Source organism: Panthera pardus, unplaced genomic scaffold, assembly GCF_024362965.1.
Source record: "Panthera pardus isolate Hobbes unplaced genomic scaffold, ASM2436296v1 HiC_scaffold_24, whole genome shotgun sequence".
In the NCBI taxonomy this organism is placed as follows: Eukaryota; Metazoa; Chordata; class Mammalia; order Carnivora; family Felidae; genus Panthera; species Panthera pardus.
The window spans coordinates 7,375,298-7,447,386 of record NW_026526810.1 but is presented as its reverse complement, the minus strand read 5'-3'; the positions used below and the strand labels follow the sequence as shown (position 1 = coordinate 7,447,386).

Genomic DNA, 72,089 nt, shown 5'->3' with positions numbered 1-72,089 from the left:
GGTGTCAACCTGGATATGTCAAAGGAAACATTCAGAAACTGTGATTTTCTTAGGTATATTCTTTTCTCTTTCTTTAAAATTTTAAGGTTATGTCACTTGGTTTAAACTTCTATCAGAAGATTCGGCCTATGGGTGGCTCAGTCGGTTGGGCGGCCGACTTCAGCTCAGGTCACGATCTCGCGGTCCATGAGTTCGAGCCCCGCGTCGGGCTCTGTGCTGATGGTCAGAGCCTGGAGCCTGTTTCAGATTCTGTGTCTCCCTCTCTCTGACCCTCCCCCATTCATGCTCTGTCTCTCTCTGTCTCAAAAATAAATAAACTTTAAAAAAAATTTTTTTTAAAAAGAAGATTCAGCCTATGAGTCCGAACTCTAAGGTTTCTTACGCTCTTTGCAGGAATTCATTCAACATTTATCTTCCCCGAGGTCCCATCATCCCAGTCATGCAGTGTAAGGGGAAGGCGATCTAGTGCCTGTCTCCAAGGGATGAAGTGGAGTCCAGAACACAAGATCATCAAGCCATTCTTTGGAGTCGGTGTATACACAGATCTAGCATACGGACAGGTAAAAGTGCTGGACGTGTGAAGTATTAAAAAGAGAAGTGAGGGCAACTGAGAGTGTAATGGGTAGTCCCACTTGGGGATAGAAGGAAGGGTGCACTGAGAGCTGAAGGGTGTGAGGTAGGGGTACCAGATTTGAGGCATGGGGGACAGCTCATGTTGAGGCCCCAGGGGTGGAGGGGACATGGTGCATTTAAGCTGGTGAAGGAAGGCCAGGCTAAAGCCTGGGAACTTGGGGGAGCCTCGTGCAGGATGAGATGGGAGTGGGTAGGCAAGAGGGCATCCACCCAGGGGCTGAGATTTTCTGCTTAGATCCTTCGATGGGGAACAGTAGGATGAATGGTTGGATGAGGTCTCAATGCCAGGAGAGAGAGAGAGAGAGAGAGAGGAGAGATTCATTGGGAGTCTTTGTGAGGGATTTATTAACATTTGGGGTTCAAGCAGTGCTGACTTGGGGTTCAAGTTAAACTGGCACCAAGGAATGGAGACTCCCCATCTCTGGACAATTTACAGAGTGACTAAGAGCCACACAGTCATGACACAGGGAGTGACTCATCTCAAGCATTTGACAGGTTTGGGTGTTCCGGGGGGGAACCCAAGACACGGAGGAGCCCCCCTATCTAAGGGCAGTGAGTTTGGCTTCATAGTGGAGTGGTGAGTGGCTGTTAGGCAGCAGGCTGCCATGCACAGTTGTGCAGTTTGTGTGTGTGTGTGTGTGTGTGTGTGTGTGTGTGTGGTATATACATACACACATGCAAACCCACCCTTGTAGGCATGTATATGAACATGTATGAATATTTAAGTGACGATGGTGTGTCCTTTCTGCCCTTTCTTTTCTCTCTTCCCTAGTGTGTGACCTCCCACTTACCTTCTCACAACCACAACTACCTATCTTGTCCAAAGTACTTTGTTGCCTTGGGGAGGCTATTCTAACGGAACTGCAAAAAGAAAGAGGGATGCACTATTCAGCTTCTAACATCAGGCACTGGATGTCGTTTTATCCGTAGCAGGTTAGCCTCTGTCGGAAAAAACACATTTCTAAATTCCCTTAAAATTCTTGCCAACTTATTTCCAGTCCAGCCTGGAAGATATCCCCCATTCCTTCCAGACACAGGCTCCCACTCTTCTGTCAAAAAGGCTGAGCCAAGGGGCTTAGCCTTCCTGAAGAAGAGAGGTCGTTGGAAGTCAGGAAGAGGAAGGGGAAATTCGCTCTTTAACTCAGGGAGAGGACAGGAGGCAGGTGGGAGACACAGAAGATATGTCAGGATTAGGTTTGATTCTGGGTGATAGGAAGTCTAAACAGTGGTTGAAACAAGGTAGAAATGTATTTCTCTCTTGTGTGGTTGCCTGGAGAAAGGCGGTTCAAGGACGGGATGGCACTCTCCGTATTAGGGACTCAGGCTTCACCTCTTGTTTTACTCTACCATGATCCCCATTCCAAGGCTGCCTCCTGGTCCAAGATAGCTGCTCTAGCTCTTTCCAACTCATCTACATCCCAGCCAGTGAAGACAAAATATACATATATATATATATATATATATATATATATGACCACACTCCCTAACTTTAAGGATACCTTCTCAAATTTGACCAATTCACTTATATCCCATCAGCCAGAACTTGATCATTTGCTCACCTAGATGTAAGGAAAGGTGGAAAATGTGATTCTTATCCAGGGGAGTCATGGGCAAAGCTACAATTCTGGGGGGAAAGGAATAGGGTGAACAGATCTGGATGTGGTTTTAGAAATGACCCGTTATATTTAGAGGGTTAAAGGGAAGGGGCCCTTGCCTAGTTCCTTGGCATAGTCTGGGAAATCTCCTTCTGCTTAGAAAGGTCTTGTTGGCTGTTGGAGCCACGTGGTGGCATCTGGGTTTCATAGATGTACTCCTGAGCCTACCTTACTTCGCTGCTGAGCATGAGGCCTGTCGGGTCTCAGAATTTCCCACAATCCTCCACGAGGAGATGTATTGGGTTGGGCAGTGAGCTAGCAGAGGTCTAGAGTCAGAATAAAGATGCAGTGGTTCATGGAACCTCTGAGACCGGAAGTCTGACATGTGAAAATACTAGAAAGGACATCCTGCCCGTCGAGGAGTGGGGCCAGACCTGCCAGTCCTGATCAGGCTCCAGGTACACCCAGAGTCCCTACGTGAGTCTGGCCCGCCATCTTCCCCCTGTTCCAAAGACAGAGAGCCTCCTCATTCGCAGACACAATCTCCAGAAGGAACGGAGAAGGGGAGGAATCCCGAAAGACTGAGCATTTATCTGAGAGATGCTTAGTTACCGGAAAGCAATGACTTTCAAGCAGAGATGGGCTCTCACTCTGAAACTTGGCAAGGTCACTTTCTTTCTCTTCGCATACGACCCAAGGGGCTGAGTGTATGGGGGGGAAGGGAGTGTCAGGGAGGCGGGAGAAGAAAAGTTCTTGAAGAAGGCTTAGATGAATTATGGCAAATAAATAAGCCAAAGTTTTTCACCAAGCATCTGAGAATAGTGTGGGTGAATTGCTATCCCGCGTGTGTCCATAAAAGCCCAACTTGTAATACCAAGTTATTTTCAAAAATTTTTTTGTGTTTATTTATTTTTGAAAGAGAGACAGACAGACAGACAGAGCATGAGTGGGGGAGGGTCAGGGAGAGGGGAATCCAAAGCAGGCTCCAGGCTCTGAGCTGTCAGCACAGAGCCTGATGCAGGGCTTGAATTCACGAATTGTGAGATCATGACCTGAGTCAAAGTGAGACGCTTAACTGACTGAGCCACCCAGGCGCCCCCCGCCCCAGTCATCTCCTTTTGAGTTAACCTTCAAAAGAGTGTAAAATGAGTGATAATTCAAGTTCAAATAGCTTGAGGCTTTAGGTTAGTGTATCAACGTGGAATTTAGCTGGGTATCAGCCTGAAGACTTGACTTGAGAGATACACCATCTATACAAAAGATCTTGTTAGCCAGTCGTAACTTTTACAATCGAAACTAGGACAGATAAAGTTCAATGGCCAAAAGAATAAACAGGTGCTTTCTAGTTACGCAGCAGGTGTTCTCAGAGCCTCTTAGAAAGTACCAAATACAAATATGGGCATGGGACACGAGACATTTCAGTTCCATGAAAGAAAATCCTTTCTCATCCACCAGAGCATCCAAATGCATTGCAGATATATCTTAAACAACCAAAACCATTTGTGTTTTGCCTTCAGTGTTAACCCCAGACTTACTGACTCCAGACAGAGAGCATTATATCGGGGGTATCGTAGCACTATTGCCCACAGTGTAGACAAAATCAGGGTGCACATGGCAGGCAGGCATGAGAGCATGTACACACACACAAACACACAAACAAAACCTATGAAGTACTCACACTATGAAGTATTACATGCCCCACAAAACCCGTCCAACAACTTGCTTAAGCTTTTCACTGGAACAAGGTGATAGTTTTCTCTCTTTGAACACTATGGCTAAAGGAAAAATACTTGTTGTTTTAGCAAAAAGTTGGGATCTCGGGGGCGCCTGGGTGGCGCAGTCGGTTAAGCGTCCGACTTCAGCCAGGTCACGATCTCGCGGTCTGTGAGTTCGAGCCCCGCGTCGGGCTCTGGGCTGACAGCTCAGAGCCTGGAGCCTGTTTCCGATTCTGTGTCTCCCTCTCTCTCTGCCCCTCCCCCGTTCATGCTCTGTCTGTCTCTCTCTGTCCCAAAAATAAATAAAAAACGTTGAAAAAATTAAAAAAAAAAAAAAAAAGTTGGGATCTCGTTCTCCAGGTACTTGTGGAGTTCAGCCTGACTCACTGGTACCCTCTGTAATATTTCAATATTTAACGTGATCGACACCCAACTACTGGTGACCATGTAGGGACAGTTACAAAGGAGGATTGCTTTCCTCTGTTTGGTTCCCTTTGATTTTAAAAAGTTGTGTGTGTGTGTGTGTGTGTGCATGTGTGTGTGTGTGTGTGTGGAAATGAAGATGTGATCTTTAATTAGATAAGGATTTCTGTCCATTGCTTTTCTTTTTATGCTTGGCCTCGCTAACTGGGCTGGTTGCCCTGCATGGCCTGGTGTTGACACAGATTGGCAGCGGGAACCTTAAACTGCTGTAAACACCCATAAAATGTGGCCTTCCTCACGTGGTCAGCGATGAGGACTTGACAGCATGACATCCGTCATCTGATAAGCGAGGGTCAGGAGTCACTTGATTGCTTTGCTTTTTCTTTGGATGTCAAAGAGCCAAAAGCTTTTAATGTTCTTAATAAGTAAATTACCCAAACATGTACAGTCTTGTTGCACGTATTAGCTCATCAGAGGCCAAAGTGAACCTGGGAGGGCCCCTAGAAGGTCAGGGGCTGTTCACCTGATGTGTCGTAACCTTGAGACCAAGTTTTGGTGAGAATCACCCTGGTGTCTGTGATTGATTTTGGAGGGCTGCCATTGCCCGGTGATAGTGGGATCTTTCTTAGCAAAGAATCACAGAGCACGATTTTAAGCAAACGGTTGGATGCTTTTCCAATGTTGACAAGGTCTGCAATCCAGGGAAGAAAGTTATCAGCAGGACTTTGATTACCGGAGAACGTTTTTCTTACAGCAAAATGAACGTTAGCGTTAGAGGTAGCCTTTCAGGTCATTCTCTTGTGTGTATATCGTGTCTGTTTCATAAGGTCTTGGAGATTGAGGAGACCAGATTTTCTCTGTGCCACTACTTGGGAGTCAGTGAATGTGAGATGAGACCAGGCGGCTAGGCAAAAGGACGACACATTGTAAGAAGAGTTCCCCGTAGTCACCATGTGAAAGACAGCTTATTCAATGAGTCATAAAGCCATGAACAGAAATGGCTAGGTAATTGATGCTGATAAGTCTTTATTCTCTTCCAGTCCTCTTTTCTATAATTGAAGATGAAATGGGGGGACGGCGTGTGACATAAACATTTCAATGCCCTGGATAAAATACTATGTGTAAGCAAAAGGAGGGGTGCCTCTTGGATGAAGAGGATGTTCCTCAGCTTGTCCCTTCTGGTTTCTCCTTGTGTTTCAATGAAAGCTCAAGAGCAAATGAGGAAAAATCAGCTGGGGCATTTTTAGGGCTTTTGGGAATCGCTATTTACCGCCTTAAAATTCTGCACTTACATAGGCCACTTCAAGTGTATGATCCTGTGAGATCTCGGAACAGGTCATTGTACTTTTCATGGTATTTCTGCCGTCAATCTGATCATAGTTTTTTTTTTTTTAAGTTTATTTATTTATTTTGAGAGACAGAGAGAGGAGGAGAGAGAGGGAGCAGGAGAAGGGCAGAGAGAGAGGTGGGGGAGAGAGAGAGAATCCCACGCAGGCTCCGAGCTGTTACTGCAGAGCCCGACTGGGGGTTCAATCTCAGGAACTGTGAGATTATGACCTGAGCCAAAATTAAGAGCCAGATGCTTAACCGACTGAGCCACCCAGGCACTCCTCTAATCATACTTTTAATTGCAAATTTAGTGTCGCAGGCAATCACAATGTCAGAAAGGACTCAGTTCATGCAACGCAAAAGCCCCATTTTCCTTTCTGATCACAAATTCTAGTCCAACAATTTGTAATCCATGCATACTTCTCAATTGAGACTTGCAAAGATTTCTCAAAAAAAAAAAAAAAAAAGAAAGATTGGTGAGGCAAAAGAAAATGTTGAGTGTTGACCAACCCAAGCAAGTTCAGGCTCTACCCATGGGGGAGGAGACAAGTACTTCCAAGCAAATTGAATGTTTGGCATTTTTCTTTTCATCCACACTGCTTGATTCCATTCTGGGCCAAAACATCTTGTAGCAGGCAAAAACAAAGTTGATTTTTAATTTACCAGCACCGAGGGGATGTCTCGTCACCCAGAGGAGACATGAATTTTTATCCCTTATCTAATCTTTAACATTCTGCCTTTAACCCTGGGGAATAACGATGCCCCAATTTCTAGCACCAATTTCCTCTTGAAACTGTGGTTTCCTTTCTCACTTACAAAGTCTTCTCCCCTTCTATCCCAACTCCAAACAATCCCGAGTTTTTCTGACTTCAAAGTCAGTCTCCACTGGACATACGTGTGAGCTTGACAATGAAATGCCTTGGATATACATTGTGGAAGATGGGTGTGGTTTCCATATTTTACACCATATTTTTGTTTCTGGGTCACGAAATTATGATATGACAAAATTCATATTTTTTTTAACCTGTCCTTGAGTTTATTTTACAAAACTTTGTCCAGCTTTGCAACAAATCTGGGGTTTGGCCTGGAGTTTCCTATCCCAGGCGACCTTCCAAAATTGGCCTTGCACAAATCATACTGAAGAGATAATGCTTCCGAACTTTTCTTCCCCCCAGACTAACTCATCAAATGTATTTTCCTCACAGGAATATCTAGTATCATCTGAGTGGAGAATTAACATTCAAGGTGCTAAGACCATGTCCACATGATGAAAAGTGTTTTGGAAAAGAATAAATGAGTGCATTACTAATGAAAGATTTTTTTTCCTTTACAAAAAGTCACTGAATTATGCTATCCAGACAGCCTACCGTCTGATGCTGCGTTGATAAATGAAGGAATAGACAATCACATTAAGAACGTCAGGACATCATTTGCAATTCTCAAAGTCGGCGTTCGGAATCAACAAGCTATGAACTTTCTCTCAAAATTAGAGAGACTAACCCACCCACAGGAGCAGTGGCGACGTGCTCATTTGGAGACAGAAAAATGAAAGACATCCTTACTGCTCTCAAGAGCCTTTCGTGTAGATAAACGTTTTTCAAACTACCTTGGCTGAGACCCATGGTTTGTGGGTTCGGGTCCCAAGTAGGGCTCCGTGCTGACCGTGCAGAGCCTGCTTGGGGTTCTCTGTCTCCCTCTCTTTCTGCCCCTCCCCGACTCGTTCTGTCTCTCTCTCAAAATATATAAAGGAACTTAAAAAAAAAAGACGTATATTTTATATAGCCACACCCATGGGAATGTATGTGTATAACAGACAAAACTTGCCAATGTAATGGGTCCTTTACTACCCAGAGTGCACATAGATATTCCCAATTGTATTCTATCTCACTTTAAAAATAAAGGCTATTTGCAAACCACAGAAATGATGTCTGTAATAGGAAGCCGTGACCCACTGCACGGCTTGTGGAACAGACTACAGAGTTCTTCAAAAAATTTGTATTCGTAAGCCGGTGGCCCACCCCTACACTCGAGACACAGTGTGCGGCATATGAGAAGGGCTCAATAAATATTTGATGAAATAATTTATAGAGCGTAGTAGAAAAGAAGAGATTATGGCTACCCCCCTGGCAGACCAGCCAATCAGTTAGAGGGGCAGTGGCCGAGTTTGGGCAGAGAGTTTAGGTTGATTGCTAAGGAAAATGGCAACTGGTGTGCCTACAAGTGTGAAATATTTTCTGTAAAAAACAGTGAGATATCGAGGGAAGCTCAAAACTTTGTGACAATTGGATCTGGATTTGAATCCCAGATCCCCCATGTTGGAAACATGGGCGTGTTCTCCAACTCATCTGGGCCTTAGCTTTCTGGTCATTCATAGGGTCATGCTATCTGATTAACCAGGTTATGATGAAAATTTCTTTTTCACCATTAATATTTTAACTGAATTTTTAAAATGTTTATTCGCTTATGTTTGAGAGAGCGAGAGAGAGCACAAGCAGGAGAGGGGAAGAGAGAGAGAGAGACAGAATCTGAGGCAGGCTCCAGACTGAGCGGTCAATGAAGAGCCTGACGAGGGGCTCGAACTCACGAACCGTGAGATCATGACCTGAGCCAAAGTAGGATGCTTCTCTTTGTTTTTTAAGTTGATTTATTTATTTGGGGGGGGAGGGGCAGAGAGAGAGGGAAAACACAGAATCCAAAGCAGGCTCCAGGCTCTGAGCTATCAGCCCGGAGCCCGATGTGGGGCTCCAACTCACGAACAGTGAAATCATGACCTGAGTCGAAACCAAGGGTCCGACACTTAACCGACTGAGCCACCCGTGCACCCCCATGATGAGAATTTCGAATAGTGCATATGGAGCCCAAATATGTAGTAAGTTCTCTACAAATAAATAACTCAATATTCTTTTGTGTGTCAGACATTGGGTAAGTTTACAGACAACGTTTGTTTTTGCCCAACATCTGGCATCAGCATGCTGTCATGTTAAAGGCTCTGTCCTTCCAAATGCTTCATCAGGCACTGTCATCCCTTCTCCGTCCAAGTTGTTAACTAGCAGATGAGCGAGATAACTCCACCATTTTAAGAGCGAAAAACCAAGGGAGCCCAGTAGAAATAACGATTAAAGACATGGCACAGACAGGAGACACTGGCCTGGGTTGCGCTGGCTGTGACAGGAAGCTGTTCAACGCGAGCTCAGCATAAAATTCTCAGCCACCATCTGCACGAGGTGCCAAAGTTCAGAAATGCATGGAAGTGACCCATGCCTGGTTGCACGGGCCCAGTGGGAAATTCAGAAAAAGAAAATTCTGGGAGGCTGGTGCTTGGTCATCCAAGTCTCCAAACTGGACACCTCACCATCGCTTGACTTCATTCTTCTTTCCTTTTCGGCCCTCCCAGTTATCTCCTTTTCTCTATTCAGACCGTTGGAAAGTACGTAATCTCAGCAACTATAAGTAAGTATCCGTACTCAGCTGTATTTTCATGCATGTGTCTAACTGGGTGGTCTCCCAGTGAAAATTAAAGGATTCAAGATTGTCATCAGAGAATTCTTTTGTTGTTGTTGTTTATTTATTTTGAGAGAGAAAGAGCACAAGCAGGGGCGAGGGAGAGAGAGAGAGAGAGAGAGAGAGAGAGAGAATTCCAAGTAGGCTTCACGCTCTCAGTGCAGAGCCCGACTCAGGGCTTGAACTCACAAACCAAGAGATCATGACCTGAACAGAAATCAAGAGTCAGATACGGAACTGGCTGAGCCACCCAGGCACCCCCACCCTTGTTAAATTTTAAGTCCCGTTGCATAATGTAGAGGGCACCATTGCATCCAAGGGTTTTATGTATGCATGTATTTATTTATTTATTTATATTTATTTATTTTAATGTTTATTTGTTTTTGAGACAGAGACAGAGCATGAGGGGGAGAGAGGAGCAGAGAGAGAGGGAGACACAGAATCCGAAGCAGGTTCCAGGCTCTGAGCTGTCAGCACAGAGCCCGATGCGGGGCTGGAACCCACGACCTGTGTGATCATGACCTGAACCGTTAACCGGCTGAGCCACCCAAGCGCTCCAGGATTTTATTTTTTTTTAACTTGACTTAGTGACAAAAGACAATTTCATATATAGAAATTGACTGGGGATGGGGCACCTGGGTGGCTCAGTTGGTTGAGTGACTGACTCTTGGTTTTGGCTCAGGTATGATCCCAGGTTTATGGGATAGAGCCCCATGTCAGCCTCCATGCTGAACTTGAAGCCTGCTCGAGATTCTCTCTCTCTCCCCCTATCATGCTCCCCTGCTCGTGCTCTCTCTCTCTCTCTCTCTCTCTCTCTATATATATATATATATAAAACAATAATAATAGAAATTCACCAAGGTTGGTATAGAAATGTTTACTATATTCTTATCAATAGATTTCTGCATATTTGCAATGATTTATAATTTAAAATGTACAGAATAAGGAATTTACATTATAGGTTTCCAAAGAATGTATCTTTTTTCACACATAAAATTTCAAAACGAAAAAGATAATAAAAGCAAAAAACCAAAAACCGAAACCTGTCAATTGGGAAGCCAGGAATAGTCAGCCCAAATTTCACAACATAAACCGAAAAAAATCTATGCAACGAGTAGTAAGGAATTGAGTATCTCTGTTAGAAGTTCTTGATAACGATGGTCACCATCGGTACTTCTCAAATTTTGGTGCACATTAAAGTTTACTCAGGGTATTTGTTAACAACACAGATTTCTGGAAACCACCGAACTCAGGCTTGAAGGAGAGCCCAGATACTTTTTCTGAGCCTTGCAGGCAATTCTTCGGACGGTACCTCGAGCCGCTGATCGAGGATAGTTCAAATAAGTTTTATATATTTGCTTCTAAATATTTTAGATGTTACCACAGTGGCATACGTCTTTGTAACATTCGACGTTGACTCTAATAGGCACAAAGAGGTAGAGATTTGAAACGACATTCCGGTCTATGTTTCGGACTTAGTTTTCCATCTTTGCTGTATAGCTGACACAAATATGCCATTGTCTGGGCTTTCTGAAGCACCTCTGAATTCCACGCGTTCCCCTGAATGCGTACCTGCAGGCACTCACAGATTGTCTGGAGCTCCATTTCTGAAAGCATTTCTCCATCTACCCTGATTGCTTTGAGCGCTAGGAGTATTACCGCAATTTAGTCTATCAGTAAATGATACAAGCAAATTTGTGATCGCAGACGACACCCGTCCTATGTTATTAAAAAGGGACTAGCACCCTGGATGCAGAACAGTCTAAAATTGGTCATTAAGCACTGGCAGGACTCGACGCGGTGCGGACTTACTTCTGGCTAACTCTAAGGAGACGTTCGTTAAATGCAACGCAAGTTGTTCCGCAGCGACTTAAGCACTGCAAACACAGGCCATTCTATACAAAATTTCCATGTTCCTTTATATACTGAAAGGCCACCTGGACAGATGTCCACCAGTCAAGTTGCCAAATGGCCTTCACTTCGACTTTCCTTCTTCCTCTGGTACTTCCATCAGATATTTGATTCGGGAAAGTCTATCCCATGAGAAGGGGGAATCCTCTAGGACAAATTTTTCCTCCCTGTCCATCTCTCTTCTTGTCCCAGTTCAAGAGGCATCACAGAAACATCCTTGGTGTCTTTTTTTCTTCCCTACTCCCACGTGCTCTACAGAGACCCACGTCTTTGGATAAAATGCCACGTCAAGCCTGAAGATGGTTTGCCACGGAAGTGGATCATGAAGACACAGAGGATCGGAACAAGATTCATGTTTCACATGCATGTGACTTTGCCTGTCGTAAGCTAGTAAGGAAAAGCTGGAAACTGACACGATTCCTGTAAGTTTCCATGGGAAGTGAGTTTATGTCTGTCAAATGTTTTGCAATCCCTAAAAACCGTAAGTGCAATGAGACATTCTTACCGGTGCTGTTGTCGTCACTGTGGTTCCTGTTTTGTGATCAGTGATAATACTAAGAAAATCAAAGGAGGGCTGTGTGCTAAGTTCAGGTTGGGGGCGTAAGAGAAACATACCTGGGTGCCTGCAGTTTCCATCACGGTGGGCCTCAGGAAGCTAAGGCTTCAAGTTCACCCAGCTGGGGAGGGGCTGAGTCAGGAGTCAAAATGCCTCCTAGCTTTGGATCCCAGACCAAGGCATATCCTTGAGGCCCAGCTCTAGGAGCTTTACTCGGACCCTCAGAGCCCTGTCTTTGGCCTAAAGGGCTCACTCTTCCCTTTCCAGCCCCTGCTCTGTACAGTTCAGTGAAGTTCCTGCCAGGGACCAGGAAGCCACTCTCCCAAATGCTTATTAGAAACAAAGGAGGAAAAGGTAGGAAAGAGATCCCTCATTTCTGGCCGCCCGAGTCAATTCTCTGAACGCCCGTTACACATGCTGGCAAAGTTTTGATTGATCTTTCCCTCCCGGAACAATGACAGCCTCTAGGGATATATGGGTTATGGGTCTTGGAACAGAACAATAGCGGATCATGGTTTTTATGGGAAGATGCATTCTGACACCAAAGCCGTCAACTTAGTGACAAACATTTAGGACTTTACCTATTCACAAATGGAGAATTACCCTTCCTCTGCGTGGTAGTAAAAGTCCACGGGCAGAAATTCTGATATCCCATTAAAAGAGACCAAGAAGCAATGAGGACAACACCCTGAGAACTACGTTATCTTTTTAGTGACTAGAAAGAGAAGCTACACACAATGGAAGACAGCATACAGGGAATTCTACCAAACGTATGGGGAGTTTTTCACCCGTAGAACTTGCTTCTTGACAAGAAACAGACCCACACAATGAACGCTCTTGGTGAGATTTTCCTTGGGTTAGCCAAAAAATTTAGACTTTTCTGCAATCATGTCCTGAGAAGCGCACCTCCTTAAAAACATAAAACCAGCATGTACTGCTTTCTTCTCATTATATAGCAACACATAGTGAAGAATTATTACAAAAAGTAAATGAAAAAAATACGAACTAAAGAAATAGAATTCTTACAGCCATGGATGACTTTTTCTAATATTTTAGAGAACATGTATAAACATACTACAGGTATACAATATACATAGTATGTATATATATATATATATATATATACTATATAATATACTATATAATATAATATACATATATATACTATATAATATAGTATACTATATATACTATATATATACACAATATATATAATATATGATATATATACTATATTATATCGTATATATTATATACATATATAATATATACGATATAATATAGTATAATATAATATATGATATATATAATATACAATAATATATATACAATATTTAAATATTGTATCATATTGAAATATGTAATCTGTTTTTTTAACTTAAATATAACCCAGATATCTTTCCATGCCATTCATCCATGTTGTATAATTAAAGTGAATATGTTCGGCTCTATTCTATTTTTTATTTTTATTTTTAGTTTTAGTTTTAGTTTTAGTTTTGAGACAGAGTGAGAGAGCATGAGCAGGAGAGAGAGAGAGAGAGAGAGAGAGAATCTTAAGCCAGCTCCATGCTCAGTGTGGAGTCCAATGCAGGGCTCGATCTGACGACTCTGGGATCACGACCTGAGCCAAAGTCAAGCATCAGACGTTCAGCTGACTGAGCCACCCAGGGACCCCTGTTTGGTATTTTATTTACGGCTGACTGTATTTTATTTAACTATTCTTCCATTTTGGCATTCAGGTTATTGTTAACTTTGCACAACTTTATATTCTCATAATTCACTCGTACTAAGGCAGAGGTATTTATTTTGAACGAGAAATTTATCAGGCATTGAAATTATTTTGAACAGGGTATCGAAGAGACATACGCACTCCCATGCTTAGGGCAACATTGTTCACAACAACCAACATATGGAAATGGCCTTAGCATGTGTCAATGGATGAATGGATAAAGAAGAGTTGGTCTATATACACAATGGAATGTTGTTCCGTCATGAGGCACGAGGAAAGCCTGCCATTTGCAACAACGTCGTTGGACCTTGAGGACAGTATGCTTATTTAGATGTGGAATCTAAAAAAGCCAAACATATAAAAACAGAGTAAAATAGTGGTCACTAGAGGATGCAGGGTGCAGGGATAGGACAGATATTGTTTAAGTGCACAAGCGTGGAATGAATAGTAAGTCCTAGAGATCTAGTGCCCAGTTCGTGAATATACTGTATTGTATTATAATCATCAAACTTGCTGAGAGACTAGAACTTAATCATTCCAACCACTAAAAGGAAATTATGTAATGTGAGAGAGGTGGTAATTATTGCCATAATGGAAATCATACGAAGATAGGTAAATATATCAAATGAACATGTTGTACACCTTAAATTTACACAATGTTATATGTCAAACACATTTCAATGAAAGAACACATGTATTAACGGGAAAAAAATCTGTTTTGAGCAAATGAATTTGGGTTCTACCATTCTGACCACGTTGTTTGGACGATTCGGATAGTAAGATACGAGAACACCTGATTATTTCCGTCAATTGAAAGAAACAACTGGTCAGTTCACTGCGTGATGTTATCCTTTGCCTCCCTTAAATGGGAAGACATATCAAATTCTTAGGATAGCTTACAATCTCATCCTGCCTTCTGTGAGACAGAAAGTGCTAACTGACAAAAGACACAGGTCAGCAACAGGCTTTCATTTCTCAGATGCCATAAGGGAAAGAATTCCTTGTATCAATTTTCCCGGTTGACTCTACAGCGCTCCGCTAATTTCTCAAGCCCAGTTAGGGACGAAGCTAATTGGCCCTTCTAATATCCCCAGGGACGGACTGTTCACATGCAATGTTAGCAAAGACAGAAAGCAATATAGGGTTGCCTGTCACAGATGACCAACAAAAATATGGTGGGTGGAAATGAGGAAAAGTGAAGGGACAGAATTTAGAATCCAAGACTGGGAATGAATGTCTGGAGATGCTCTAAAGGATAGTTTTATATAGACCCCATCTGATTAGATGTGAATCTATACATAGCACAGATCTGTTTGTATTCACATTAAAGGAGGGGGGACAAAGGCAGGCACCCGCCAGCTGTTTAATTTGTGGCTGCCATTATTTTCATATTAGCACCTGTCGAATTCGAGGCATTAACACTCGTTGGTTTTGCCTGTGCGTCTATTTAGTGGCGTGTTCTTAAATATGAACGCGGTAGGGTAAAGAGCTACGTTAATGGATCATGATCTATAAAAAAAAACCATGAAAAGTTGTCCTCACTAAAAGTTTCTAACAAATAAATGAAACAGGTTAGTGGGTGGCTAAAAGGAGTTCAGAACAACTTCAGGTTGGATGCTTCCAAAAATCCACATGAAACCAAGTAGCATTTTCTTTCCACATTCCGACTTCTATCACCAGCACAGTTGATGGTGAGCATGAGTCCTGGGTGCGACGTGGCCACAGATTAACATAACGAGAAGGCCCTTCATTTAAAATCATCTTTACCCTGCTCTTTATGAGAAGTGCAAAAAATCCAGAGAACTTAGCTTGCTTTTTTTTTTTTTTTTTTTTTGGTTTCGATTGGAGTTTTGGCGGTGGGGCGTTGTTAATTATTAAAATTTGTAATTAACACTGTAGAAAAAGTTCTATTTATCAATTGTGTTTCCATTGCCAATAAGTTTAGGATTTGGGGAGATTACTTACGATGTTTAAAAAAAAAAAAAAATTAGAATGCCATCAGATAACAGGTAGCTATTGAATGAAGAACGTAGACGTAACAAAGTTCATATCTTTCCTACCTCACTTCCCTCAATTTCTGTTTCCTCATTAATAATGTTAATAACAACACTTTACATCAAAATGCTTTGGCCATCTTTAAAATAGGGATTGGGGCGCCTGGGTGGCTCAGTCGGTTGAGCGTCCGACTTCGGCTCAGGTCGTGAGCTCGCAGTTGTGAGTTCGGGCCCCGCGTCGGGCTCTGTGCTGATAGCTCGTAGCCTGGAGCCTGCTTTGGATTCTGTCTCCTTCTCTCTCTGCCCCTAACCCACTCGCATTCCGTCTCTGTCTCTCTCAAAAATAAATAAACAGTAAAAAAAAATTTTTTTTTAATGGGGATTAAGGTGAGAAACAAAAAAGAAACTTCCTTTTCACATAGTTACTTCCCCTGCTCCCGTTCGGGCACTTTTAGAGATTTTGGTACTACACTAATTTTAAAGCTTTTTTTAAGTTTTCTGTTAGTTTTTTTGAGCGCGCGTGCACAAGAGGGAGAGAGAGAGAGAGAGCAGAGGAGGGAGGGAATCCTACCTTCAGTGAGGAGCTCAATGCTATCCTCAGTCTCAAGAACTGTGAGATCATAACCTGAGCCAAAATCAAGAGTTGGACGCTTAACCAACTAAGCCACCCAGGCGGTACGGCACGAATTTCAAACACACAAAAAAATGTAATAGACACAATAGTCTTTTGATACTTACGATGATTTGAGCTTACGTGTAAAACGCTTCCAAACAATTATAAAAACTCTCCCTGCTACAGGATGAGGAATTAAACCCTGTTTTTCATTCATCTCTGGGTATTTGGCTTCATGCTGAGTTTCCCCAGTTTCAGCTTCCTTGAGTAAAGCATCTCAGTGGTTATCTAGAAAGCTCTCCAGCCTGATGCATCAAAAGTACGCGGAAGGCTTGTCAATCCATAGGTTGCTGGACTCACCCTCAGAGTTTCGGAGTCAGCAGCTTTGGGCTGGGCTGAGAATCTACATTTCTTTTGTTTTGTTTTTTTTTTTAATTTTTTTTAACGTTTATTTATTTTTGAGAGACAGACCATGAACGGGGGAGGGACAGAGAGAAGAGGGAGACACAGAATCTGAAGCAGGCTTCAGCTCAGAGCTGTCAGCACAGAACCCAATGCGGGGTTTGAACGCATGAACCGCGAGATCATGACCTGAGCCGAAGTGGGATGCTTAACTGACTGAGCCACCCAGCTGCCCTGAGAATTGGCATTTCTGATCAGATCTCTAGTGACGCCGAAGGTGCCAGGCCAGGGACCACACTTTGAGTACCACTGCTTTAAAAAGATTCAGTTTTGCACTTCTTCTCACATGCTCGAGTTTGCAAATACTTGTGCAGCAAACTTACAGTACTTTTAATGTTTATTTACTTTTGAGACACAGTGAGAGAGAAAGAGAGAGACTGAGCAGGGGAGGGGCAGAGAGAGAGGGAGACACGGAATCTGACACAGGCTCCAGGCTCTGAGCTGTCAGCACGGGGCCCGACACGCGGCGGGAAGCGTGAGATCGTGACCTGAGTCGAAGTCGGTGGCTTAACCAACTGAGCCACCCAGGTGCCCCAACCTTTCGGTTTTAAGATTAAGCGGATAGGGCAGAAAGACGTGCCCGCTGCCCACTAAGGTACCCATTTTCTTAAGAAGTTCCCAATTCTCCATCTATGTCGCTCTGAGTGATTTTATTGGTACCCCAGCCATTCCCTTGAATTTCTCACTGGGGAAAATGTTACATCATGATAAAGCATCATCAAACAGCAGGGGAAGTTCTGTTGAAGATAAATGGAGCAGCGATGTACCAAGTACTTAATAATTTGCTGAATGAAAACAGAAATAAATCAGTTCTATCCTTTTGAATGAATATACTCAGCTATTTACCACCGTCTCCATTATTTTCACCCCTGACTGCATTTCGATGACATTACGGGGGGTGGGGGGTGAGGGTGGGGGAACCACTTTTACTCACATTCTCCTCTTTCTCAGCTACCACGTTACGTTTCAGTTTTCTCTACGATCGCTGCGTGTCTTTTCATCCTCAAGAAGCTTAGGGGGCAAGGAAGGGCAGGAATCGCTCTCTCCGTTGTACAGATGAAGGAAAGACGTTCAGGGAAGGGGTCTTCCCTAAGTCGCCGAACTCATAAATGATGGCATGAGACTGCACCAAGGCTTTGCAGCTCCGGGACTGGTGTGGTCTTCAGTGAGTGGGGCTCGCCCCTTCAGTGTGGAGGTTGACAAAGGGTTACATGCACGGAGCAGCTGTCTGCTCGATGCTGACCTGGTGGGTAATGACAAGGAATCAGCTGTTGGGGCTGCGAGAACTCCCCAACTCCCCAAGGACACAGCTTTCGGTTGGCCCTGCGCTCAAGAATGGTGAACATCTGTAGAGCTCCCCTCACCCGGGAGCCGGTGCACCTGTCGGCCACGGTCTTTCCACGCTCAAACCCAGGCAGGAAACCAGAGCAGAGCGCGGGGAGAGGAAGTCCCCAAACCACCTGGGTGTCAGCCCCTTGTTTCCTCCTTCCTCCTTGTGTGACTACCTTTCTTGCCTAGGATCTAATGGTTCCTTCCTCGCCTCGCTGCATCTCAAAGCTGAGGCTCCTCACTCCAAGCCGGGACCACTGGCTCTGCGGTGGGAGTTTGGCAACCGTCTAGCCTGACGCGTTAGAACTCAGGTGTCCTTAGGGGCGCTTGGGTGGCTCAGTCCCTTAAGTGTCCGACTTCGGCTCAGGTCACGATCTCGAAGTTCACGAGTTTGAGCCCCGCCTTGGGCTCTGTGCTGACAGCTCAGAGCTTGGATCCTGCTTTGGATTCTGTGTCTCCCTCTCTGCCCCTCCCCTGCTCGCACTTGCGCTCTCTCTCTCTCCTTCAAACATAAATAAATATTAAAAAATAAAAAAAAGGAACTCAGGTATCCTTAACCTCATCCTACTGACATAGATGGCAACTTAATATTTATTTGCAAAATAAGTGAGTGTTGTCCAGAAGACAAAAACAGCTCACTGGGTGACATCTTACATTCAAAAAATATTTTTCGTGCCCACCCTTTGGTAGACATCATGCTATGTGCTTCGGGGATGTGTTGGTGAAGGAAACGGAGCTATTTCCTGCCCTTAAAAGATTTTAGTAGGGAGTACAGACAAATAAGTGATTGTCATGCATGCGAAGGTATGAGATCTGGCAGATGGAAAGCTCTACCCCCTTCAGAGTCTAGGGATCATAGGACATCCTAGAGCCCTTATCCTAGCAACCTCATCTGGTTGCTATTGCAATCTGGAACTTTCCCTTTCTGGCTCAGTGTGAGCTAAGAATTCACTTTCCCTCCCTGCCTTTTGCTCTGTCTTGTTCTTTTCCTGGCCTCATTTGGCCCCGGGTGTAGGGCTTTCCTGGCTCCCGGCATAATTTCGACCCGAAGTAATGACACCAGCAGCAGTGGGTCGCTATAGAACGAAAGCAATAACTCTAAGCCTGGAGAGTCAAGGAAGCACAGCAGGCCTGTCCTTTCAAACACCTGCCCGTCATCCTGCTGAAGAAATCTGGATCCCGAGCCTCCCTTCAATCTTCTGGAACAGGAGGTGTGAAAGTGACGGAGTGATCAAGGGTCCAATTAAAACTGTCCCTAAATGGAGGTGAGAATTTCAAAGGCCCATAAATGTTGTCGAGTGCAGAAAACACTGCAGGGTCTGGATGTTCCAGTAATCGTTCTTGTCCTCAGTTTTGGAAAGAAAGCTGTCAATGTAAAAAGGGCAGGGTTGAAGAACATGCTAATTAACCTAGCCACATGGGGCAACAGGGAAATGTTACACGGCATTTTTTCCCCCCTAAGTAAAATCCCACTCTTTGGAAATGGTTGAGTCATAGAAACATCTGGGGGCGCTTTTTGGCATGAATAAGAAGTTTGGCCCTTCATGCAAGGTTAATTTACTTGGGATGAAACCATAGCTATTCAACTTCCTATCACTGTTTCCAGAAAACCCTGCAGCCTGGGATCCTCCAGGCAGAGCTCATTTACATCTTTTATCTCCCTATAGTCGATTCTGAAATTCCAGTGGTCATGTTCAGACATAACTTACCAGAAGAGTGATTTCATTCAAAAACATCTTAATTTTCAACGACATTCCGAATCTCCAAATCTGCGCTATGGAGACTTCTTCATTTTGACATGTTCATTCTGGTTGAGTAAATTTCATGTTTACGAAACCAATGGGAAAGCCAAAAACGACGTGTTCTTTTCTGGTGGTGGTGGTGTTTTGTTTTGTTTTTGTTTTGTTTTTGTTTTTGTTTGGTTGTTTCTCTCAGGTTCCTCTGTCCGAGCCAGGAGGACTCCTTCTTTCATTACCCTCTCTGATCTACAGACTTCCAATTTCTATTTTTAGGATCTGTTACTTACCACAGAACATGCATCTTCTACTGAGCCTGAGTTGGACATGACATTTTTGAGAACTGTGAGAACATCGGCAAGGATCCCACCAAGGTCCGCACCCGAGAAGGCTGACGGAATTACAAATACTCCCCTTGGGGTGTGAATTGTATGATGGGAGGAACCCCATTCGGGGAGCAGAGAGACCTGCGTTTAGATCCAAGCTCGGCCACTTACTCGTTACTCATATAATCATATGGTCTTCTTTCTTGTGGTGTGAACATTAGAGTCTGTGAAAGGCTTAGCACAGGGCTTGGCCCATCGTAAAAGGCGGATAAACGGAAGCCAGTGTCATTACCACTCTCTGTTGGCAGACTCATCTGGGATGCATTTGACCTGCTTCACCTGAGGTGATTCTAATTCTTCTGTTGAGACATGGGGTGCCCCGTACCAATCCATCCTTTAAGTGAGTGCCCGCACGGTGCCGACTGGCTCATAGCCCTGGGTCACTGGGTAGAATGTACTTTCCACGTGGAAAGTCAAGTGCTGCTCGGAATTCTAAGTAGTGGCGGGGAAACATAACAACCCGGAAAGCAAGAGCTCACGGATAACAAGATACATCAAAGAAATAAAGGCTAGATCTAAACATCAAAGATGCATTCTTTTTTCCAGTAAATATGTAATTACTTAACATGTGCTGGACCCCGGGGGGGATGTATTGAGAGTGGATGTAGAAATTATAGTCACTACTACTAATTTTCTTCCTTCTGTATCATTGAACTCACTCCACTGAGGAGCTAGAGAGAGTGGGCGTGATGGTTAAATTTTTGAATCCAATTGAACGTCTTAAGGCTAACTTAGTCACTTCTGCTCTATTCCCTCACTTCGAATGCCCTCAGTCTGTGTGCGAGGGAGCCCTTGGGACACACTGTTTATATTCATGGGCAGGGGCTCTAGATCTCGCAGACGCCCCTAGAGATTTGTTCCATCTGATCTTTGAGTGAAGGCCTCTGCCATGGTTGGATGCACTGCAGGAGCGTCTCTGGTCGAAGCACAAAAGTACCTTCTGGCCCTGCTCATGCACAGTGAGACCCTATTCCCACTGGCTCTGAGGTCTGGGTGTGAGCCTGTTGAATCCCCAACTTGGACGGTAAAAGCATCGTTGACTCTGGTATGTGGGAGATAGCTGATACCCCTAATAAAAGTGGAGAGGGACACTAATGGATTTGAGATGTCCTTCGGGTACTTAGGTGAAATGCCTGCCAGCCTTTTGCAACGTGGGCCTGCGGCTCTGGTAGAGGAAAGCTAGAGTTGAGAGATGGACATTGGGGAAGCCGTGTGTTCAGGGGCAGGACCTGAAGCCACGAGGTCAGCAGAAGTCACCGGCAGAGTGTCAGCGGGTAGATGGTTGGGGCGATGATCTGCCAAGCTCCGCAGAGGAACGACCGGCCTCCCACCTGCGGATTCAGCATCCCAAGAGTCTGGATTCTATCTCCTCGGGAGGAATGGACGTGATTGTCCACGTCAGTGCCATCGTGCATTCTCTTGTTCTCCCTGCGGTGGCATACTGTTCCATACTGGAATCCCAGTAATTCATTCCCATTCTTGCCTGATGTTCCTCTTCATGGAGAGTGGCCAGTGGCTGGGAAACTGCTAAGCGGTGCCCAGGGCACCTGAGTGACCATGGTGACCGAGCACGTGATGTCTACTATGCCTGGGAGCAAACACCGCTCTAGTATCTCATGAGGCTTCTGAGTCCGTCGTAGATGAAACAGTTCGTTCAGGCTCAATATCCAATCCCCTATACAACCAGATGGTAGAGGGGAAGAAAGACGTTGATTTGAGAGGGTTCAGAACCATGGAAGCTGATGTGTGGCCGAGAGGTGGGGAGGGAGGAGAGGTTGTAAAGTCAGCTCCTTGGAGGTGGTTCTTCGTATACTTCCCTCGTCTCATTGCCTAGAGGCATTTGGCTCAGAGGTTCTTGCTTAAATCCTAGCCTAATTCCTAATCCTATTCCCTAATTCCTTGACTCCTCCTTGTCTGAGTTTCCCACCGGGGCTAGGATCACAAAACTCTGGTCCTTGTGATTTTCTGGCCCTTCATTTGCAGATTTTCCTGGCAATTGCTCCTGGCCAGTTTAGGCCTTGACCTTGGTCTGTTCTCCCTGTCCCCCTCGACCCCCACCAATGGGCTGCTTGGTTCCACCTATTGGATTTCCATTGTCAGTGCCTTGCCTACATCTAATCTATGGTCTTCCAGTGCTCGTTATAGGAGCTTAGACTTAATCTTCTGATCAGCACTTGGAGGTCCTATCAGCCCAGGCACCAATCTTTGCTGAGAACTATTACGTATGCCCATTATCTTTCAGGTGGCTTGCGATATAGACATATAATCCTTATTTTTCGGGGCACCAAAGAAGGCTCGCAGGGATCGAGAAGCTTGCCCAAGGTCACACAACGAGGAAGTGGCAGGCCCTAGGATTAACTGCCAGTTTGGTTAGGTCCCCAAGCTCATTCTCTTTCTGCGACTACAGGTGGCTTCGGAGGAGGCGTGAGGAGGTTAGAAAGGTGAATGGGTCCGTGTCCAGGCAGAGCAGGCCGGGAGTTTCAGATCTTTACGCTGACCTCAGAGGTAGGGCCCGCTAATGACTGGCATGGACAGGAAGGTCACAAGTGTGAAGGAAGTGGAGGGACAGGCAGGGGAGGTGTCAGCAGAAAGCCCATCACAATGAACTAATTATGCCGGTCGGGGTTTAGAATCAAGACCAACTGCAATACGTCGCCCAGAAATGGGCGCTACGAAAGAGTCATAACTGGAGCGATGGTTGCCGGAGCCACCTGACCTTTAGGCACAATCCTGTTATTTCCGGGATGCTGAGACACACATGCCTTGGACGTTTGTCGCAGATCTGCCCACATTCTTGGGCCGGTAATCTTGACCACAACCTCCAGGAAGAAGGAACTCAACATTTGTGAGAAGAGCACAAATGCCGCCTCTCCGGTTCGCTATGAATAGACACGGCTCCGCGTCGCTAGATGATCCTGATGTAACGCATCTTTATCCAAACTATGGCTTTTTTCCTGCCCTAAGTATATGCGGAATAGCTAACATTCTTCCTCTTCCTTTTAGGAGGCGGATTAGCACCACCTGTCTCAGCTAACATTCATGGGATTCAGCAGGAAAAACAGTATTAGGGGAGGAAAGCTCTTTTGAATGCAGTGTTTTAGGATTATTTCTTTGGTTGCTAAACTGCTACCTTTGTATTCAAAGGTGATGAGACGTTTTCTGGCTGGGAGACAGACATCCCAGAAAGGTGTCGAGTTAAAAGAGGGCTGATGAAAAGATCTGAGGCCGAGCCCTTGGAGGAAGGTGAGCGATTGATTGCAAGCGTTTACTTCTTACTGTTACAGAAGAGGGAAGAATTGTGATGACCACAATCCTCGCGGCCGCATCCCACCCCTTCTTCTATGGAAGGTATTAACCCAGGGCTCCCATTCCAACTGGATCTTTGCCATCCAGCCCAGGCTGCTCAATGGCTTCTCTGTACAGGAAAAAGGCGGGGGGGAAGGTGCGGCGTGTGGAGGTTCAAAGGGCTGTCTCTGAGCTGGGGGTCCTGAAGTCTTGCTCTTGGATTTGGCATTCAACAGGGATAGCATCATGGACTAGGTATTTAACCTTTGGCTGTCTGCATGTTGCCCTTGTCTAAAAGGGAGATAATGGAATTCTCTTGCAGGAACATTGGAAAGATTAATGAGTTAATGTTTTGTGAAGTGCTTTGAGATTCTAAGATGAAAGGTGCTACATAATAATTATAATAACACTTTGTTCTTACATAGTGCTTTTCTTCCAGGGAGCTCAAACTGCTTTACCAAAATTATTTCATTAATCCTCACGGCATCCCTCTATGGCAGGTAGCAATTATGATCCCCTTTCTCACCTCAGGATTCTGGGGCACAAAGAAATAAATAGACAAGGCCAAGGTCACCCAGGAGCTTATTGGTAACGTCATGGGCTAAACTCAGGTCTGATTCCTTCATTTACGCATTCATTTATTCATTCATTCACTCATTCACCCAAAATTCACCCACGCTTATATGTCAGATACTTGAGCTATTTGAAAGGTGGTGGGGTGGGGGTGGGGGGAGATGACACAAAGTTAAATAGAAATACATCTTTTTGTGATGGAAGAGATTGGATTAGTCCACTTAGACAACTGAATAATTATAAAAAATCTACGTAGAGCAAGCATAACATATGATGGAGTTTACCAGTCCAGAAAAAGAAGTTGGAGACACATGTCCCAGATGAAAGAACGGAACAGCACGATAAGTCTGGGGAGAGAGACCCACTTGGCATGACAGGAGCACAGGGTAATTTGGACAGAGGAGTGGGCTAAGAAATTTGAACTTTATGCCCAAGGCAACTGAGAAGCTTTGGAGGTTGTTCAAGTAGAAGGAACGAGGTCAGCTTTATATTTAGAAGATTAGCTCTGGTGGCCGAGTGTTAAGAGGTTTGGATGCAAAAGAGACCTGAGTCCAGGGACCAGGAAAACAGTTCCCCGACTTAAAGTCCAGACCGCTTACGAGGTCATTCTCAATGGCCTGATATGCGAGAGCTCCAGAGTTGTTTTGAAATTCTGCACGTGGTACTTTGATGACAGCTCTCTTTCATGGTTAGGATGTTTTCCCATTTCAAGAAGCATACAAATGTCTTAAAAAAATCCAATCATCTAGAATGCAGCTTTTCAGTGATGGTACAGTAAGCAACTGTCACTCTTCGGCTCTGAAATCCATCAGGCAAAATGGTTAAGTCGACATCAATTACTTATTATAATAGAAAGAGAGCCTTTGTTACACTATTTGTTAAGTATCTCTCCAAATTAGATACAAGAGAATGATCTTCAATGCAGAAGAGCGTTCGTTTGATTTCACATGATAAACCATTCTGTGATCAGACATATTTATTTTTATTTTTGCCCATCATTATAACTCTTTAGTCAATTTGAAGAACAGTTTCTTGATCACTTGTATTTTTCCCCCCTTGTCAGACGTCTTTTAAGTGTCTGACAATGAAAACGGTAAAACTATCTTGCCTTCATTAGAGGATCTTAAAATGTTTCTTTTAGGTGTGTATGGATTCGGACCCACAAACTACCTGTGGGATGGAAGAGAAAGGCCCACTTGAAACTCACCTGCTCTGCATCAGGTCCCTTGATTGTCACTATCCATGGATAGTGGTGAGCTGGGAAAAGTTATAGCCTCAAAATATTCTACAAAATTAAAATCCTGACTAATGGCTGGTTAAACTATTCTCTAAAATTTTTTTAACGTTTATTTTTGAGGGAGACAGAGTGCGAGCGGGGGGAGGGGCAGAGAGAGAAGGAGACACAGAATCCGAAGCAGGCTCCAGGCTCCGAGCTGTCAGCCCAGAGCCCGACGTGGGGCTCGAACGCATGAACCTTGAGATCGTGACCTGAGCCGAAGTCGGCCGCCTAACCGGTCGAGCCACCCAGGTGCCCTTGGTTAAACTATTCTAAGCCTTGTGGACGTGCGATAAATGCTCCTTGACCAGCTGACAATTAGCTCATTTAGAATTAATACATTTCTTTGAGCAACACTTCTTTTGTAGTGAAGCCATCATATCTGTTCATAAGTTTAATGAGTGTGATCAGTTAGGATAAGCAACGTTGTGCTTCAGTAACAAACATCTCTAAGTATCAGTGACTTTAACAACATAGATTTAATTCTGGCTCCTGCAACGTTCATCAGGGATCTAAGTGACTCTCAGAGTTCTCCTCTAGGTGACCGCTCTGAACTTTACCTTCCTATGCACATGCATGTCAGGGACTGCAAAGGCAGAACCAGAAAAAATCCAACTGCTGGCCAATTAAAAACTTTTACAGGGAAGTCCCACTCTTTTCTTCTACTCTTATGACATTAACTAAAGCAAATCACATGGCCAAGCCTCATTTCAGGGGAACAGGGAATGAAACTCCTTTCATGTGCCCAGAAGAGGGGAATTAAATATCAGTGAACAATTTAATATTTGTCCCAGGCTTTTCTGATGGTCTTTGAAAGTTACCATTTTCTCTTTTTTTTAAATCACCTATTTCCATATAATGAAAGTGCACCTTAATATTTGCAAACCACATTATTTATTATTTGGGGCATTCCTGGAAGACTTACTAGTCCTAATGTCATTGCTTAAATTAAGCCTACGATAGAGAACTCTTTATTGGTTAACCTCCATCAACTGATGGTGAAAATGTTAAGGGTAGGGACTAGGTCTGATTGTTTTCTGCATTCTCACAACGGGACTGGCTGTTGTACAGTGAGCCTAAATGTCTCCCCAGGCCTCGTGGCACGAACAATTTCTATTTCATGTATGCCCGGAAGAAGACATAGGTAATGCATTATTTTCTTTAATGCAAAAAAAAAAAAAAAAAAAAAAAAAACACCTATTTTATCATAGTAGAGTTTAGAAAATTTCTATAGTTGAACTTCTTTTTCAGCTTATCTATTTATTTTGAGAGAGAGAGAGAGAGAGAGACAGAGAGAGAGAGAGACAGAGAGAGAATCCCAAGCCCCCAAGCAGGCTCCACACCATCAATATGGAGCCCGGCACGAGGGTCGAACTCACGAACCGGGAGATTGTGACCTGAGTCGAAATCGAGAGTCAGAGGCTTAACAGAATAAGCCACCCTGCAGCTCCTATAGTTGAACTTCTGCTGTGTTTTCTCATCCCACAGGAAGGCAAGCTGAAGTAGAAAACTAAATAATTTCTTGAAAACATTTTTTAACTTCGCGTGGGGTGAGGTGGAATTCGTTTGCGCTTGAAATAGTGAGGAGATTACAAGGAAATTCTACTTTGTAAATGAACTCAGGTAATGAACTAAAGGAAACTTTACACTTCAGGTAGAGAAGCTTAGTCTAATTCAGTATAATTGCAGAATCACTAATAAAGCTGTGCGTTTCCGATGTTTGTTAAATTTACCTTTAAGTGTCTTAAATCCATGAAAAGGCTAAGCTATAATAAAATTCTTAAGATTTCACATCCTTGTTTGCTCCTTGAATTTTATTCCCATATGACCAGTAAGTCCTTCTAGTATATTTACAATAATTCCTCTTCCTCATTGGCAAGAATATCCTTGGAACGTCTTCAGCACGTCCCCCTCTATTAGCTACCACCTTTGTTTGGTATTTATGATCTTCCTCATGTGTTCATTGCCCCATTTCTACAAGCTTCTGGCCACCCACCGATGTATCTGAATCATTCGGATACAGAGGCAGTAAACCCCACTGTTACGTGATGTCGGTTAGGTTCTTTGTGTGAAGCACAAACAAAATAGTGTTTTCTTTTTTCTCCTGCTACTTTAGAACCTCAGCATCTTCAACTCTTTGGATTCGCCTACATCTGCATTTTGGATCATTTGCTACTGATGTCCTGCTCTTTAGAAAGAGCCATTCTTTTGGTTTCCATGCTAGGTCAAATGAGTTCCCTTTTGGTATATCTGAGGGCACCAGGGAATTTTCCTTCTTTATTTTCCCTCCTGGATCCTGAAAGCAGATAAGGGGTCACGGAAGGATGTAGAAGGCAAGTGGAAGCCACCTTTTTTTGAGTAGGCACCAAAGATCGAGTGGTGAAGTCAAATATTTCAGGAATGCCATGGTTTTGAAAGGATGCCCTTTCCAGCTCCTTGCGGTGGGTATGCCCTTGCGTGTAGTTCAAGTAAGAGAAGTTGCGTGAGGAATTCTAAGGGAGGAAGAAGGGAAGGAGTCCTAACATGCACACCATTGCTTCAGGGTGTTTGCTTGCTTAAAAGTTCTTGTCACAATGACTGGGTACCTCGGAGTGACCAAGGTTGCTGGCATGGGAGTGGACACAGAAGTAGAAAAGGCAGAAAAAGTGAATTCAGGAGATTATAGGCAGTCAAGGATTCCTACTGAAGACTGAAAGGTTGTCAGATGCTGCCTCAAGGGCATTCTATTTTAGCAACAACTCTGGCCATGTCATTTTTAGAGTTGCCTCATCTGCTGTTTGGGTGGGATATGGGATGCATGGAGATACAGAGGCTAAAAGGTCAAAGCTTCTAAGCTGTTTTGTGATTTTTTATTTATTTTTATTTATTTTAAATTTGTTTTGAGAGAGAGGGAGAGTGCAAGCAGAGGAGGGACAGAGTCAGAGGGAGGGAGAGAATCTTAAGCAGCCTCCACACCCTTGCACGGAGCCTGAGCGGAACTCGATCCCACAACACCCAGGTCACGACTTGAGCCCAAATCAAGAGTCGGACACTTACTGACTGAGCCACCCAGGCGCTCCTGTTTTGTGATTTTTTTTTTTAAACAAAAGACACATTTATTTGTGTTTCCAAATTAGTGTGTATTAGAAAAGTAGTTTCTGGGGCTCCTGGGTGGCTCAGGCGGTTAAGCCTCTGACTTCATCTTAGGTCACGATCTCACTGTCCATGAGCTCGAGCCCCGGGTCAGGCTCTGTGCTGACAGCTCGGAGCCCGGAGCCTGCTTCGGATTCTGTGTCTTCCTCTCTCTCTGCCCCTCCCCTGCTCGCACTGTGTCTCTGCGTCTCAAAAAGTAAATAAATGTTAAAAAAAAGAAAAAGAAAAGAAAAGTAGTTTCTCGGTGAAGACCTCCGGAGCTGGCTGAATGAGTGTACATATATTTTATGTTGTGTTAGGTTATATTTTATCCTTATGCACATTGTATTATGTTCTGTCTTTTTTTTAATTTATTTTTTGAAGGAGAGAGAGAGACAGAGCATGAGCGGGGGAGGAGCAGAGAGAGAGAGAGAGGGAGACATAGAATTCAAAGCAGGCTCCAGGCTCTATGCTATCAGCACAGAGCCCGACGCGGGGCTCGAACCCACAAACCGTGAGATCATGACCTGAGCCGAAGTCAGACGCTCAACCGATTGAGCCACCCAGGCGTCCCATTTTTTTTTTTTTTTTTTCACTTCATGCTCTTTCATATCTTCTGCACGTCGATATAATGCATGTACTGGTCATTTTAATGGCTACCTGTGCAAGCTTACCCCATTTGGGTTGGCTTGTAGCTAAATTTTAGAGTTGGTGACCTTTCTGATTTTAAAGACCGTCTAAATTTACATAATGTAATGTCAAGTGTTTACGTTGGTGTCTAAATTAGATACTGGCTAAAGGTTGCCCTCTTTTTCTTCTTCTTCATTCCCAATTGCATACAGCCCCAAACTCTGAGATTTCTGACTCCCAGTGCTCATCTCCAAACTATCAATCCCAAGAAGGTGATTTTCATGTAATAATTTTCTGCTCATAGTTTTAACCTCTTTTGGTGCATTTCTATTATTTCTTTGTCCTTACTGGTGGTTGCACCAGCTCCCAGTTTAATATCATTTGCACATTTCATTAATATGTGGCTTACTCCCTCTTCGAGATCCTTAATAAAGATGTTAAATTAGATTGTATCTGACATTGACCCCTGGGGCACTGCAGTGCTTTAACGGTATCCCGTTTTCCTGTCTGCAGTGTATAGAATTCTTGCAGAATGCACGAGGCACAGCTTCAACCTGGGATAAATCTTCAATTTTAATTCTAAAGCAGAAGTCAAGTCATGTGGTTTGGGATAACTTGACATTGGCAGAACATACTTGTAGTTGCTAGGAAGTCATATTTTAGCAATTAAATACAGGTTTGCCAGAATTGTATGTCAGATTGCCAATCTGCTGACAATTACAAGAGATAGTCTCTCTATCCTGCTTAATACGTTTCAGTCAAAACTGAGAAGGGGCTTGTTTTCCAAAATGAAACTCGACTTTTTTTTTTTTTTTTTTTCATTTCATGGCCGGCCATCACCTTTTGCCAGCTTTTGAACAGCATGCTTCTTCTGTGTTTCACAGCAGATGTATTAATCTAAAGGTTGTACCGATACACCTAGATAGACAGGCTTCAGGGGAACATACCAGGTGCCCCGCTGAGAATCCGGACATGAAATCAACTTCGAAATTTCAAGAATTTACTAAAATTTCTTCTTCCAAATTGGAAACGTTGATTATTTTTTTTTTAATCGAGAAGGTATACTACCATATGATATTCTTGGCACAAAACTTAACTCTCTCGTTGTACTTGGTTTAATTAGATAAATAGATATATTTATATCAGATGCAAGTTTTTCAAATAAGCTATAAAATATTATCTTCAAAATGGGGCTCTGTGACCCCCCCAAACACCTACTGACTATGGTTAAATGGAATATATTCTTCAATTATATCACCAGAAAGCCTTCTAAAATCGCTCCAAATGATCCAAGAGTTTAAAAGTCCTATCTATGTTAGACATTCTCATCAATTTCTCTTATTATACTTTACATGTATAAAGTCAACTTCCTTTGTTTTGCAGAAATGTTTTGCTCTCGTCTTGGACATACACATTGTATTTGTCTGCTTGGGCTGCGGTAACAAGATATCTTAGACTGGGTGGCTTCAATTAAAGAAGTTCATTTCTCACAGTTGGGGCCTGGGAAGTCCAAGATCAAGGCACCAGGCAATTTGATTCCTCAGTGAGGACTCTTTTCCTGGCTTATACACAGCTGCCTTCTCATTGTGTCCTCACATGGAGGAGAGGGAGGACAAGCTCTCCTTGCTGTCACTTCTTACAATGACATTAATCCCATCAGGGGGATCATCTAAACCTTCATGACATCATCTACACCTAATAACCACCCATCTCCAAATACCGTACCATGAGGGCTGGGACTGAATATGAATTTTTTTTGGTGGGGAGGCAACCCACACAGCCTCGGGTACCTATTAAGCTAATCTTATTTTTAGTTTCCAACAGAAAAAAAAAAAAAAGGATTGAGAGAACAAATATAACCAGAACTTGAAGTTGGCCTTGTAAATATAATTTTTCGTATCCGGAAGCACACCTGAAAGTACGTTTCAGCACCCATCGCAGAAGGCCATCTTGCTGTATGAGGTGACGGAAGAAAGATGCTCTGCTCACAGGGGGGTTCACGCTTTCAGAAGTTTCTCAAACACGTAGTGATTCCTAACGTCTCGGAAGGGACACTTTTCGCCCACTTAGCTCATCGCGTTTGGGAACCTGAACGTCCAAGAGACATTCTTTTCTCACCTGCTACCCTCCCCTCTTTGCCTCACCCGTACCCCATGAAGAATCAACTGGCCTCACCTACTTTAAGAAGTAGATGATGGGCCAGGCAGCTTAGGCAATAAACCAAAGTGCAGCAATCAGGCAGTGTAATTGGAATATTTAATCCAATGCTTCCTGGTTGGGTGGCTTTTGGTGGTAGGATTTCGATAGTTTCTTAAATTCCTGGCTTCTATTTTGGGTGAATGATTGGCCATAGAGCATCTCATTACGTCCTCCTGACCTCAGGCATCTAACAGTTTAGCTGACAAGACGAGAGTTCTCTAGAAGAGGAATTACAATCACACGAGATGTATCGTGTGATGTTAAATTATGCAACACAGAGAAGGGCTCAGGCAGTGTGACAGCAGTTAATGTTCCCCAGAGCCTTACATTCGGCTCTTGGCTTCTCTTATATTCTCTTCGCTGGCTTCCGCGTCTGTGTATTTGTCTAGAGTCCATTGCCTTGACTGCTACACTGTTTCATCCAACTGTCTGAATGCCGCCTGAAGACCCAAGATGACGAGAGTGCCCCAAGTTGATGGTAGGGCTTTCTCTGTCACTCTGTCCTGTGAGGTGGGGGCTCAGCACACTTCTTGGTGGGGAGGGGGGGTGTAATTTGGTCTTTATAAGCAAACCAGTCTATTAGGGACTGAATGTGTCTCCCTCAAATTCATATCTTAAAACTCTCATCCCCTCTGTGATAGCATTTGGAAAGTGAGGATTTCAGGAGGTAATCAGGATTAGATTCGGTCATGACAGTAGTGTCCCCATGGTAGGAGTAACACATTTATAGAATGAGAAAGAGACCCAAGGTCTCTGTTCCTCTCCTGCCGTGTGAGGAAACTACAAAGAGACAGCCCTCTGCAAGCCAGGAAGAAGGTCTTCCAGAGAACCTGATGATGCCGGCACCTTGATCTTGGACCTCCAACCCTCCAGAATTGGGAGAAGTGAACGTTTTCGTTTAAGCTGCCCAGTCTGTAGTTTCTGTTTATAGCAGCCCCCAACTAAGACACAGTCAGTGTGCAAATGTGGCTATAAGCGTTACAGCTTCTGTCTGCTGCGGAATTGTTAGGCAATTAATTTGAAGGCACTTTTGGTTAAGTTCATATGACAAAGCAGAAATTGCCGGCTGTTCGACAACCACTACAGAGGTTAGGATCCTCTGTTGCAATTTTCAACAATTCCACCTTGCAAAATGGAAATGTTCCTGCTGTGACTTCTTTATTCTTCCGTCCTTGGAAGGAGAAGTTCCAAGTCCAAATGTTTCCTTCTGGTTCCTGGCAATGTACAAACTCTTTATTTATTTTATTGTTTTTCTTTAAGTTTATTTATATTGAGAGGGAAAGTACAAGCGGGGGAGGGCCAGAGAAAGAGGGAGACAGAGAGAGAATCCCAAGCAGGCTCTGCACTCACAGCATAGAGCCCAATGTGGGGCTTGAATTCACAAACCTTGAGATCATGACCTGAGCTGAAATCAAGAGTCAGACGCTTAACCGACTAAGCCACTCAGGCAGCCCTGGACAAACTCTTTATATACTGAGGCCTTGGGGAAGAATGCCCAGAGCTGGTCTCTTATCTGGCATTTTCCAGGGAACAGAAAAAGCAGCAGAGAGAGGTGTTCCTCTCTACCTTAGTATAAACCATGACTGGCTTTTTTCCTTCACGTGGTGTCTCCCCACTTGTCAGAACTAAGTAGAATAGCATAAACCATATTTTTCTTAGATCTTATGTTTATCCTGCTTCAACGTTAGAAATCTACTTATAATTATTATTTAGTACAAATAATGGAACTTACGATGTAGCTGTAATATTCTATTTAATACGCTTTTAAGAGTAGATAGTATTGTTACCATGTAAATGCCATTCTAGTTCTTAAGCTGAAATGATTCTAAAATTATACAAAAAATAATGTAGTGAGTCAATTCTTGACACAACCAATAGATTCACGCCAAAGAGAAATCCATTATTAAAAACAACGTCTCAGGGCGCCTGGGTGGCTCAGCCAGTTACGCGACAGACTGTTGACTTCAGCTCAGGTCTTGATCTCAGGATACTAAGTTCAAGCCCCGCGTCGGGCTCCCCACTGGGCCTGATGCTTACTTAAAAAAAAAAAAAAAAAAAAAAAAAAAAAAAAACTTTTCTCTTAGATTCTTCTAGTTCACAAACTACCTAACTTGTATTTTTCCCGCTCGGCCTTAAAATGAAATATCACCGAAAAGTAATGAGAAGCATGGCCTTGATTTTGAATATGTGCAGTAGGGGACAGAGACCTCTGATGGTTATAGAAATAACAGAATTGTGCACAGAAAGACATATACCATGAGTGTGCAAGGGCATACACCAGCCGCTGGCTGTCCGTTCCACCTTTGGCAAGAAGCCCAATTGTAGGATCGTGGTTTCTGCACTTGTTCAGAGGGGTTGATCACACTTACTTTGTCTACCTTGTAGGGTGTCTGTGTTGATCGTCTATAAAACACACAAGCCAGCTTGTGTCATTCTCCTTGCGTTGAAGTTTGTTTCTGCATCTCCTGATGGCTTCCCACAAGTCTTTGAAGAGACTGCACATTCTTACCATGACTTCAAGGCCTGGCATGATTTGGCCCTCTCTCTTTCCCTTGCCGGGCTCCTCTCTGACAACGCTCCTTGATTATAACTTCCTTTCTGCCCTACTGGCTTTCTTTTAGAAGCTTGACTTCACCTCAGCATTCCTCCCTAAAGAGGGACCTCTGACATCCTGAGCTAGATCCTCGCCCCTTCCTTATATCCCATGTTAGGTCCAGCCCCTCTGACGTCAGATACTAGGTCTCTCCCCTCCTCTCTGACATCCTGCACTCAGTAAGGGCCCTCTGACATCCCGTGCCAGGTCAGGAACCCCTGGCATGTGTTGGCCAAGCCCCCTGCATCCTTCTTCAAGGACTCACCTCAGTCAGAAATACCTTCATTCTGTATCTAAATTACATGATATTGGATTAAGCTTGATCTTTCCTCCAGACTGTCATCTCCACCAGGGCAGGGTCCATCCTCCAGAACCCAGCAGAGTGCATCGCACAGAATGCGTTCGAAGTGACGGAAGGAAGGGAACAAGATGATGCCGGCGATAGCCCATCTGAAACTTCGTGTGTGTGAACTCATTACCTACAGAAGCATGAGTGTAGACCTTCTTTTTGAAAACAGCCTCACGAGTAGAGCTGGACCCATGGGCCGCCTGGACGAGTCTTCCGGGCGATATGTTAAGGATTTGTAGTGCGCTTCTCCACGATCTTGGAATTTGTAATGTTAAGTGCCTGAGAGTTCTTTCTATCACCAAGGAAACTCATCAATCACAAATACCGGAAGTAGAAGATGCTTCAATGAAAATGAAATTCCAATAATACGTATATTTGCTGTCCAAATCGTCACCTTTCTTATTTTGAAGCCAAATGCTTTTCCAAACTCTGTATTTCGCATTTAAAAATAATATTTGCATTTTAGATCTCAACAGTAGTTAACATCTGAAGGATTCGAGAGGAATTGTTCTAGCTGATAAGCATTGGATTAAACTTGCAGAAACACTTTTTTTTTTTATCTGATGACCTTCATCACGGTGGATCCGTCTAGGTTTTAGCGCGCATCGAGTTTTCAAAGTACTGTAGACAGAGGTAAGAAGATATGGCTTTTGAGCTCTGAAGTAATTTTTGGGTTATCAAGACTTATTTAAAGCTTATTTGGCCCAAATCCGTTTAAAACTCAGTCTTCAATCTTTCTTTAAAAATGAATACTCAGTAAAACCATGAGATTTTAAGGCAGAAGAAGATCTGTTTAAACGTATGGACGAAAGTTGCTTCTATTAAACTGAAGTCCTCTCACGGAAGACTTTTATCATGAGACCATCTCATGAGAAAACTGAGGTAAAAATAACATTTCCTGTCAAACCTATACACGCATATGAAGTTGTCTGTTGGCTCAGCATGACGACGGAGAAAATAAAACCAAGCATTCTGAGCTAGAAGTTCAGAGATACCACTTTTAGAGAATTCACAGATTAAGTGCAGGGCTATTCTAGAGGGAAGGCATGAGTTTTACAGACAAGACTTTTTTTTTTTTTTTCTTAATAGGTGGTCAATTGGTGCAACAGGTAAAATAACACAATTGCAGAGGCAAACAGAGAAGCTAAGAAAGAGGGTGCCTATGTATTTTTTTTCCTTCTGTAAAGTTCAGATCATGCATCATCTCTAATGAGCTTGATAAAGCACGGCAAGGCGAATGTCCCATAATTCATCATGTTTCCCATTTCAAAAGTGACAGGTAACCTAAGGGAAAAAGTCTTTATTTTGTAACAATAAAAAAAAAAAAAAAGGAGGCAAGATAATCACACTGGAACCAATATCTGCAAAAGAACCCTCACAATACACGTCAAATATAGCACATGGTCTTGTTACGTTGGGCACGTGTCTGGTTAATGCTGTACCCAAACTTCCCATTAGTGCCCGTAAGCAAAACACTGGATTTTTCTGTTTAACCCAGATGGAGGAGAAAAATAAGTTTCTTTAGAAATCTCCTCGGATGGTGAGGCATAATGTGCTGGTATTGTGCGAAACAGAAGTAACGTTTCCGGTGGTTGGAAAGGTACCGTGAACTTTCACCTCGTTTTGTTACACGGTACAACATAAAGCCCTGAAAGATCTAAGTGAAATTCATTCTGTAAAGAACCGGTATAGACTTAGAACAGTTTTCTGAGGTTGCTCGCTTGTTTCTAAAAATGGTCCCCCAACGTACTATCTCCAACAATGCATCTCTTTTTGTTTCAACCATTCCCTTCAGAGATCAGTCATATATATTGGGGCGCCCGGGTGGCTCAGTCGGTTGAGCGTCCGACTTCGGCTCAGGCCATGATCTCACGGCTCGTGAGTTCGAGACCTGCGTCGGGCTGTGTGCTGACGGCTTGGAGCCTGGAGCCTGCTTCGGATTCTGTGTCTCCCTCTCTCTCTCTGCCCCTAACCCACTCACCCACTCGCATTCTGTCTCTGTCTCTCTCAAAAATAAATAAACATTAAAAAATTATAAAAAAAGAAGTCATATATATATGTGTGTGTGTGTGTGTGTGTGTGTGTGTGTGTTTATAAACAGCGACCTGACCATCTTAGGCCTCATACAGAGAAAACGGAAACGGTTGGTAATCAACTGGACGTAATCACATCTCTCTAATGGCTCAAGTATTCTGCCTTATCTGCAAGTAAGCAAGGGAGGATGAGATGTGGTTTGGACCCTATAAGAAAAATAAAAGCTACTGCTGAAAAGCAATGCTAACTTTTACAATATCCCCAAACTACAAACCAGCCTCCGATCGCAAAATATACCACTTTTTACAATGACTAAAGAAGGCAATTTGTCTTTATTAAGGAGTTTAAGGATCATGTTTATTTGAAGTTACTATCTGCGCAGCGAGGTACAAGTAACAGAAATGCTGTGCGGGGCGGGGGGGTTGGTGGGGAAGTGGCTGTTTTTGTTAAGAATACAGGGAGTGTATTGACACAAAGATTTTAAATATGGAAACACGTTTGGTTCTAATCAATGACAATTAACAAAGACCCTGCATCTTCACGTTGGGGTGCTCAGGGCCAAGGGCTTCAGGGTTAAGGTAGTGACTGCCCTCTCTATCGTTCTTTGCCTGTTAGAATATGTCATATTTGGTAGATTTAGGGGCAAAAAAGTCCTGTGGGAGTCATAGCAATTGAATCGAGGCATACTTGCAGAGTAAATTTCATCGTTGTTACATCCTTATTGTCAGTCTTTGCTTCGTGGCATTCCAGGGGGAAACAGCCCAATCTAGTCGCCACTGAATGATTAACATGCCAAAGCGTATTTTATGCAACTTGTGGGGTTTTTTTGGTACTCAAGAAGAGTTTGGCTTCTCTCTCCCGCCTTTGAGTTTTTTAACAGGAGGGAAAATGATAAATACAATCAGGTAAATATACCTGGGCAACTCACATTTATTTTCTATGAAGAGTCAAGAATTGAGTTTCTCCCCCCGCAAGTGTATTGACCTGTGTTGTTGCCCAAAGGAGCATACTTTGAGGTCTATGACATATCTTTTCATTCTCCCTGCTCTCTCAGCTGGAAGTTGAAACTCCCTTACTGGCTCCCGCTCCTGCCTCTCCTATTACTTTAGGGTTATGGCAGGGGATGAGATTGATAGGTTTTACCCAAGGGGAATGATCAGTGAAACGCCATTCTTATCTCAGGGCCTGGGGACATTTTCCATTATTGCCAAACACCTGCCTGACGAGTTTTCCAGTACTCGAGTCAAAGAAAGACATTTGGGTGACTGTAGTGTCTAGGCTTGAATTTGCTACGCTTTTCGGCATTTTGGCTTTTCCTTCTGATCCCCTTTCCTGCCCAGAGACCATTATGTTCTTTCTTTTTGGAGAGGAAACTTTTTTTTTTAAGTTTATTTATTTATTTTGAGAGAGCACGAGTGGGAGGGGCAGTTTATTTACTTACTGGGGGGGAGGTGGGCAAGAAAGAGGGAGAGAGAGAATCCCAAGCAGGCTCCATAGCGCAGAGCCCTATGCGGGGCTTGAACTGAAGAAACCGTGAGATCATGACCTGAGCTGAAAATGAGAGTCGGACGCTTAACCGACTAAGCCACCCAGGTGCCCCTAGAAAAGAAACTTTTCAATTTCAACCTAAGGTTATCCTTGGCTTATTAAATCTTTCTCCTAATGTCCTACGTAATTTCTTTTATTTATTGATATTCATATCTTTTGACAGATGTTTATCTTGCTATCCCTTCAGTGAACAAAGCCTGAGGGATTTACCTTTTACCATTCTTAGAGAATCAGTGATTTCGACCATTACTTTTATTAAATTATATATATATATATATATATATATATATATGTATACACACACATATGTATGTATTTCTCAGAGGCTTCTAAATCATGGGGCACTGCAAAATGGTTTTCGATCCACACCTCCAGATCCCCATGGAAATTGAACTGAAATTTACACCCCAGGTTTTCAAAAAGAAGGGGCAATAACAGTCTGAGTTTTTCAGTCTACTACCTAATATTAAGATTCGAATAAATTTTAACAAACATGGCCGAGTTCAACGTCCAGTGGAAAAGGATCCATTGGGACACGAGATGACAGTGTCCCTCGACAAAGTAAGCTGAAGAGAGCACTTTATGTACATCTTTCTTTATGGGGCTAGACTGACATGGCAGACAGGGTCCCCACAATTTCAGTAAAGACAAATCAGTGCTTTTTGGGGTGTGTGGGGGAGGGCTGGAGAGACTCCCTTGATAAGGGTGCAATCCACTAGTTGAAATGATGCTGTTATCTGGTCTCTCTCCCATATAATCATGGCCACTAGACCTTTCTATAGTGTTTCTGTCTTTTGTTTTTGCTTAATGCTTTCTCAGCCAGATCTGCCAAAGGGTTATCGTCAGCCAGCCAGAGAAAGCTTGTGTCCCAATAAGATGTCACAGGTGAGGGTTTGGCCTTGGGGCTCTTCGGCCGCCTTGGTAACTTCATCACTCTCTGAGGTGTGGTGTGAATGTAGAACGTAAAACCCAACAGTGACTGGAGGGCATGTTTCTTAAGCCGAAAGTAGAGGCCTTTGGGCTGAGACTGGCAAGCTTTGGAACATGAGTCGGCATTTCGTTGGAAAAGAGCTCGTACAGTCTGTGTGGTTCATGCTCGCTAATCTCTGAATGGTTCTTGAGCGGAGGCTTCAAGGTTTCCTTGGCTCCCCTCCTTCCCTGCTTTGATACCAACGAGAGTGAAAAGAAGAGCGCAACTCACTGTGGTCGAGTCTAGAATGGCACATCCAAGAAGAAAAGGCAAAAAGACGACCAGGGGCTATTTCTGGCTTTAGGATTTGGGGACTTACCACATATCTGAGCTTCTGTTAATTCAGGAGATGACGCTCATAACCTAGCAAAATATCTCTGTTGTTTAGCAGAAGGCAAATGATCTGGCAAAAACGTATCAGGCGGTAGATATCCTTTAGATGAACTTGGGAGGGAACGGAGCCCAGCCAACGTGTTGTAAAATAAAAAGCAGGTACTTTAAAATTTCCTTTTGTGTTGAAACTTAGGTTAAAACTGAATTTGTTTGGTGTTTCTAGACAAAGCACAGGACGGCCAAATGGCTTAGCTTTCCTGGGTGGAACTAGGGGACGGATGGTCAAGTAACAGTTGAAAGATGCTTACAAGAGAGGTATTTATTTCAATCAGGACAACGACTTCTGTGAAAGCCCTTTCTTTTCTTCTTAGCGTCCTCTGCCCCATGTTCTTCCTGGGTATCAGAAAGTGGGATTCAGGTTCGGGCCTGCTTTAAATGGAAAGACCATTTAAAGCAACTGGATTTTTGCTATTCGAATGTAGGAAACCTAATTACACCCTGGTAAATTCTCTTCAGTCTACCAAACACAGAAAAAAAAAAAAAAAAACAACAAAAAACAGTGACAGAATCTGAAAGGCGAGAAAAGAGAAAAGAGTCCCTAAGACCTAATGAATCCAAACTAAACACCTCTCCACAGAAATGTCAAACATTTCTCTTAGCACAAAACAAGGCTTAAAGAATTCCCTGCTTTTGTCTCTGGCCTAATTCCTTAAGCAGAGAGGGGGATTTTCCTCTGGGAGTGTTATTTCACAAAGAACGAAACAGCAAATAAACAAAAGACTCTCAAAGAGAGAGAGAGTATAAATAAAATTCATGACTCTTTAAAGAGTTTACACTGAAAGAATGTGGGGGGATTATTTACAATTAAAGCATAGCTCCTGGAATACAGTTATTATATATATAAAACAAAGAATACGAGTTCATTCCATTTTGTTCACAGGAAAGTGCACCTGGCTGCCCTGAGTTTAAAAAAAAAAAATCACGAAACTTCATTTTCTCAAGATCTTTTCATTGTTATTTTTGCTGTACCTGCGTGTAAAACTTCTTAGACAACGAACACAGCATTTTTGAATTTATGTATGCCTTCTTTTTGACATATTGCTATTTGATTAAAAAAAATCACGTTGAAAGGCGAAGTTCCAAGAAAAAGTTTTGTCGTGTATCTGTTTAAGAGGAATTTTTGCACATTTTAACGCTTGGAAAATGAGTGTTTTCAGCCACAAGAATAGTCCTCGGTTGAACAAAGGAAAAGTTACAAGCTCTTAAGGAAAAAAGTTGGAATTACCCGAGAAGCAGGAGAAAGAACAGATTTTAAAACTCTCTGGTTTCCTGGCAAATCATACGATCACACAATGGGGTCGTTAATAACAGAAATGAGGGAAGGGGTAAGGTGAATACAAATCAAACCCAAGATTTCGGTATTAATGTAACAGGCAGACAGAAATAAATGGTTATTAAGATAAGAAGCAGAGGCCAAAGAAACCACTTGATTATAAATTATAGAGCAATTAGTTCTCTTTTCAAGTGTGTGTGTGTGTGTGTGTGTGTGTGTGTGTGTGTGTGTGTTTATTAGGTATTTGAATTCAAGTTTCAGTGTGACTTAAAAAAAAAAACAACCCAAAAAAACAGCTGATGATAATGTTAAAAGCCAGGAAGCAAGGATCCTGTGGACCAAATGGAGTTTAAAGGTAAAGTTCTAGTAAAAGTATGGTCTTCTTGAAAGCTTAAGTGATGGGCCTGGGAGACGGGGGGCGAGGATTTAAGCACGGGCAGAAGTCTACAGCAAAGTTTAGATTGAGTCTTATCCTGACGTGCCTGTCTCAGTGGAATATCTGAAACATTTGGCCCCACGAGATTAAAAGAACAGTGCTTATATATAGCATCTGCCACCCCCCTCCCCAACTCCAACTTTGCTACTAATAAAATTCAGCTCTATGGAAAAGAATTTGAATTCCAGCTGGGCAGTTTTCAAAATAAGATGAAAAGTTAAGCAGGCAATTGGTGTGTATTTAGGGCTCAAAACACCTTGCCCCCTAGAAGACTTGAAGGGCTTAATCCCTTCTCAAGATAATCCACTAAAGAGCATCCTTCATTATGATGTTAAAAGCAAGGATCAGTGCTGGGGAGTCTAACAATAGGACAGGGGGCTTTTCAGTCCCAACCACATTCTTCCTAGGTTAGAAACAGAAACTGATGTGATTCCAGCAGAAAAATAGAGCAGGACTTTTCTCTTATGTTAAATATTCAGATGGAAGGAAGGCGGTGGGCAGGGGTGTGTGGGGGGGGGGGCGGGAATCTTACCACATTAACGAAAGCCTCATTGGGTAGTTTTTCTTGGAGAATTAATATTTTGGATTATTTTAAAAATTGTGTCCTCTCGGGAGAGGAAGACAACAGTTTTAACTCAACAGTCACACAATTTGGAGGTGGTTTTGATTTCATGGAGAAGCGCATTTTTTTGATGAAATCACACTCAGTTACCCCTTGCCTCTTCATTCACTGCACCCCCCACCATGATGTAGTCCTCGAACACAAAACTCGCTGTAAACTTTTCACCGAAGAGCCTAGCTGAAGTGATCTGGTCCCTATTTGATCCTGTGAGGCATTATGTTTTAAGTTTACGGTCTCAGATTTTATTTCCCAAAGTGTCCTAATCATTTCCCATGAATGAGAAGATATCTAATATCTAATATATAATAACCAAAGTATGTAGTGTTTGTGAGCAAATGAATCTTAAAAACTTGATTTAAAATTTTGTTTTTATTATGTTTTCGTATATTTCATAGTATTGGTAATACAACTTACTGTTTGTTGTTGCTTTCAAAATATTGTGTAAGAAGGTGGTTTCAAAAATAATAAAAGGACACCCGTAAAAATCTTTCATACAAGCCCATATCTTAGGTAAATCAGGATGGCAAAAGTTGGCTAGCCCAGGCTATAGGAACTATTTTCTGTTTTCCCTTTTCCTCCCCCATTTGTAATGTGTAAGTGCAATATTTTTTTAGGCATATTTGTTTTAAGGAATTCTTCATCCTTACCCAAACCGAAAAAAAAAAAAAAAATAGGAAAGATTTAAAAAAAAATTTTTTTTTAATTTTTTTTTTCAACGTTTGTTATTTATTTTTGGGACAGAGAGAGACAGAGCATGAACGGGGGAGGGGCAGAGAGAGAGGGAGACACAGAATCGGAAACAGGCTCCAGGCTCCAAGCCATCAGCCCAGAGCCTGACCCGGGGCTCGAACTCACGGACCGCGAGATCGTGACCTGGCTGAAGTCGGACGCTTAACCGACTGCGCCACCCAGGCGCCCCAAAAAAAAATTTTTTAACGTTTATTTATTTTTGAGAGAGAGACAGAGAGTGCGAGTGGGGGAGGGTCAGAGAGAGAGGGAGACACAGAATCTGAACTGGGCTCCAGGCTCTGAGCTGTCAGCACAGAACCCAACGTGGAGCTCGAACTCATGAACCGTGAGATCGTGACCTGAGCCAAAGTTAGACACTGAACCGACTGAGCCACCCAGGCACCCCAAGATTTTTTTTAAAGCGTGTTTGGGGGCGCCTGGGTGGCTAGTCGGTTAAGCTTCCGACTTCGGCTCAGGTTATGATCTCACAGTTTGTGAGTTCCAGCCCCGCATCCGGCTCTGCGTTTGGAGCCTGCTTCAGATTCTGTGTCTCCCTCTCCCTGTCTCTCTCTCCCTCTTCCCTTCCTCCACTCATGCTCTTTCTCTCCCTCAAAAATAATTAAAAACATTAAAAAAAATAAAGTGTGTTTGAAGTGGAATCAACTTCGACTCATGCATGTGTTTATGTGTTTTGTCTTCCGTGAACTCTTTTGTGTCCCCAGGTGGTGTTCCAGGCACCCGGGCTCTGATGCCCCTGAGCTGTGGTGACAGCCCTCAAGGGGCCAAAGGTGGCCAAGCACAGTTCTGGAAGGGTGTGACTGAGCCTGGGTTGGGAGGGGTGGTAATCACCGGAGCTGGAAGAGAAAGAGGCAAGGGTTGCTGTCATTGGGATTTGGGTGGGTTGAAAGAGCCATCCAGAAACACTGGTAAGACAAAGAATTTGAAAGGGAGAAAGTATGAATGCCAAATAAAGAGAAGCCCTTGAAATGTGGCCAAAGACCTATATTATATGGAGAAATATCAGAAGCTAGTATTTCGAACAGGATGCTATTAATATTTTATTTCCATGAGAAGCGTCATGAAAAAGGAAGGACTTTTGAGGTCAGGATTGTAGCACCGATCAACGACACAACTTGATTCTCTTTTCTTACTTATTATATTCAATGAAAACAGCTACGCCCGAACTGGAGGTTTCTCTGAAGATTCTCAGGGTCAGCGCATCAAAACCTGTGCTATCCCAATAGACTGGTGGCAAAACCCAAAAACCAAAACAAAGCGAAAAACCAAACAAACCCAAGCCCAAACCACACCAAACAGACGCCTGGCCTTTGGCAGGCTCCGGGTGCACTCACTCTATGACTTGGGGCGGAGTCCCTCGTCTTCCTACGTCAGAGCTTGTTCATCTGTGAAGAACGGTACCAACGCACGGAGTTGCCACGAAGATAAGATCATATGGTCCACAAATGACTCCGTGCCTGGCTCCTCATAAGCCCTGAATTAAGCACAGCCAAAGCCACGAGAGGGTATATTGCAGAAGTTCATATCGCAAACACAGAGAAAACCCGTGAGAACAATTAGACGCTCTTCCTTGTAAATATACGCTTGCACGCTTTAAAGTAACGTGTATAGGGTTAATTCGAGGAATGCAGGTGTCACTAAGGATTCTGATCTTATGGCCCAGGTATTTTTCCTAGCCCATATACCTGCAGCTGAACTTTATTAAGACGATTTCAAAAGCAGATTAATCAATGCGAACTCGTCTCTCTTCATTGTATATCGATCGATCTGCCATTTACTATGAAAATGAGGCAGGATTTATATACAGTGTACTTGTACCTAGCGTTACCTCACTTAATCCTCTCAAGATTTATGTAAAATAGGGTCTCCGTTTTTATTTCGATAGATGAAGAAACGGATTAAAACTGCGTCCAGGGGCCGAGAGCTGAGGACTCTACCCATCCTGTGTACGTGGAAACTATGCCTCCTTCTTCACTCTCTGGAGGAAGTCGGCTTCCCCGATGGAACCAAGATATTTCTGCTAGGGGCTAAACATGTACACGCACTGCCATAGGGCAAAATGCTCTATAAGTGAATGACCTAGACTTCTGCCTTGAGGAGCAAGTCGGGCTGGATTGGAAGAAAGCCCTGACATCACTTAGACAAACTATGCTCCTGGCAAGCAGGCCACAGACGGAATCTGAGTATGTTCCCACCTTCCTAGAGTACCGTGGATCGGATAAGTGCTCAGTACTACTGATTGAATTGAATTCGTTTGACAAAATAAAATTAAAAAAGAAAAAAAAAAAGTAAGGGTCAAGACCTTTTCTTAGGCTAAGGGATCTGGAATTCACCGCTTAATCAATAATGATTTGCAGATTCATTATTTCTCCAACTTTAAGTTGGTGCTGCTTAGCTGCTTTGTTATTTTTAAACCTTTACTGGATACATAAATACTTTCCTCTTTAATGAGAATAAAGCCGGGCAGTCCGGTGCTTTATCGTTAAGTTCCATTTTATTCACAAATGTTTCAGTTTGTGGTCAGCCCATTTTAAAAGTCATTAATTTCTTGCCCTCTTCTCCTCTCGTCTAGAAAAGGAGGGCGGGGGAAGTGTAATGGAAAGAAGCCTCTTATTGGCCAGAAGACAGAACACATTTCCGTCAGCTGAACCTGTAATTCAAGCTGCTGATTATGGCAAATTAAGGTCCAGTCTGGGGGAAGGTGGAACCCTGGGTCCCGTCCCCATTCAGCCACCAGAATGGACTTTTTGCTGGGAACCCAAAAGCATTAGTGAACTGGGGAAACTTCTGGGCAGATATTAGCAAACTGGGGCATTGACAGTCATGAGAAAACTGACCACCTACTGTGTCTTTTGTTATCAGTCCCTCTTCCTTGCGATTCCATGTTTTTATACATGCATTTGATCTTAATTATTTTATTAAAACAACTTTTTTTTTTTTTTTTTTTTTATCACTGAGGAGTCTGAGTGGCTCAGTCCGTTAAGCCTCCAGCTTCAGCTCTGGTCATGATCTCGAGGCTCATGGGTTTGAGGTTCTGTGCGGACAGCTCAGAGCCTGGGGCCTGCTTCCGATTCTGTGCCTCCCTCTCTCTCTGCCCCTCCTCCGCTCACACTCTGTCTCCCTCTCTCTCTCTCTCTGTCAAAAATAAATAAATCAAAAAATGTTTTACCATTGAAGTATCGTTGACATACAATGTTATATCAGTTTCAGGTGTATGACATAGTAATTTGACAATTCTATACATTAAGCAACGCTCATTTTAAATGCATTCTTGAAAGAGATGAATAGGGATATTTTTCAAATAAAAACTCTTTATTACCAGTAATAGAACATTTCTATCACATAATTACTGTTGTTCACATGTATATTGTGAGGCAGATGTAAAGGTGAAATGCAGTAAAATCCATATTTTAATAGATTTTTTATCTTCCAAAGAAAATTATATGGTGGTTGGTTAAAATATGTACACACTACATCAGTAAGATGCTGTAAATTCGATTCAATTTGGACTTATGAAAGCCATGAGGGACAGCACAACGATTGTTTTTAACATCTAACAAATTTAAACATTTTTTGATAATTACAGAAATATCCCAATCAGATAAGCTTCTGTAAATAAAAAGCTATTTAAAGCCAAGAGTTATTAAAAGTGAACTGTTTTTTCTATAACCTTGCAGATTAAATATCTCCTGTCATGTCCAGAAATGCCTTTTCTATGTAAATACACCTTACCAACGTTTGTCAGATTATTTTCACATCTCCAACCATAGACCCACAGTGAGAAGAGTAGAAGATGGTCCCCAATGATCCTTGTCTGTTGGTATTCATGTTCTTGCATAGTCCCCTCCCCTTGCGTGCGGGCCCAAGTCCTACTTCTAATCAATAAGGATAGAGCAAAGGTGATGGAAGATCATTTCTGTGATTATATTATGTAAGTTGGTAACTTCTGTCTGGCAAGCCAACTCTCCCTCGCGGGCTTTGAGGACGCAAAGCGCCACGTTGCAGAGATCTCTGTGGCGAAATGCTGAGAACAGCCTTTGGCCAACAGCCCGGTCGGAACTAATTCTTTTAATCCAACAGCCCGAAAGAAATTGAATGATGCCGACAACCGCATAAGTGACCTTTGAAGTAACTCCTTCCCAGTCGAACCTTCAGATGAGATGAACTTTCAGGTAATACGAGATCAAGATTGTAGCCTTGTGAGAGATCCTGAAGCAGGGGACTCAGCTAAGGTGTGTCCATATTCCTAACCCACAGGCAAGAGATAATAAATCTAAATATGTATTGTTTAAACTGCTAAGTTGGTGGGCATTTGTTATGTAGCAATTGGCAACTAAAGCAGACAGACGCAAACACACAGACGCTATTTGGTTTTTGGAGTAATTGTGTACATTTAAGACATGCCATGTATTAATTTGATATACTTCTATATTGCAAAAATGATTTACCACCATAGTGTTACCACCCGGTACCACACGGGATAATTGATGTTTCTTTTTTTATGGTGATAGCATTTAAGATCTACTACCTGAGCAACTTTCGACTATATAATACGGTATTGTTAACTATATTCACTACACTATACAGGAGACCCTCAGAACTTACTCATCTTATAGCTGGAAGTTTCTACTCTTTGGCCAAAATCCCCACTTTCCTCCATCCCCAAGCCCCTGGCAACTATTATTATTACTTCAGTATGATTCTATGCCTTTGGCTTTTTTAGATTCCACAGATAAGCGTTATCATGCAGTATTTGTCTTTCTGACTTATTCCACTTAGCATAATCCCTTCAAGATTCATTCATGTTGTTGCAAATAGTAGGATTTCCTTCTTTCTCATGGCCGAACAATATTTTATATATATATATATATATATATATATATATATATATATATATATTTATATATATAATATATGCATATATATATCCTTTATATATGCATATATTATATATATCCTTTATATATATAAAGGATATCCCCTTGGATATGGGGATCCATATATATATATACACATATATATACATATATATATGTGTATATATATATATCTCCATATATATATATCTATATATATGGATAAAAGATATCCCCTTCATCCATTCATCCATTGATGGACACTTAGTTTGTTCCCGAATCTTGGCTATTGTGAATAATGTTGCAATAAATACAAGAGTGCATCTCTTCAAGACCCTGTGTTCACTTACTTTGAATGTATGCCCCAAAGTGAGATTTCTGGATCACAGAGTAGTTCTATTTTTAATTTTTTGAGGAACTTCCATAATTGAACCAATTTACCTTCTCACCACCAGTGCACAAGGGTTCCCTTTTCTCCAAACCCTCACCAACACTGGCTGTCTTTTGTCAGTTTGGTGAGGACCTTCCTAACAGGTGTGAGGTGGTATCTTATTGTGGTTTGGGGTTGCATTTACCTGATGATTAGTGATGTTGAGCACCTTTTCATATACCTGTTAGCCATGCATATGTCTTCTTTGGAAAAAATGTCTATTTAGTTCCTCTGTCCATTCTTAAAACAGATTGGGTTTCTGTTGTTGTTGTTATTGAGTTCGATGAGTTCTTGATATATACTTTTTGAATATTAACCCCCAGTCAGACACATTATTTGCAAATATTTTCTCCCATTCCATAGGCTAGCTTTTTATTTTATGGATGGTTTCCTCTGATGTGCAGAAGCTCTGAATTTTTTTAAGTTAATTAATTTATTTATTTTCAAGTAGTCTCCATGCACCACATGGGGCTTGAACTCACGACCTTGTGATCAAAGAGTCTCATGATCTATCAACTGAGCCAGCTAGGCATCCCCAGAAGCTTTTAAAATTCGAGGTAGTCTCACCAGTTTTTATTGTTGTTGTTGTTTTTGCTTTTATTGCCTTTGCTTTTTGGGTTAGGTTTTTCTTTTTCAAGTAGAAAGTTTTTTGGAAGAATATTTATGATAATGCTATTTTTTTTCCTTTGGATGGAGTAAAAGCAGGTAAGCAAAAATAAGCTATCTGAGTTTTCTTGATTTGATGCAATGGATATGTCCCAAAATGAATGTTTCAAGGCTTTTATTATGTTCATAGCTTGAGTTGAATTGAGACCGTTACCTATAGGACTTAAAATAAATTCCAGCCCCAACTTCCAGGCTTATCTTCATTGTCTCAAGGGTGGTTGTATGAAATACTTCTTAGTATGGTGCCTTTTTTTTAATAATGAATAAATTCAGTTCCATTTTTCCCCACCTCTCTTCATTTCATTTGAGAGGAGGAAAAGGCAGGGATATCAAACCACACTCTCCTACTAGGTCTTATGGAACTTTGTAGGGATCCTCTTGAACATTGATAAAGCTTTAATTTCTTGATGACATCAAAAGATTCTGACAATTAATGTGCATTGTCTCCAATGCTATTCCTCCTTTATCCTATAGTTATTTCAATTCTCATATCATCTGAAACACATATCTGTCCCCTAGGATTTTTCTGGAAGTCAAATTTTAACTGTTAAATAATGGAAAACCCAAACAGGTAAGATTCTTTTTTATGAATGAAGCTATGTACACATATGGTTACCCCATCGATTCGTTAAGCCTTGTTTTCACTACTTCTCACGCCATCTTGATCATAACGTTAGCCTAGAAGGTGACCGATACTAATTAAGCAAGTTGGCTACTCTACGACCGCACCTAAAGAATACATATAGCTTCGGAAATATTTAAAATACATGCTATTCATCAAGCCACATAAATGTTGCCCTTTGAAAACTACCAACTGGTAACCATTGCTTTTGGCCCTAAGCTACATCGATTGAAAAAATCTGGGAGAAGTGTGTGTATATATGCACATATGAGAAAAGTTCATGACCTTTTTTTAATCTTAAGGTTTACTTTGTTTTCTAGAAGAGTTATATGTGGTTACATGTGACCAGTGCCAACACGAGGTATATTCAGAGCCCTTGGCTTTCTAGTTGGCAGAAACAAACATCCATGCGGCCAACGTTGTAGTACGTACCTTCCTTTATGAAGTTGAAAGACTCCCAAGAAACAGACGTGATTAGAAATTACCTCCTAAAGAAACCATCAAAACACGGTTCACCTCATGAACATTCCATTTATCTCCCGATCTAGCTGAGGTGGCCCGTGTTTCGTTCCTTGATCGTGCTACCCTCTCTCTCCCAAGATGGGCCACACCTGCCCCCAGCCTCTCTTGTTTATTCCTTAGTATCATGGAAGAGGTCTTTTACAAGCGGACTCAAACACTTCAGCAGAGGAATACTGTTGTGTTTCTCAGAAGAACTGCTCGCATCAGACCACGGGTCACCAGGGCAGGACTTGCCACGGGCCCCATCTCACCGACAATTTCCATTACACATTCCTGACCGTGCACTGAATATTTTACTAAAGACAAGCATCCAGAACACTATGCCTACACGATAAAGGCTCTCCCCCACCAGCTTCAGAAATGAGTGACAAGAATTTTATTAGTCAAGGAGATGTCTATTGAAGCAATGCAACAGTGATTTTATTGCTGCTTAAGTGGAAAGCTTTATTGTGTACGTCTTTGTTTGCTTTTAATCATTCTGTGACACTCCGATGGGTGGTATAGAAATGTAAAGATAATGTTCTTGAAAGGCTCGTGTGATTGTTTGAAAACATAAAGGAATAAAACTTAATTAACAAAATACGTTGTACTGGTGGTGTAGCCCATCTTGGAAAGCTCTAGAATAATGCAAGAGATTTTCTTATTAAATATTAATACCAATCATTAGTAATTATATCCTTTAATCTGGAAGGGAAAACAAGAAGCCTGACATTCATCACAAACAATGGCTTTTGTTCACTCGAATTCTTACGGAGAAGGTGCATCACGGGTTTTGAAAAGTGTCTCGTCCTATACGAATATTACCACATTTTTGGACGTCGAAGAACCTTCTCGTCTTCAGAATGTCATTGTACAACCCAGTGCGTCCGGTCCTTTCAAGCACTGTCTGAGTGACCCATCTCTTCCCCAGCCCCAAATCCACACTACTTGTTAATCAACAACTTTTGAGGCATCTCATTTCATTCCAATTATCTCTCGAAATCTTAACGGTGTCTCTTTGGTACCCTGCATACGTATCATTTCAAGTTTCAGTTCTCAAGTCTGATAAAACTAATAAACCCACACTGCCAGAGGTGGCACATTAAGCTGGTAAAATGCTTTTCATCTTAATTGGATATGAGCACGGTTATCGCTAATAACCCCAGGATACTTCTAATTGGACTCTCTCTCTCTCTCTTTTATTTTTGAAACACGAATCGCATTGACCAGCCTAATTTCTTCCTTTCCCCACTCCTCGAACCCCAATTTTGAAACGCAGTATAGAAACATTCTCATTTCAGGAGGTTATTTCAGTAGTATTTCTTTGCAGTAGGCCAAAAAAGGTAAATGGCTTTGTAAAAATAAATGGTCCCTTTTTAAGTTCGCAGAAACAAAGAAAATTGTAGTAAGACTGTGCTATTGACACCTGCAATAATGTCTTTCATGTGGCTCGGTGAACTGCCAGCTTCACCTCAGGACACGAAATTCTCCATTTGAAGTCATTTTTAAAACATAATGGTCTCCTCTGTTGAATTATTTATTGTGATTTTAGTGCAAGCTGTATATCAGAAGAAAACACTATTTTAGAAGTTATCAAACGCATACATACTAGATTTTTGATTCATCTTGATGTTACAGATATTGGTGAATATATACGAAAGTTATGGAAATCTGGATGCCCACATCGCGGTTTAGAGGAAAAAGATGGGACAAAACTTTCTCCACCGGTAGCTGTAGTTTGGTTGCTGGTAAACACACACACACACACACACACACACACACACACACACACGGGTAGTAACACCCGATTCCACTATTCCACATTAGCAATTTTAAACTAAATTTCGACATGGAAAACCACCCCCAGTTTTTCGGTGGACCATCCTTTTTAGATGGGGTAAGCATACACCTGACACCAAAAGAATAAGAAAATAAATAAAAATCTTAGGAGGGGTTAAAAAAATGAGCAAAAAAAAAAAAATTTCAGATTTCACCAACCAGCAAATTTTTGTCTTCAATCAGTGTAAAAACGGAACACTGCCTATGTTTTAAATGTTGAAAAATGTCATGTGAGCCATTCACTGGCAGAAATAATTCATTTTTAATGGACATAATAATTTTTCTTGAGCAATATATATTTTATCAGCTGAGTGCGGGCCTTTATAATTATTATCACTATTCCCATATAATTAAAAGCCTTTATGTAGATATCATTAAATAATTATAGATGTGCAAAAGAAATGCTTACCATTTTCCAATCCATAAAATGACAATTGGAAAAAAGTATTCATTAATTTCTATTTACATTTCCAGCAATTAAATTAGTAACACTTGGAGCACAAATGAAGGTAGGTAAAAAAGCTTTCATAGGATATTTTATAATATCAAAGCTACAGTGACATCACAGGTGCCTTGGTGTTGACTTAAAAGATTACGCATCATTGTGACTCTGAAGGATACCAAAACTGACAGTAGTGTGTCTGTGTGTGTGTCATACATGTGTATGTCTCACATGTAGGAGAGACGTGTGTATTATAACACATATATGTATGTGTGTATATGTACATATATATGACTACAAGGTCTATATAGAAAAATGGATATGCATGTTGAATAAAACCAACATATATACATGCACACATATACATACAACAGCGAGGATGATGAGATTTTATAGATGGCAAACATTTTAGTTCCTTTGGGACTCGTTCTTGGTTTCCTTGACCAAAATCATAAAATTTCCTCAGGAGATTTTTGAAACAGTGAAGCATATCCAAATCCCAACTTAAGAAAGGGCACTCCTCCACTTTTCTTTTTCTTCCTTTTTTTCTTAATTTTTATTTGAGAGAGAGAAAGAGAAAGAGAGAGAGAGAGAGAGAAAGACAGAGCATGAGAGGGGAAGAGTGGCAGAGAGAGAGAGAGAAAGGGAGAGACTCTCAAGCAGGTTCCATGCTCAGTGCAGAGCCTGATACTGGGCTCAATCCCACAACCCTGGGATCACGACCTGAGCCGAAACCAAGAGTCGGATTCACCAACGGAGTCTCCCAGGCACCCCTCTCTTCCACTTTTCTTGAAGGAAGGTCATAGAGAACAAACTCTCTAGCCCTACTTCTCCCTCTCACAGTGTGGTCTCTGAGGTGGTGTTCTCTTCTAATCTCCGTCCATCAGTCAACAAGAACTCATGGAGTCCTGGCGGAGGGGGGGGTCATACTGTAAGATACTCGGCTGGTGTCTGTGGAAAACAGGCTGATGGTGGATGTGTGAAACAGGGGCTGTCTTCTTTTAATTTTAATTTTTTTTTTTTTAATTTTTGAGACAGAGAGAGACAGAGCATGAGCAGGGGAGGGGCAGAAAGAGAGGGAGATACAGAATCCGAAGCAGGCTCCAGGCTCCGAGCTGTCGGCACAGAGCGCAACGTGGGGCTCGAACTCACGGGCTGTGAGATCGTGACCCGAGCTGAAGGCGACGCTTAACCGAACTGAGCCACCCAGGCGCCCCGGGGCTGTCTTCTTAACGAATACATTAATCTAGTTGTAGAAACGTTATCTTTACATTTTAAAAATAGAATTGAAATGTAAGGGGGAATACGGAGTTATAGGCATCATGAAAACTAGTCACATCTTAAAGTTTGACCAAAAACTCTTATCAGGAAGGCAAAAGAGGAAGTTACAGCTGTATGGGGACTTGCTTTTATAGGTGTTTTACACACATTACTCTAATAAAATGTTATGCGCATTAAACATAGGCAAAATCGTAATGAAAAGAATGATACAAAATCAATATTCATTAACAGTTCTAATATTCTGTCACTGTTCACCCCGTGGGGCCATTTTCCCTACTCTCAAGACAACGGATACAGACAAAACATGATTTTCTGGTGCAGACTGTGGGCTAGGTCATTGTGTTCCACTTTATTGATGTGGTAGGCAAGGGTAGTTCATTCTGATGGAAGAGACAGGGACACAAAAAACATTTCCAGGGGCGCCTGGGTGGCTCAGTTGGTTAAGCTTCCAACTCTTGATTTAAGCTCAGGTCATGATCTCATGGCTTGTGAGTTCGAGCCCCACATCAGGCTCCGTGCCGATGGTGGGGAGCCTGCTTGGGATTCTCTCTCTCTCGCTCTCTCTCTCTGCCCCCCACCCCCACTCATGCTCATGCTTTCTCTCTCTTTCTCAAAAATAAATAAATAAACTTAAAAAAAATTCCAAATATCAGGGGTAAATCCCATCTCATACGATAACTGCAAGTTCTACCATTCCTTAGGCGATAATGGCTTTCCTTATCACAGATCGTTTCCATCACCTATACACCAATACATTTCCTCCCAAGATATTAGACCTCACTCTCTCCCACCTTCCTCCTAACCAACATTCCAGTCCCTTGTCTTCTATTTCTGCTCTTTCTTCCATTTGGAGAGTTTTTTTTTTTTTCCAACCTCATCAAAGATGCTAGATGTAGTCTCCTTCCTAAACTCCCAATTTATGGTCTGAAAATGTCAAATAACTTGCCCAAGCAGATCATGAAGAGCAGAGCGAGAGCTTAAGTTGCCTCTACCATTGGTGTTGTCTTCAGTTTAGGATCAATGTCATGATGATATGCAGAGTATTCATTCAACAGGCCACCTGGTCGAGGACAGACATTGTGCTGGGCTGTGAGGACACACTGGTAAATGAGATGGGTTAGGATCCTCTAGAATTGGAAGCCCATATTCTAAAGGGGAATGGTGTGAAATAAATAAGCATGCGAAGAAAGAACAAGGTAATGTCAGGCAGTGGTAAGAGTTTGGTAATTATAAAGGAAAAATCCCTGGGTGGTAATATAGATATTTGCAGGGAGGTGCGGCATATTATTTTGGGAGTCAGGAAGGTATCTCTGAGGATGGGATGGATGTTTGACCTGAAACCTGGGTTATGTGAAACAGCTGGTGTGAAAGCATGGGGACATTCCAAGCAGAGGTAGCAGCAGGTTCCGGGACCTTAAGGTGGAAGTAAAGTTGTTGTGTTTTAAAGAACACAGAAATGGGGCACCTGAGGGTGCCTGGGTGGCTTAGTTAGTTGAACGTCTGGCTCTTGATTTCGGCTCAAGTCATGATCCCCGGGTCATGGGATTGAGCCCTGCTTTGTGTTCAGTGTGGAGCCTGCTTGAGATTCTCTCTCTCTCTCTCTCTCTCTCTCAAATAAAAAAAAGAAAGAAATAGGGTGCCTGGGTGGCTCAGTCAGTTAAGCAACTGACTCTTGATCTCAGCTCAGGTCTTGATCTCAGGGTCATGAGTTCAAGCTCTACGTTGGGCTCCGTGATGGGTTTGGAGCCTATGAAAGAGAAAGGGAGGAAAGAAGGAAAGAAAGAAGGAAATAGAAACAATTGTGGAGCTGGGATCATAATGAAAAAGGGAGAGAGCAGCATGAGACAAGGTAGGCACCATGTAGGAACAGATAAACCAGGATAAAGTTTGGATTTCATGGTAAATGCATTAAGAAGTTGCGGGAGAGTTTTAAACCTGGGGAGTGGCATGGTCTTATCGACATTGCTTAAATAGAATGAGTTCTAGAATAATGGAAGTAGCACGAGATGCTGCTGGGAGGAGGCAAGAGATGAGAGTGCTTTGGACCAGGATTATAGCAATGGAGTCAGGAAGAAGTGGTGATGGAAACAGAGGATTCTTTGGTGGATCCAATGATGGCAGTGTGGGGAAAAAAAGAATCAAGAACACATGGGTTTGGGGCTAGAGTCGTATACTAAATCGGTATATGGAGTGTGCTGTCCCTGAATTAAGAGGAGCGAGAATGGAAGTCTGAGGTATGGAGGAACCATGAGATCTGATCTGACCACATTAAGTTTAAGGTACATATTTAAGATCTACGTAAAGGTGTCCAGTAGGCTGTTGAATTCATGAGTCTGGAGCTCCGTGGAGAGGCAAGTGCCAAGAGACAGAACTCTGGGAGCCAAGAACCGATGGTATTTAAAGCCAAGAATTGAAATAAGACTATCAAATACGAATGAAAATATACAGAGAAGACATGAGAGTCAAAGTTATTCCAACAATTACAGATGAAACAGGGGAAGAGGATCTAGAAGGGGGGGCTGAGGGGCACCTGGGTGGCTCAGTCGGTTAAGCATCCGACTTCAGTTCAGGTCATGATCTCGCGGTCCATGAGTTCGAGCCCCGCATCGGGCTCTGTGCTGACAGCTTGGAGCCTGGAACCTGTTTCAGATTCTGTGCCCCTTCCTCTCTCTTGCTCTGCCCCTCCCCCACTCACGCTCTGTCTCTCTGTCTCTGAGAAATGAATAAACCTTAAAAAAATTAAAAAAAAATAGAGTAGGGAGCTGAGAAGGAGTGGCCAGTCAGGTGTACTCTTGTACTTTTTAATAGAAGGCACCCAGTGGCCCCCAAATTATATTTGCTCAATCACTCAAACATCTATCTGAGCCCACACTGTGGCATAGCCCTAAGGCAGATTTGGGGATACAAAAATAACTAAGACTCAACCATCTATTGGCCCCAAAAGGTAAACATTTGCAGTGGACTTTAGTAACTGTCTTCTCTTTTTCTTCTTTAGACCCGCAATACCCCAACTAGTTGCCTGATGTCTCAGCAAAGACAACTCCCACGGGGGCATTGATGGCCTGGTCCTATGGTTCCGCTTTCCCAGTGTTTACCACGATGAGATTGCATTCAGCTGAAGCCGTGGGGGGTAAGTAACACGAAAAAGTTTAACAGACCATGAAGACACCGAATGTTCTTAGAGGGAGGAGGAAGGAAGGAAGGTGCAGCAGATCCGCTGGGTGGTGGGAAGGCCAAGGTGAGAGGGGAAAGGGACCAGGCAAGAGGGGTTGAAGTTGAGTCCAACTTGAAGTTTCTTCCCAGTTCCCTAAGAGAGCTTATAACTCCTTCCTGCTTCCTTGTCATTGTGTCCCCTTCTCCCCTCCCACCGCCCCCCACCCCCCACCCCAAGCTGCACTTAATGTCTGTCCTCCCCTCATGCCCTCCAGTAGGATTGGTTTGGGGGATTCACCGCTATTTGGGCGAATATGAGGAAAATTCACGTTAGCTGTGGGGCTACATCAGGTAGTCCCGCTACTGAATCTTCTTTCTTCAGGAAGAGTCTTTGAGGCTTCGCACAGTTACCGCATCTGCCTCATTTTGTGTTTTTAATGTCTGACACCTGTACATTGAATAAACCCTGGATGTATTTATATTCATCTACACGTCACTCATAAATTGTTTTCATCTCACTGCCTGACTTGGGAAGTTGTAAAAAACAGCCACACGCAGAGACATTTTTAATAATATATGTTTAGGTTGACGTTACCTTCTCTTTGACCAAACTCTCCTGTATTCGACATTAACGCCACTAAACATACCCAACCTTGTACGGTGTTTGTTATGCAGATAATAGAGATTCGCGAGTGGTTTCTAGAAGACTCTGTGTATAAAACAGGGTCGAAAACTCAACACGTCTCATGGGGCTAGACAAATAAATAAAAGCAGCTACCATTTTATTGCATCCCTACTATGTGCCGGGAACATCTCGAGGTTATTTACGTACATTGTTTCATTGAATCCCCCCAAAAGCAGTGAGTGAAGTTGAGCTGGTAAGCCAAACCCCAGAACGTGTACACATCTGAAGGAGAAGCCATGTCTCCGGCTACTGTTTCCGTGCGGAAAAGGGGTCCTGACTCGGCACATTATCTATCATTGTAATATACGGAATCGCTAGATTTAAAAATTGTTGGATATATATGCATATGTACACACATTACGCATAGAGTGGATAAGCATATTATTTTACAAATACACGTTATTGGGGCACCTGGGTGGCTCAGTCGGTTAAGCGTCCGACTTCGGCTCAGGTCATGATCTCGTGGTCCGTGAGTTCAAGCCCCCGCGTTGGGCTCTGTGCTGACGGCTCAGAGCCTGGAGCCTGTTTCGGATTCTGTGCCTCCCTCTCTCTCTGCCCCTTCCCTGCTCACGCTCTGTCTCTCTCTGTTTCAAAAATAAATAAACACTAAAAAAGAAAAGAATTTCCAAATACACATGTTATTTTATAACATATTTTGCATGTATGGTTTCGTGTATGTGTGCATTTTATTTTATACGTACACTTCATTTTATATATCCTGTCATACCATATCACACTCTGCCGAGGGCTGAACAAGGCACGTTTGTGGGCAGCTTCTGAGCTCAGTGGACAGCCTCTGGGGCATAAGGTATACAGTGTGCTCAGGGTTGGTAAGAATAGCCCAGATTTGGGGGAGCTGTCGTATGACGGGCCATCTGACTCTCCATTTCTCCTTGTTCCGTGAGGTCCTGGACTGACATAGGAGCCGGGGCTATACTGTCAGTGAAATCAGTCTCTGCTGGGCTTCATGGGTGGATCTCGAGGGTCTCTGGTGCTGTTAGGGGCTCAGTTAATGGTGTTAAAACTGAACCTGAAGGCTGGGCCTGCTCACAGAGAAATATCCACAAGCTTCGCTATCTAGGCATTTGTTCACGATAGGTATGAATGCTTGGCGGGTATGCAAACCGGTATCCTTAATGGGGACATTTTCAGTTTGATAGGGTTCAGTGTCATTCAGTAGCCTTTAAGAGGTGTTCTTCCAACTCCCAGAAGGCCGTGGGGGCGGGTGAGGACACATCCCTCTCCTTCCACCGGGCACCCCTCCGTGAGCCTCCCTGGCTGTTTAGTTTTGCTGTCTACTGAGCATCTGAAGAATATTTCCTTTGAAAAAGTGAATTCTTTGGCACTGAGAAAAGCGATCTGAAAACTTAAATCCTAACAACTCAAATCTGAAGCAACAATGATTCCGAATCTCAATTTCCTGCGAAAGTGGTGTTTTTCCTGCCCGTGAATAAATCCTGGAAAGATAGAAAGGGGCGAAGATTTGGGAGTCGCCACTTTTTTTTTTTTTGTTTTTTTTCTAGGCAGAGAACTATATGATCCAAACTTCTCAGCTGGAATTCTGGGATGGGAAGCCTCCCTCTAAACTACTCACACGATGCACATACTGTTTTCCTGGCAGGATGCTTTCGTGCCCATCTGCCTGGGAACGCCATGCCAACAGAAGGCGGCCTCGCAGGAGAGCCGGTAAGTGCTGGGGGTGAGGCCCGAGTCAGCTCTGGGATCCCTCTCCTGCAGCAGCCCCCTGAGTCAGAGCACGGGCTGATGACACGAGATCACATCTGTCCATACTGTAGACACAAGCACGATCCGCAAACATCCAGATCATGTGTCCCAGTGCCCAGGCCGTCTACCTTCCGGGAATCGGGAACCTGAATCCCGTATAGACCCTGCTGACTCGGAGGTGCCGGAGACCTCCCCGTCTACCTATGTCCTTTTGGAAAAAGAACAGCTGGTTTCCTTTTTTCTTCCCCACTTGCAATGTAGGGAAGCCATTTCCGCGGGGCCCCTAGCAAACCCCTTGACTTTGCAATTGCATCTTGGTGAATTATCAGGTGAGGTCAAGTGTCCTAAAGAGACACAAGCAGGTGCCTGAATCATTCTTTGACCTTCTTTGGTCCCTCCCGCCCCTACTTCCCTTTGTCCCTTCTTTTTCTTCCCCTTCCTTTCTGTTTACTTGTGTTGAGTTCATTTTATGGAAATCTGAGAGCCCATGACCTGAGTCAAATGCATGCGCCTCCTAAAGGAGGCAGCCGCAGCCACACAGACCTGCAGGGCGATTGGTTATTAACACTCTGTGAAGCTGGCGCGTGCGTGTGTATATCCACCCGCATGGCTGTGTAAAATACGTGCGTGCCAGCTCATATTCTCCCATAGCTCTTCAGAGCATATTCTGTGCCAAAGTGCAAGGACCTCTTTGGCTATCCGCTTCTGACTCCCTTAATTGAAAAGTACCCCCACTGCATTTATTAACTACACAGCGTGGCTTCATTGATGAATGTGGGGTTTCTTAGGCTTTTCCAAATATAGGAAAAGATTGTAGGGCTTCTACTGCTCCCTTCGGGAGTTCTCAAGAGCTGTGAGGATCCCAGCTTAGGGGCTGCTGTTACAAATGATGGTGTACTGGGCAAGAAACCCAGAGATCTGGACTCTGATGGATCCGCAGCCGAGAGCATGTTCCCGGCGACCCCCCCCCCCCCGGTCCACATGTGCAGACAAGCAGAAGAGCCCTGGAAAATCCTGAAAGAGATCCCCAAGGTGTGTAGGAGAGAACCCAAGGCCCGAAATTAGATCTTCTGCTTAGGAAGCATTCATGACCAGCAGTGCACATTTTCTGCCTAGCAGAGCTCTCGATGGTTAAGTGCCTTAAAAAAAAAAAAAAAATGACTACATCAAAGCCAAATCAGGGTGCGGGGCTGTGTTGTGGGTCTACGGTGCCTGTCAGTACTTAAGTATTTCTTCAAACGTGGTATCGAGTCCACGAGTCTCCTTAATGATTATTAAACCGAAGACATGTTGCATTCCAAAGATATTTTGGAAACAGTAGATTTGGATATTTACTGGTGGCTTCCATCATTTCAACAAACTTGTATTTAGGGAACAGCTGGTGTCTGCCAGCCTAAACTCTAAGACTGGTGTTTAGAGATGAGGCTGATAATTCTCTCACTCACTTACAAGATTACACAGAGGGGAAAGATTTCACCTGAGCGTGTCTCATGCCCGGAGCCAGGGCAATGCGCAAACTTGAAAGCATTTGTGATATGGATACCACACACCTAACGTACGGGGTCATTTTTGTCCCGGGCGGAAATAAACGACTATTGAGTGGATGAGTACGTGAAAAGAACCTGAGTGCAGATGGTGAGTTGGCGTGTACTTTAAGAATGACACTGGTGATATAGATCTTGCTGTAAATAACAAAATAACTCCAGTGGGAAAACATCTTCTAAAGGTAATGGTACATTCTTAACCAGCTGGATCACTTCCACCGGAATGAACGGAATGAGTCTCATAGGTCTTTCTCAAAACTCCGAATTCTAGGCTTCCACGTCGACCAAATGAAGCAAAATGTTAGAGCGGATACGGACAAGAGATAGTATCCTTGCGAGGAGTCCGTCGGCTTTTGCCTCAAGACACAGCGTTTCGTGTTCAATTCACATCTCGCAAAAGAGGTTCTAATTCTAATTCCTTAACCAGAAAGGATGAGCATAGGTTTATTGCCATCCTAGGTGGATCTAATATTCAAAGAAAGGTTTACGTGACGAGCAATTCATCCCTAATCCCATCCTGGATAGACATGAACCAGATGGGCAGCAAGCTGGTGACCCTTAGCCTTTGATGGTGTGAGGTCAGGTGGAGAGGGAGCGAGGGTGTGCCCCCCGGCTGCACTCCCCACGACAGCCCTGAGCATAAGCCCTATTGGCATAATTGCCATAGCACCGTATTCAAGGGTAGAGACGTACCACCCGGCTTTCAATCCTAATCATCTCTGTGTCATTGTAACCAGTTTCTCCATTTTCTCCGAATTTCGCTTTCTCTGTTCCCAGGTAGGCAATTAAACCTGCATTTCTCCGGGGATTAAATGAGATGATATGCGTCCAGTGTCTGACACAGAGAGAGAAACACGCCGATATTCTTCTTGTCATCTGTTTATTTTATTTGCTCATCTAGAGACCAAGTGAAAAGCTATTTGAGCACTTTACCAAAAAAAGTCCCTGCATGCACTCGAGGTATCACTGGTGATAGAATTACTTTTCCTTCTCACATTAAAATGTGTTCCAAACACCAATGAGAGGAGGGACAATCTATAAAGACGTGAAACTTTAAGTTATTATTTTTGGTATGTCTTGGGCCTGCGTAGTTTTTCCTCTGTTGTTTTTTTTTTTTTTTTTTTTTTTTTTTTTATGTTATGAGCATTAGGGAATTGGAAAAAGGATTAACAGCCTAAAAAAAATAGGCTTTATAAATCCACTTAGCTTGAGAATGACCTTCTGAGGCAACTGGCCTTTCCAAAATAAATTTGCAAACTGCATCCTTCTAAGAAATTGGAATTTGGCGGGGCAAAAGAATTTGGGCCATATCAGCCTGTCATTCCAAATCGAAAAATATTTAGTCTCACTTCAAGATAAATAGCAACAGTTGAACTTAAGGAACTCAGAAAAATAAACATACAACTACTTTGAAAACGTACAAATAACTCGTTGGTTTAAAAACTGTTATCAGAAACGTCTTCACTGCTAACGGGGTCTAGATGAAACTACGGCCATAGATAACGTTTGTTTCTTGCGTTGTAACTGTCCTGATGGGGGGCTGTCTGGTGTGGGGGCGTAGATGAAGCTTACCATTCACAGGCACTTGGGAGCCACGGATGGAGAGGCTCCAGCTGTCTGCCGACCAGAACCTGGCAGATCTTTGGCCAGTGCCTACTTGAGAGACAATCGGGAAGGCTTAGGGAGAAGGTAAGGTTTGAACTGAGTCTTACAGAATTGGTAGGACAGGATTATACTGTCCCCCTCCAGCAACAACACTTTTCCTTCCTTCCTCTTCTCCACTTTCTCCACAACAGCACGTGTTTAGAGGCATGAAGGTAGGCAACCGTGGATGATCATGGGGGACAGGCGGTCATAGGAAAAGGCAGTCTGGCCTCTGAAAGTTCTGACACGAGAGGGGTCCAGAAGCAGTGTGGAGGGAGAGCCTGAAGCTGATAATGATTTCATGAGGGGACCTTGTTTTCCTCAGGTTCCCTGATTAAGCATAGAGCTCTGCAGTGAGCCTTGAATTTAAATCTCTCCATTGCCACCTGTTACCTATGGCCCTGGAGCCGTGCGCATGCTGCTCTTGGACAGGCATCTTTTGCACTTGTAAAACAGGTATATAAAAACCGGATTGTTGTAAGGCTAGGTGATCTATTATTATAATAATTATTGTCATTTTGTAGTCTGTGGTAGGTCAATTACATTGCCCTAGTTGGTAGTATTATTTATGTACTGATATTTACTCTACATCTAGTCCCTTAAAGAACTTTGCTGAAAAGAAGGGGCGCCTGGGTGGCTCAGTGGGTGGAGCGTCCGACTTCGGCTCCGGTCATGATCTCGCGGTCCGTGAGTTCGAGCCCCGCGTCGGGCTCTGTGCTGACAGCTCAGAGCCTGGAGCCTGCTTCGGATTCTGTGTCTGCCTCTCTTTCTGCTCCACACCTCCCCACCCCCCACTCTCTCTCTCTCAAAAATGAATTTTTGAAAAACATTAAAAAAATAAAAAGTAAATAAAAGAACTTTGCTAAAACCACAGGTGCCACAGGCCCATGTCCTATGATACCCTATTAAATCTAGGACACTTTTTTCAAGTCAGAAGTAGATATATTTTTAAATCTCAGGAAGTTCACCTGGATGACTCAATCTGTTAAGCATCTGGCTCTTGATTTCGGCTCAGATCATGATCTCCTGGGTCGTGAGATCGAGCCCCTCATCAGGCTGTGCACTGTGCATGGAGCCTGCTTGGGATTTTTCTCTCCCTCTCCCTCTCCCTCTGCCCCTGACCTGCTTGTTCTCTCTCTCTCTCTCTCTCTCTCTCTGTCCCTCAAAAAAAAAAAAATCCCAGGAATCTCTATTACCAGAGTTTAACTGGATAATGACTTCAAGGAGTATCTGGGGTTATTTTGATTTACAGGAAATGGGTTGAAGAGAAGGCTTTTAAGGACATATTTCTTTTCAGTTTGATATAACTCTTCAGTACCCACTACCCAGGTTTTTCCATATTAAGATTTATTCTCTCAAAAACATTAATAAGTACAGAATTAAACCATAAGGTAATAATTTAAACGATTGCTATGAAAAGAGGGTTTGTGATAACGTTTTTTAAAATCCAAATTTCTAATAACTTCCTGCCGTTTTAAAACTCATAATACTTTTGAGTTATAATAATAAAACTGGGATTTTAGCTCTTACCACATGTAATGACATCTCGACTAGGAATCATAGTACACAAAACAAAAACTTTGAAAGCAGTCTGAGTGGCAAAAATTATGAAAAAAATGAAAATCTCCATCATGAAGCTGTTTTGGCATATTTTCTCCCACTGAGAACACAAGTATGAAAGAATTGACTGGATGTTTCTGATGTCATACGGACCATTAGCTAACTTAACAAAATACCTACTTGCCTTTGACCTATGGATATCTGGATCGAGCAAACAAAAGGTAATCTAAGATAAGAAGGGCAAGACAATACTTTATTGCCTTAATTTTCCTTTTTTAATATCTAAGGTTGTTGTTGTAGTCATTGTGGTTGTCACTTGCATTGACAAACAGAAGATTTTTCTGGTAACTGGTCCAGTTCCTGACTTCAATTGAAGCCACATTATTTAGTTAGTTATTTCTTTGAATCAATGGATTCCCCCAGTATATTTCCAGGAATTTGGTCTTTCTCTCTTTCTTACTTTTCTTCAAATGGTTTATATTGCCTTCTTGAATGCTTTAAAATTACTATATCATTTTCCAATTTCAATTATATTTACTTAAAAACATGTCATTTTTTCACCCTTAGAGTAGTGGGTGTGATTAGCAAGAAAATCTAAGTAAAAGAAAGCCTTGTAAATATTTTCGGACTTATCAACAACTGTATTGAAAAATATCCTCATTTAAAGTAAATTCATCTGGAAATGTGGATGTTACTTTGATAAACCCCTGGAACCCCCAAGTTATTTCTGAGCGGCTGTCAGAATAAGAGATTTGAAACTAAACTTAGTATAGTCTGCTCGTTTCATACTTCTCGTGAGAATTTTCTAATATATAATTTTTCTACATTTTGAGCTCTCAACATTGCTTTTGTGAGGCAAGAGATAAAATTTCATCTCTCTAGGGATGATGCTCAAAAGAGACCGCTCTAAACCCAAAGAGACTCTTTTTCTGGAAAATGTTACATTCTTCCACCATTAAATCCCAAATATTAGCCCACAGGAGGGCAATGAGCAAGTATATCATCTATAAAACTATGAACATTTAGACATTTTATGTTGTTAACTATTTACCGTCCTGTTGATGGAGAATGGGCCACACTCATTACATGCCTGATACCAGTCCAGCAATGACACTTGAAGTTCCAGAAGTATTATCAGAATTCCTTGAGTTTTTTCGAAACACAAGGAACTTTCTCAATTTGATAAATTTATCTATAAACACTTAAATAAAAAAAAATCATGTTCGGTGCTAAAATATCAGTAATGTTCTCTTCACAGTGTGGAATAAGACGATGAGTTCACTTATTACTGCCACTAGGTCCTCGACAGCGCATCATACAAATAAGTGAAATATGAACCCTATTATTGGAATGAAATCGTTATCATGATTACAGACAGTATAGTTGTTTTTTTAAATTTTTTTAATGTTTATTTATTTCTGAGACAGAGAGGGACAGAGCATGAGTGGAGGAGGGGCAGAGAGAGAGGGAGACACAGAATCCGAAGCAGGCTCCAGGCTCTGAGCCATCAGCACAGAGCCCGATGCGGGGCTCGAACTCACAAACCGTGAGATCATGACCCGAGACAAGGTCGGTCGCTCAACCGACTGAGCCACCCAGGCACCCCAGACAGTACAGTTTTTTTGATAGACCACGTAAATAATTGTGGGAATTTGACAGATACAAGGGCAATATTTAAATATCAATACGTGTCATTAATTGTGTCAGCAATGACCAACCAGGAAATGTAATCTTTCCAGGATTCCGTGTTCAATACCCACCAGGGGGCTGAGAATAAATCTAAGAAATGGACGATACGTGTGAACATTATTGTACAGTAGTGTTGAAAAGACACAAAAAAGACTTAAATCAATGGAGATCCGTGACACAGATGGGAAAATTTATTTTCCTAAAGAGATCAATTATCCCAAAACGAATCTAAAATGTTCATTAAAAATCTCAATATATATATTTTTTTAACCCAAGAAACAGTCAGTCCAAATGGAACTAGTTCACTCATCCAAAAGAGTCATGGCCCCCAAAGAGCTCAGATTTTGAACAGAGAGAATAACAAGCAGCACACAGCCAGTTAGAGATGGAATTCGTTTAAAGCTATCGTATTCAAAACAGTGTTCTGGTGGTACAGGCAGGTGGTAGAATAAAGATCCCTGAAACAACCCCCACACAGATATGGGGAGTATTAAGAGATGGTTTTACACACCAATCGGCAAAGAATGGGTTCTCTTGTGAAAGGAAACAGATATAGATATACCTACACAAAAATAAACTTCAGACGCTAAAAGCAGGAAGCAAAGCTTTAGGATCCTTAGACAAAAAAGGAAAGAGATTATATTTAAGGCCTCAGGAGAGGAAATCAGTTTTTAAACCATGAAAAGAGCACATCTTAACAAGATCATTGAATTTGGTTGGAGTGAAAACTCTTCTATGAAAACTCTTTCTTTGTTTACAGACATCCGCAAATATTTCTAAAATCCTACATTCTGAGAGTATAGATTTCAATACTCACAATTCCTATCAAGGATACGTTAAAAAAGTTTTCCAAGTTAATCAAAGAGAAATGGTCCATAGAAAAATGGGGAAAAGGATGTGAAAGGCAACCGTGAAAGAGGAAGCCTGAATTGACAAGAAACATTTGAAAAAGTCGCACCCCTTCTTCCTGTTTTGTGATGAGGGGCATGTAGATTAAAATGACAAAGACAGATTGTTTCAAACTCAATAGATGGGCAACAACAACAACAAAAAAGAAGGAATCCGATAGCACCAAATCGTGGAGAAAATGTGAGGAAAAGGCAAAGGGAGTTTTCATGTACTGCAGTAGGGGAGGTAAATTAGAGCAAATCACTGTGGAGAAGAGTTTCATAATAGGTAATGAAGCAGAAAAATCTCATTCACGGTGGCCAGCAATTGGACGTCCTGATGGATGACATTAAAGACAGCTTCACCCTGCACATCTTGGCTGATGACACTGAATAACTGGAAAAAGCTGGACGTACGTCAGCAGAGAAATTCATGAGCACGGTTTATTCCTACAAGGAATACTATACAGCAGTTAAAAATGAATGCTGTAGCTATCCCAGTAGTTCATTCATCTGCTCCATCCTCCATTTTTCTACCAATGGCCTCCTTCCACGGGGATTTGTAATGGCGGTTCCCCCCTCTCTGGAACATTCTTTCCCCCAGATGCCCTTATGACTGGTGGTTCCTGTGCTTTATCTGGTTTTCTGCTCTCATGTCGCCTCCTTGGAAAGATCTTATATGGATCCTCTCGTTGCCCTACAAAATAGAAGGTGCAGGGGGCACTGTGCTATGTTCACAACCATAACCCCTGTTCCCAGAAGGCCATCTGTCACTCGGGTGACAGTAGATAAGTATTTGTTGAAGCAATATGCAGATACCTGTATCCATTCATGTGTTTATGGGCCCCCTTCACATGATTTAAGTACTCCCTCACGTTCGTGTTTTTCGGTGGAAACAGACGGGGCACACCTTCCTTCCTACCGCAAGCCCTCTCCCAGAGCACCGGATGAGCAGGGGGCAGGGGGGAAGCATGTGACACCCTCCAACCTCCTCGTTCCCTTGCACACGGCTCTCCTGGGACCTTCCACGAGGCTGTGGACAGGTGTCCCATCCAGGAATAACAGTGTGTCCGGCTGGGGAGAGCTGGCTGTCTCCTTCTCTGAGGGGCTCTGTAGATGACATGAATGGAAGGGGTGAGTGAGAGAAAAAAAAAAACAAAACCCTGTGCTCAGATCCCGGCGAAGTCGTCTGCTTCTCCTTGAACTTTCTGCAATATCACCGATGCTGGAAATGATCCTTTAAAGCCACAGTCTAGCATCATGTTGACATCCTGAGGGTTGGAATCAGAGTCATTAAGTCTTTCAGACGACGAGGTAATGTTCAACCACTGCTCCTCTAGGAGGGATGTCATTTAGTGCACCGCAGGGTGTGGACGCGAGCCACAGCCTGGGAACCAGAAAGCCTTGGTACCTCTTCTCTGACCTGGGGTTCACCTTCTCTCTTCGCTGGGGTAAGCTGGGAGTGTGGTCTCTTCATTTTCTTAAGCTAAATAGCTAAATTCTCTTTGAATTGCTTGTGTTAGTGGAAAGAATACATACCCCGAAGTCAGGTGGACCCGGCCGGGTATGGGCTGTAGCCATATTACTTCCTAGTCATGTGACCTCGAGCCCACTGTTTATTTTCTCTACGATCTTCTTTCCCTTTTTTTCACCTAAGTAACGGGGTTACAAAACGTCTCCTCCCTCTGGGCTTTGGGGGTTGATGCAGCAAAATGCTAGATGCAAGGCACCATGCTGGTCCACCCTGGACAGGCAGAAAGCACAGTTTCTGGCCCAGCTTGTATCCTATGTCTGCGGACGTATTAATTCTCCTTAGTACAAATAACACATGGCTACGTTAAAATGAAAGTTCTGTCCCACAAGCCCGGAGCTGTGAGGATTTTGTTTTCCCCCAGTTGGCCGAGGGAGGTCGAGGGCCAAGAAAAGCAAGCGATGGTAATAACTGATACCACTCGTGTCTTCGTGGCGATCTCCTTGTAACCAGATAACTTCCCTCTAGCCGCATGCGTGACCTAGTCAGCGAAGAAGGAAGGATGAAATGAGATGGGGAGAAAGCCTGCCTCTTGATATTGAATATCCTTGCCTGGGAGAGTCTTACACAGAAATCTAAGGTGTAAGTCTTCAGGGGTGACTGGGCGGCTCAGTCGGTTAAGCTTTCACCTTTGGCTCAGGTCATGAACTCGCAGCTCACGAGTTCCAGCCCCGCGTCGGGCTCTGTGCTGACAGCTCAGAACCTGGAGCCTGCTTCCGATTCTGCGTCTCCCTCTCTCGCTCTGTGCCTCCCTTGCGCACATTCTGTCTCTCTCTCTGTCTCTCAGAAATGAGAAAAGGTTGGGGCGTCTGGGTGGTTCCATGGGTTGAGCGTCCGACTTCGGCCCAGGTCATGATCTCACCCCTAGTGGGTTCAAGCCTTGCATCGGGCTCTGTGCTCACAGCTCGGAGCCTGGAGCCTGCTTCCGATTCTGTGGCTTCCTCTCTCTCTGCCCCTCTCCCACTCATGCTCTGTCTCTTTCTCTCAAAAATAAATAAACATTAAAAAGTTAAAAAAAAATAAAAGATTAAAAAAATTAAAGCGTAAGTCTTCCTTTTGAGGGATTTCACCATAGCCAATATTGAGAATCATGCTGGTATGCCTCTATTAAACATCAACCAGTCTAGAAACCCCCTAATCCAAATGAAAGAAACCAGATGAAGATCTCTCCATTTTGACGAAGAGACCCACGATAATTAAAAATTAATTTCAAGTACAGAGAAGCAAGTCTCAACCCTATTCCCCATTTTTCAGATTCTCAGAATGAAAAAAAAAGGTCATTTTTCCTATATTCTTTTTTTTATTCTTTTTTAATTTTTTTCTTTCATTTTTGAGAAATCAGGAGTGGGTGAGGGGCAGAGAGGGGGACAGAGGATCTGAAGCGGGCTCTTCACTGGCAAGCAGTGAGCCCTACGCGGGGCTGGAACTCACGAATTACAAGATCATGACCTGAGTCGATGTCAGGGGCTCAACTAACTGAGCCACCCAGGTACCTCTTTTCCTATATTCTTAAGTTGGCTGGGTTCTCTCTGCACTCAGAAGTTCCTCTGCTTGCTGTCTTGCCAGCGACGTGGGGCTTCAGGTAGTCCCGTACCAGGGCTTGGTGTAGCGGGACCAGATTCGAGTCGTTGCCTTGCCACTTGAGAAATGTGTAACACCACCTTCCTTCACTCTGCCGTTTAGGAAACTGAGCCCCAGGGAAGCTAATGCTGTCCCTGCCAACATGGTGAGGGATTAAACCAGATCATTTCTGAAAAACATCTGGGATATAGGAGACATGAAATAAATAAGGTTTTCTCCATGTTCTGTTATCGTGCTCTACACTGCTCTTCTCCTCTCAGGAAGAGCTTGAGGAAGCCTGTTTCTTTGTTTTTAAATTTATTTATTTATTTGTGAGCGTGGGGAACGGGGCAGCGTGAGGGAGAGAGAGAAACCCAAGCAGGCTCCGTGCTGACAGTGCATAGCCCAATGTCGGGCTCGATCCCAGGAACCATGAGATCATGACCTCAGACAAAATCAAGAGTTGGATGCCTGACTGACTGAGCCACCCGGGCACAAACCCTTCTCCTCTATTTGTATTGAAGATGCCCAGTGATGTAACCAGCCTAATTCTGGTGCACTATACCAAGAATTGCGAATGCCCACGAACTGAGAGGTTTTAGCAACATGTTATCTTTTAAATATTCTTGACAGGTACCTGGATATAGCTGTAGCTTGGTAAATCGGTTGGTTAACTGGTTTAACGCCCCAATCTATATTCCTGGTTACTGCCTTCTCTTGTACTTTAGACTTTCAACTTGTTCTTTTCTATTTTCATCCCTTTAAAGGCAGAATGTCCTCCTCAGTCTTCAGCCCATTCACGTTCCTTATCTACAGATGTTGGAACTGAACTTTCTCAAGACAGTTTTCCATGGCTTAATCATCATTCCTACACATGCCCTTTTCTAACCTTCATATAATCTTGGGCTAGGCCAGTGATTCTCAGCTGGGGGGTATTTTGCTTCCCACCCAGGGCACGTTCGCAAATATCTGGAGACCGTTCTGGTTGTCACAACTGGGTGAGGGCATTGCTAATGGCATCTAGTGGGGAGAGAACAGTAGGTGCACAGGGCTGCTCCCCGTGACAAAAATTAGCTAGCTTAAACTGTTAAAGACCCTGAGGTTGAGAAACTCTGAGGTAGGGTGACTGCAGACTTTTTTCAATCAAAGCTGGACACTTCCGGGAGTGAAAGGTGGCACTCTTCACGATGAAGTTTAGGTAGCAGGTGTAATCTGGGACTTAGTCTTGAAGGTATATGAGACTTGCGGTCCCCTATCTTGAATTTGTTTTCTTTTGGATTGATGAGGTATTGTTGGTAAGTGTAATTTTAATTTGCTTTCTTGACTTGCTTTTAGGCCTTTTTCACCAATTAGAGTCTTAGCTACCCAAAGATAGGAAGTACCCCCTCTGCGGCTTTTTTTTAAAAAAAATTTTAATGTTTATTTATTTTCAAGAGAGAGACAGTGACAGAGCATGAGCATGAGCAGGGAGAAGGACAGAGAGAGAAGGAGACACAGAATCTGCAGCAGGCTCCAGGCTCTGAGCTGTCAGCACAGAGCCCGACGCGGGGCTCGAACTCACAAATTGCGAGATCACGACCTGAGCCGAAGTCGGACACTTAACTGACTGAGCCACCCGGGCGCCCCCTCTCCATCTTTCTCTCCTTCTAGGACTTTATACAGAATACCTACTTGACAAACCTTCTTGACTGACTGTGCTTTTCTATAATCTCTGTTCACAATTGGGTCCTTGATAAAACCCACTATAAACCGCTCAACCATCAATTATATTATACATCAAAAATGTGGGTGAAATGATGGAGAAGAATTCAACAAATAGCACTGCTCATAAGGTAGAGAAGATTCTACCTTCTATGCTATGTAATTTGATGAAATATGCTAAGCGAGGGACAATCCCTATAATTGGTATTCATTTAAATTACTCATGTTTACTGTAAATGTGGTTACTATAAAAATTGTGCTTCGATTGAATTATAGTTTTATCACTGAAACCACGGTTAAACAATTAAAGGGAACAAAAATATATAAAGTCCCCCAAATCCTGCTCAAGATACAGTTGAGTATAATAACTCTCAGTTCTGTTTGACTTCCTTACATGCAACACTGTAAAAATAATTTTAAGTCATTTGAATTGTTTTATAATTAAAAAAAATTAAACTATTGATTATAGGGGACTTTTCAAGTTACTGAGATGGCTAAAATTGGTTGGTATATTAGTTTTTGCAAGGCTCTGTAACAGAGCACCACGGACTGGGTGGCTTAAATGATAGATGTTTATTGTCTCATCGCTCTGGAGGCTGGAAGTCCAAGATCAAGGTGTAGGCAGCTCTGGTTCCTTTTGAGGGCTGTGAGGAAGGACCTGTTCCAGGCCCTTCTCCTAGGGCATCGGGAGGCATCTTCTGTCCTGTATGCATCTCTGTGTCAAAATTTCCCTTTTGTATAAGGACCCCGGTCATCTTGGATTAGGGTCCACCCTGAAGAACTCATTTTAACTTGATTTACCTCTGTAAAGACCCTCCCCAAATAAAGTCCAATCTTGAGGTACTGGCCATTAGGGCTTCAACATGTTCATCTAAGGGGCACACAGTTCTACACATCACAGCCGATAATTTAAAAAAATGCCATAAAGAGATTATAAGCTCAGTTAGATTCTGTAGAAACAATAATTTTATTGGGCGCCTGGGTGGCTCAGTCGGTTAAGTGTCCGACTCTTGGTTTCCACTCAGGTCATCTCATGGTTGGTAAGCTTGAGCCCCATGTCGGGTTCCATGCTGACACCGTGGAGCCTGCTTGGGATTATTTCTCTCCCTCTCTCGTCCCCTCCCCTGCTCATTCTCTATCCCTCTCTATCTTAAAATAAATAAACATTCTTAAAAAAGAAATAATAATTTTATAATACCTTATTATAAAGAGAAATTGTGGAGTCTCTACAGTTTGGAAATACGAGTGAGAAATCTCATTATTGTTGCCACTGGAGAATACATTAGAGTGGTTTGTCCTTAAAGATATAGAAAAGAACTTTCCTGAAGCAATCACATACATAAAACCATTAACATCTTCCTTCTGAGCATCTCAAAATACTTTGTCTGGCTTTTAATTACTCCCTCCCCCGGCCTCAAAATCTCTTGGGTTGGCTCGGGAACATCCCGTAGATGACAACACTGAGGTGAATAGAAATTGGTTCAATCATCTGAGCCATCACGTGACCATTTGGTTCACATCATCTTCATTTCCTAAAAGCAGAAATAAATTTGTTCTCTTCATTCGCTTTATGGGAGGTACGTCTGCTTGACTAGTTAGGACATGAAAAAGATTAGGGGATTCCAGGACTGTTGATCTTTGGATGGATTGTATTCATGAAATAATCAGGGTGGGGGGTGGGTCTTGAGGGAAGCCCAGGGATCTACCAGGATGGGATCGGAGCCAGGTGAGGGTTTTGGCTGCCTCTCAGTGCAGAGCGCACTGTAGAGCTGCTCTCTGCCTGGGCAGAAGAGGAAGAGGAAATTTAAAGATCTGTGCCTAT

At 42.9% G+C, this 72,089-nt stretch overlaps 1 long non-coding RNA gene across 3 annotated transcripts; it reads left to right on the top strand.

Moving 5' to 3' along the window:
- The first annotated feature begins 31,306 nt into the window (after positions 1–31,306).
- LOC109273370 (uncharacterized) lies at positions 31,307–49,627 on the top strand. Of its 3 annotated transcripts, none has more exons than XR_002082998.2 (4): positions 31,307–31,464; positions 42,656–42,859; positions 46,032–46,123; positions 48,846–49,627. It is a non-coding gene; the product is annotated as an uncharacterized LOC109273370 (long non-coding RNA). The 3 variants fall into 3 exon arrangements; XR_002082999.2 differs by having other exon boundaries at positions 46,032–46,183; XR_002082997.2 differs by lacking the exons at positions 46,032–46,123; positions 48,846–49,627 and having other exon boundaries at positions 42,656–44,430.
- Positions 49,628–72,089: the final 22,462 nt, after the last annotated feature.